General features: G+C 33.4%; 3 protein-coding genes and 4 pseudogenes across 3 annotated transcripts; 2 read left to right on the forward strand and 5 right to left on the reverse strand.

Moving 5' to 3' along the window:
• The first annotated feature begins 3,909 nt into the window (after window positions 1-3,909).
• Window positions 3,910-7,393, forward strand: LOC18052370 (annotated as a pseudogene).
• A 46-nt stretch (window positions 7,394-7,439) lies between these two features.
• Window positions 7,440-11,388, reverse strand: LOC18052371 (1-aminocyclopropane-1-carboxylate oxidase homolog 4). Its single transcript, XM_006448114.2, has 3 exons — window positions 10,818-11,388; window positions 8,083-8,470; window positions 7,440-7,940 (listed from the first exon to the last, which is right to left on the reverse strand). The coding sequence occupies exons 1-3, from the start codon at window positions 11,336-11,338 to the stop codon at window positions 7,692-7,694; spliced, it is 1,158 nt and encodes a 385-aa protein (XP_006448177.1). The 5' UTR covers window positions 11,339-11,388; the 3' UTR covers window positions 7,440-7,691.
• A 5,636-nt stretch (window positions 11,389-17,024) lies between these two features.
• LOC18052372 lies at window positions 17,025-19,082 on the reverse strand (annotated as a pseudogene).
• Window positions 19,083-25,685: 6,603 nt separating this feature from the next.
• On the reverse strand, window positions 25,686-27,556 carry LOC112101025 (protein FAR1-RELATED SEQUENCE 5-like). The gene is made up of 4 exons (XM_024190922.1): window positions 26,815-27,556; window positions 26,216-26,541; window positions 25,906-25,977; window positions 25,686-25,805 (listed from the first exon to the last, which is right to left on the reverse strand). Exons 1-4 carry the CDS (start codon window positions 27,554-27,556, stop codon window positions 25,686-25,688), a joined length of 1,260 nt encoding a protein of 419 aa, XP_024046690.1.
• A 7,098-nt stretch (window positions 27,557-34,654) lies between these two features.
• On the reverse strand, window positions 34,655-36,704 carry LOC18052373 (annotated as a pseudogene).
• A 1,138-nt stretch (window positions 36,705-37,842) lies between these two features.
• Window positions 37,843-40,030, reverse strand: LOC18052374 (annotated as a pseudogene).
• A 23,892-nt stretch (window positions 40,031-63,922) lies between these two features.
• Window positions 63,923-68,398, forward strand: LOC18052376 (ubiquitin-conjugating enzyme E2 variant 1B). Its single transcript, XM_006448119.2, has 6 exons — window positions 63,923-64,036; window positions 64,114-64,144; window positions 67,091-67,230; window positions 67,512-67,637; window positions 67,724-67,850; window positions 68,096-68,398. The coding sequence occupies exons 1-6, from the start codon at window positions 63,992-63,994 to the stop codon at window positions 68,152-68,154; spliced, it is 528 nt and encodes a 175-aa protein (XP_006448182.2). The 5' UTR covers window positions 63,923-63,991; the 3' UTR covers window positions 68,155-68,398.
• The last annotated feature ends 3,691 nt before the right edge of the window (window positions 68,399-72,089 follow it).

The raw sequence follows: 72,089 nt of genomic DNA on the forward strand, positions 1-72,089 counted from the left end.
TGAAAAATAAATTAAACAAAATAAAAGGCTAAATCAATATTTTAATAATAATTTTTTTTAAATTATTATTATATAGTAATTATACTACTACTAATTATTATTATATAATAATAATAGAAGTGTTGCACATGCAAATACACATGCAATTGGTTGTACAATACACTATTATATAACAATTTTTAATGGTCTCAACTTGAGTTAAAAGACTAAATTAACATTTTAATAAATTACTCAAACAATATTTTTATGAAATCCTCTAATATAATTTTATAATCCTATTTGTATTGTAACTTACTAAAATTAAAAATGTAATTGATTATAAGATTTTATCAAATAAAATATGATTCTATTGTTATTTTTTAATTAAATTTAAACATAATTAGATTTCATGTCTATTTTTCTTACTGCATTTAAAATTTTGGCGCTTTTTTCTAATTACAATAAATTTTAGATTTATTTCTCAGAAGATTTAAATTTATAAAATTAAATAATTTAATTTTGATAGATTGGTTTGATACTTGAGTTGAGATATCTTATGTTACTTTAATTTGTCTTGACATTCTTATAATTTATGTTGTAATATGGTTACTATTTAAGAACAAAGTTATTGTAAAATCCATTATTCATAATTTTTATCCACTACATTTTTTGTGTTTTAATATTAATTTAATAGTTAATAATTATTATAATTTGATATAGTTAAATTTATTAAAATAAAAATATTTTAATTATAAAATTCAAGCCAAACCCAACTGTTGGATTAAAAATATTTGGGTTTGTTTGGGTTGAACCCAAATTTTTATGGTTTGGTTTGAATTGACTTAAAACCCAATCCAAACCAATCCATGACCACCCCTATATATAGGATAATAACTATTACGTTGCTTTTAGTTAATGTAACCAAGAACTTGTTATTCCATAATTTCGGTTCTATTAGAATATATGTTGAAAAGTGAGGTTTAATTGAAGAGTTAGCTAAGGATTCTTAAGCAAGTAGCCTAACATCTACTCTTTAACCCTGGCTTCTTTGCTAAGCATATATGACAATTCTTTTGTGCAATACTTTTTGAGTGGCCAAAGGAATCAATAATAGCAAAAGAGTAATGATATGGTCACAAACTCTTGTACAAACTTATTTTGTACAAATTGATGTGGCATGATAAAATTGGTTGAATTAAATATCTCTTGGTCCACATGATTTATTTATATTATTTTGTATTTTCATTCAACCAATTAATTAATACCACATCAGTTTGTATGAGAGTTTGTGACTGTATAATTACTCATAGCAAAATATTCATTACAATAACCGTGAGGAAAGGTAAAAAGATGTTCTTACGAAGCATCTATAAGAAATCACGTGCAATAAAGGGATATGGAAGTGGGAAGTAGTAAGCCATATCTATCAATTTTTAGAACTAGGCTAATATGTGAAAAAATGCAATCTACTAGGTTTCATGTCAAGTAGGGTTGGTAATTGGCACGGATTGGGATTTGTCCATCCTGATTCAATTCGAAATAATACATTGGGAGGAAATATTATCTCGAATCTCATTCCAAACAATAAATTGGGACAAAAAAGTGTCGTGATCTCGTTTTGAATTTCATTTGCAATTCTTAAATGTCCTGGATGATGTGGGTTTACTGTCATATACCACAGATTTTGTCATAAATAATATGTCGTATGCATGATTGACATATCAAATTTATATGTTTCATCAAACCAACTTGTCATTTGCTTCTGAAAGCCCTTAGTATGTTTACTTTTTGAATTAAGGAATAAGAATAATTTATATTCCTCATTGATTGTGTTTACTTGTTAAAAAAATATAAAACAATGAGAATGAATTTTGCAAATGAGAATGGGAATAAGAAATTGAGAATCTCATTCTTATGAGAGATGGGAATGAAAATTGGGACAAGGATGAAAAATTAATTGATATTTTTACCCTTAAACAAAATTAAAAAAAATCATTTTTATCCCATTTGACTATAAATAATAATAATAATTACTATACTTATAAAAATATTTATAATTAAAATAATGGTGATGATGATCATAATAATAAAATCAATAACCACAACAATAGCAATAATAATTAGTTATAAGTAATAATAATATTATATTATTATTATTATAATTATTATAATAAGTATAATAATATATTAGTAATAGTAATAATTATTATAATAAATAAAATGATATTTACCCCTTATTTTGTTAGTGAATAAATGCATAATTGTAATTAATGGTATTTTAGTAACTTAAAACAATTCATTGTGATTACAAAATAAAATCATAAAATGAACACATCAATAAGAATATAACTCATTTCGATTATCATTCTTACAACTCAAATAAATAACTTATTTCTGATTTTTCATTTTTCATTCCTCCAATTCTAAAGAAGTATACGCACTACCAAATTTTAGGACATTCCAATCTCGATCGGAATCTTCAAACATCTCGAATCCTATCCCAATTTAGTCCCGAATCCCAATGAAAATTCAAAGAATTATGCCAACTCTAATGCCAAGAAACATGCTGCATGGGTTTAAGGCATTTTAACTCGTATAAGAGAACAATTAATTTATGAATGCAGAAAAGCATTTTTAACTCGAATGAAAGAACAACAAATTTATGAATGCATTACATGTATCGTGTCATTGCTATTTCGAAAATTAAAATCTTCCTTTTATTATTATATTTGAATTGATTATTAATTTAGGGTCACCCTATGTTACATTGAGTGTAACATACACACACTCACAGCAACAATAACAAATCCTATTATTAGCACTGTTGCTGTGAGTGTGTGTATATTACACTCAATGTAACATAGCAGTGGCCATTAATTTATTGTCAAAGGCGTCGTAGGTAGATTAACTCTAGGAGAGAAATTTGTATGGGCCAACTGTCACCGCCTTACGCACAAGCTTGCCGCATCACAAAGAAAAGTCGTGTGACACCAACTATCGTAGGACTAGCCACTCAGGTAATGTCATTTGACAAATTAAATGAATCTCACGGTAGAATCCACTATCTTTTATATTAATTTTGTAGGTCCTACCATATTACATAGACTAAGATATTATTTATTTTTTAATCTAAAATCTAAAATTATTATTTTTAGATATTTATTTATTTTAGATTATTTATTTTTTAATTTATCACTTATTATTAAATAATTTTATTTGAATAAAAAAGTACAAAAAAATCACTTTTATTTGAAGTTTGAAATCTGAATGGAAAATTTTAATTTCAAATCTAAAAAATAACCTTAAGAATTCATGTATTTTTAATATTATGTATAAACCTAATAATTTTATATTATGCTTGAAGTTATTTTTTTTAATTACTTTAAATTTTTATTCACATGGTAACATTAACTAAACTGAAATATTGAACAAATTAAATTATGTCCATTGTGATGAATCAAAACTAAAACAATAGTGTTGACATTATAATAAAAAGTTAATGTTATAATTACATGTTTTATTACAAAATTAAATTAAAATCAATAGTGATAATATTTTTTTAATGCTATCAAATTAATCAAGTTGTGAAAATTATAAATTGTAAAGAATAAATATATGCACCACTTAAAAGGATATTTATATCAAATTACTAGCTTTTAAACTTTTCTGTTCAAATGTTAAAAAAAGAAAAAACAAACATGTCATTCAAATATTTTTATTTAGATTTATTTAGACTTCAGTTAAATTCAGACATATTCAAATTTTAGATAAAAAATCAAATGCAACCTAAATGACGAATCTACAAAAATAATTCAAATTAAATAAATTTGATCAAAATAATTGATAATTCAAATATTCTTTGAAATAAATTGTGAAATATAATCGATTAGTTGACAATTTACGAAATTCCACACTAAAATTTCCGCGCTGATAAAAGAGAGATTCAAATGACGGTTAAAACTCACAAATTTTCCCGCCAAAAAAAAAACAGAGAAAAAATGTACAAGATCTTCAAAACCAGCCATGGATATCTCTATCCTGCTCTCAAACGAAACCCTAAATGTTTAACACCCATTTCTTATCTTCACAACTCCACAAAAACCCTAGACCCAGATTCAAGGCCAGGTTTCGTTTTCAATGAACTGGAAGAGCTTGAATCCTCAAAATCAACAAACCAAGATGCCCAAAGATCTTCAGAAACCAAAGAAACGTCGAATCTTATTGGACCCAGTAAAGGATTTGAATCAAAGGTTCAGATTTCGCATCTGTGGCCTGAATGGGTGGAATTGATGGAGTGCTTGATCAAACGAGGGTATTTTAATGCAGATGGAAACCCTTTTAATAAACCAAATGAGGAATTGGGTTCGAAGGAAGCAAATTGTATCCGTACGGCGTGCCTTAATTTTGGACGGGATCGCTATAGTCTTATAAGGTAATCAAGGCTTTGATTTTAAGTTATCAAGTTAATATATAATTCTTCTTTTTGAAGGGCGCGTGCCACCTGTTTGATTTTAGGTTTGCGAGAGAGAAACATACAATGTTTTTCTTGAAATTTGCTTGCTCTTTTCTGTAGGGATATGTAAGAATTATGTAAGCTAATTGTGTTTTAGCTCTTTAGAATATCTCAAATGGTAAGTTCTACTTTTTCAAAGAGGTAAACTTTACATGTGAGTCGCGTACTCTGGCTTGTAGTTGGGCATATGGTCATTCATCAATAGATTCGTTTACTTGCTATATTATTAATATGTGTAAATATCCTGATTAGAGGTGGTCTATATACTATCCTTTCTCTTTGGCGGCTCTGTTTTTTCACCAAATGTTCCTGGGGAAGACTTATTTATGTTGTTGGAAATTTGATTATTGACGCTTTTCTAGATTTATTTTTTCGCTCTAGTCTTTGGAATTTTTAACAGGTTTGATTGTTGGAGCTTTTATGTTCTCAGCTGTTAAGTCCTGAAAGGATTAAAATTTTTTCCTTGCTTGCCCTTGGTTGTCTCGTCTGTTACAGCAATAATGTGCTAAATGTAGGTTAGTACTCATAAATTAGAGCTGAAAATAATCACACAAAAAGCAAAAAAAAAACTTCAAGATTTAGGGTACATTAGAGATTGAGGCTTCATAGTTTTAATCGACAGCTGGCTTGTAATAGAATCACTGGTTGTCAAGTAAAAGTAGGTGTTCTCCAAACACTTTACCTGTCGTGCTTTCAAAAATTAATCAGAAGCACAACACCTAGAAAACAAACCCTTACCATGGTTTGGCTTTAAGACTACCTCCACAAGCAAAATAGTTAAAAGTAGAAAGTAATTGTGAAAAAAAAAAAACTGATGAAGTTCTGATGTCTCTTCCTTTCTTACCCAAATGACAGTACACACAGTGCTACTGCACTTTAGATCTATGTACCTCTCTTTTTTTCTCCATAGGGAAACGTTGTGAAAAAAATTATCTTACACATATATACCAGGTTAGTAGAGACCCAAGATTTTATGTTCTGTGCTGGATCCGATCAGGTCCATTTCATAACGATTAACTTTTTGGAGTTCAAGACATTTGCAAAAAGTAATGTTTGATAAGGGAAGGCTAAGAGATGGATTTTAGCAAAATAGATGTGGTTTCTCCATTGCAAATTTGAATGCAACTGATGTCTGTTTTGGGCATAGTTTATGACCGCTGCTTTTGACAATTTCCTGATGCTTCATTGGCTAAAGAGAGCTTGAGACCTGGCAACTAGTTATCTTGAGTTCCTGTTTGAGTTAGAGTGGTATATGTTTGAATAGAATGTCATCCTTGGCTATATTGTTTTCCTTTGATTCTAAACCTTGAAAATTTAGAACTTGCGCTCATCATGCTGCCAGGTATTTCTCAAGGAAAGACATCCAGATGGTTGTCGGATGTGGATGTCCGAGTATAGACAGGAAAGTTGTAAACTCTGGAAAGCGGCTGAGGGCTCATTTGGACATTGACGAAGGAAATGTTTGTGCACCCAACAATTACTTACATTGACTTACCCAATTAAAGGAACCTTTTCATGCTCTATTTTTTCTTTTTCATTTTCTTTGGTAGAGTGGATGCTTCAGTTAAATAGAACTCACTTAGCACATTTCATAATTATGGATAACTGTCTTAGTAGGTTTGCAGCTCCTGCAGCTTGAGAGGAAACTGTGAAAGGGCATTTGTGAAGCCATGTGAAGATGAAGGTGGGCGAACAGTGGATGTCATGCGTATTTTATTAACATATGGACTTGATCCTATTACTGCTGCGGTGGAGAACAAGCCATGTTTAAACAAAGTGGTTAAAGAAGCAGTGAGAAGACTGCTAAAACAAATAGTTGAGTATAGCACCAAGGAACCTGACTCTGATCCCCTGAACTCTGAACCCATGAATAGCAGAACAGCTGTTCGAGATCATGTAAATCCGAAAAAAAAAAGCTGCACAAATGTTCCTATGAAACAAGGCGATTGGCACTGCCCCAAGTAATTACAGCTAACTTCTGAGCCAGTAAAGATTACGAACTTTCATCTTTGTTTGTCTTAATATTTTTTTTTTGTTTGTGTGTAGATGTAACTTCCTAAATTTTGCAAGAAACATTAGGTGCTTGCGCTGTGATAGTTTATTTCTTGATAGATTAAAGCAACTAGAGGAAGATCAAGATCATCTTCCACTGAAGAAGGGGGACTGGATATGCGACAAGTAATAGTTATTGAGATATGCGACAAGTAATAGTTGTTGAGATATTTTGAGTTTCTAATCATTGTTGCAGTTTTTCTCCTTTTAACTTCTTGCAGATGCAATTTCTTGAATTTTGCAAAGAATATAATATGTCGGCAATGCAAAGAGAACCCACCAAAGCGACAACTCAATCCGGGGGAATGGGAATGTGAATCGTGAGTATTTTTTTTCACATCTTTATAACTTTCTGAAAATCAATACGTAGAGAGTTTCTCGGTCAAAAATGTGTTACAACGAAAAGTTTATTATTTTTTGCAGGTGCAACTTCATCAATTTCAGAAGAAACATGGTATGTTTGAAATGTAATCATAAACGACCAAAGGCATTGAACCCTTCTTACACATCTGCTCAGCCAGAACACAGACATAGAGGCAATTTTAATCACAGTAGATTGAAGCGTATGGCCAAAAAAGGAGCAAACTATTGTGAACCTGTGGGGCTGGATAGACAGAGTAAAAACAGAGACGCAGATATGTGGGAGATTTGTGAAGGAAGGGAATGAGGACGATAATGATCAACTAACTTCATGGGATGAAGTTTCTGAATCCAATGATTTTCCCAGTTCAAGAGATGAGGGTGATACGTCTGAGAGTTAAGAAAAGGGACAATGGTTAAACTCACGATATAAAAAAGGAACTAAAAATACGGTGACGATAAGATGTTGACTTGTTTAAATCTACCGATGATGAAGAAACGAACCACGCAGATATAAAATCGAAAACCGATAAAAGAACAAGAATCCCACGTGCCCAAGATTTTTTTATTATTTCTAAAGCTGTAGGTGGTTCCAATTTCCAAATAAGCATGGCAACGCTCTCCTTATCCATTACTAAAGAGAACAGTGAAGCCCAGCATTGCTATAATTAGTGAATAGCAACAATATACATACTGTAGTTTCAATGAGACGAACAATTGAATTGTTATTCTTACGTAAGAATAGTTTATACAGGCACAAACAACCAGATTTACCAAGTTTTGTTTCTTACAGCCTATAGTAATTCACCAATGTTTTTCCATCTAACTGTTTTGTGAAGAACCTTGTTACATAGTCTGTGTATGTGAGCTGCCGAAAACGAGCTGGCTTCTCTGGGGATATCAGCTCCGGGAATGGTCCATAAAGGCTGTCCCTCTCGCTTGGATTGAAGAAAACAGCAATTGAGATTCGTGGTTCCAGGGACGAATTAGCCAATACTCTATGCTCTACACTTATGTATTCATCATTGGACATAATCTGAAAAAGCAAACATAATGTCAAGAGTTAGCTGTGAAAGATGCATGAGAAGTTATTGTACAATTTGACATTATGAGAATCCTATATCTATGATAATCAAATTCAGGATAGAAGACCAAACAACACTTTAAACTTAATATACCTGAAGTATATCCCCAATGTTAATAACCAGAGCTCCTGGAACTGGTTTAACATCCACCCATTCCTCACCATGCTTAATTTGCAGCCCACCTTTATCATCTTGCAACAAGATTGTCAATGGCCCTGGATCAGTATGAGATGTGATCCCCACTGTCAGATCAGGCTGCGGACAGTAGGGATAATAATGGCCCACCATCATCCTCCCTTCCAGGAAGGTCTTTTCCTTCAACCTATCGGTTTTCAACCCCAAACCTTCACACAGCAGCCCAAACAAAAGCTCTCCGAGCTGTTTTACATGGTGGTTCCACTCGACTGCCTCTTTCCTACATATTTCAGGAACTTCTTCAAGCTCTGGTTCCGTCAGACCTAGCCTTATCTGCAGTGTGTCCCTGTAAAATTAAGCAATCAGCAAATTTCTGTTTACTTATGATACTGGTAAAATTCATTTACTTCTCCTAGATTTGGCTTTTTGTCACAGTTAGTGAATATTATCTTCAAACATTTCCTCGTGACCTTCTAGAATTTTTACAAACAAAATTCTATTGTATTTAGTGGTATTTAGAATTCAATCCGATCTGCTCAATCCGTCTGATTCACGAAAATCTGCTCCGTAAAAATTCGATCGGTGGATTGAAAATTTAAAAATCCACAATCAGTGGATTTGATACGGATTTACTTTTACAAATCCGCAAAAATCCATGAATACGCAAAAAAATAAAATTATTTAATTAAAAAATTAAACTTATAAATGTGGCATTACTACTTACTAATAACAAAATAAGTTAAAATGTAATTACATGAGCACCATATTATATCTTATCCATAATCTAAAATAAAAAATAATTAAATAAATAAATATAACTTTGTAAACAAATAATTTTCATAATCTTAGATAATTTTTATGTATTGATCTAAACAAATAAGATTTTTTTTCTTTTGAGTGTGCTATATTTTAAAACTTTAAATGTATTATTCTATCTTTACACCCACTAGCTTTTGTTTTAGCATTAAGTCTATTGTTACTATTACTACTACTACTTTTACAATTACATAAAGAGTGTGCAGATAAAATTTTAGGGTAATTTTTGGATACCTCCCATGAGATTTGGCCTCGCGACACATAGAGAGAAACTTTGGATATATTGACATATAGCACCCCTAACGTGTATAATCATTAAGGTGTCGTTTGGTAATTAAGGGCAGTAAAGTAATTAATCAATTAAAAAAGAAAAAATTCAGTAAAAACCCAATCGTTTCCTCTTTCCTTTTTCATCAATAGCCGCAACCATCATCACCCACTCCAAACCACCGTTGCTACCTTCCACCCCTAACCACCACAATCATTACTAATCGTAACCCCTAGAGACCACCATACAAGCACAAAACCCAGCCACCGCCATCTTAGTTAACTTTTGAAACCCTTGACATTGTCACTAGCCAACACTCATGAATCGTAGCACCACCGCTGCCTGCCAGCAAACCCCAAGCCATAGTTGTTCCTTTCCTCCCAACTTGCCGACACTCTGCTTACACCAAGGCATAAAAACAGCCGCATCTACCACACCAATTGCCACCATGATAGAAGTTGAATAAATGGCCAACCAACTTCCTTCTTGTTGTTTAATTTTTCTATAGTTTTCTTTTTTTTTAATTTTTTTTTTTATTTTGTTGTTGTTACTGATGCTGGTGTTGGAGTTAGTGTTGCTAATGTTGGCGTTAGTTTCTTGGCCAATTATCAAAATTATAACTCTCAAAACTTTACCTTGATTCATGCCATGGAGCTTTATAAGGTGCTAATTCAGATTCAAACTGATTTTGTGAAATTAAAGAGCGCGTATTATGGGGAATTGCATTCACAAGGGTTTAATTTGGAGTCCAATTAATTGGATTTGAAGAGAAGCATGTCGACTTTGGATTCAAATGGGTTGGATTTGAAGGGAAGTATATTTGGATTCGAATGATTGAATTGGGAATTAGATGAGGACACTGGCAAACAAAACTGAATTTTTGTGGTAATTTTAATTAGTTGAGGATATTGAGGAAAGAAATTTTTTAAAGCAATTTTTTGTTGTATTTGAATAATAAAAAAATAATTTACTTTAGTTTAATTTCTAAGAAAATTAAGAAAAGCAAAAGAAAGTAATAAAAGGAATGTTTCATGATAATTGTTAATTTGGATTTTGTTATTAAAAAATTTCTGATTTTGGGTGGTTTTAACTATGTTTTTTTTTAGTTTGTCAGATCTTATCTAGTTCGTGGGTATTCTGGTACTTTCAAAGTCAATGAACGGTCAAACTTAACAGTCATACACGTCAGGGGTGCTATATGTCAATATATTCATAGTTTCTCTCTAAGTGTAGCGAGGCCAAACCTCAGGGGAGGTATCCAAAAATTACCCTAAAATTTTATTATACACAATTATAAATATCTGTCTTCGATGTATCAATTTTTGGGTTTCAAGTTTCAACAAACATTTGTTTGTTTTGGTGCAAAACAATGAGTTAATACAACAAATTATAGAATATTTCTATTAAACTATACTTACTTAATGCATTTATAAGACGTGTGTATAAATTAAATATAACTATTAATTATGTGATATTTTTTAAAATAATTAAATAAATATCGTACATGCATTAAGTGAATATAGAACTATAGATAACCGCGAGTGATCATTTAACCATGAATGCATAAATAATCAAAGTTTATTTTGTTTTTTGTTTAAATAATGAATACCTCCAGCTGGCAGCTTTAGAGTGAAACAAATCGATGTTGGAAATGTAAGACACGCCTTTGGTGTTCTCCCTCCGATACACCGGCGCCTTGATCTCTGGCGGCTGTTCATGAAACCCTTTAATGGCCCGAACCATACGCTCCAAGACCTCAACTCCGATGCCGTGATTCACAACCTGAAAGAACCCCAGCTCCCGCGAGGCACGTGCTATCTTTTCCACAATCGTCGGCCGCAGATCGTCCGAGTCAACGCCCGATAAATCGATGGTGGGGACTACATCAGAGACGGGCCGGGTCTTTGACTTGGGTCTGAGATCGGCAAGAGTGGCGGGTGGGTGGATGAAAAAGCGGGGGATGGCGGTGACGCCCAAGTCAACTAAACCTTTGACCCCGACTTTGGACTCGTCGAATCGTTTCACTTCTTTGGCCCTGTCGTATGATTCTAGGCTCATGATTGTAGCTCTTCTTGTTAATTGATATTTGATATCTTGAGTTGAAACAAATGAATGGAGTGGTTTTAGCATTTTTCTGTTTTGTTTCACTAGTTTGGTAATACAATTACTTAACAATTACGGACAAAGCTACCTTGCGACGGTTCTACATCACCACGATTTTGACTCTATTACACTACGGTCCTTGTTGTTTCCTGAAAATTAAAAAAAATTATAGGTTTTGAAATTTAACATATAAACCCTAATTTAAACATTTTTCTCCCTTGTTGTCCATCCCTCTCCTCTACGTTTTTTTTTCCTTTTTCTTCTTTAATCTTATTTCTTCTTAGTCTTTTTTGATAGAATTTCATAGATAATTTGATATTTTTCAATTTTCAAAGACAATAAGAGGGGGTATAGGAAAAAAAAAAAGAGACAATAAGAGGGGTTTATAACAATTCAATCAATTAGATTTCCTCTATTGCTAGTTTTATTTAATCCCTTATTTTTAAGTTGATTTTGTTACAGTGATTGGACGATGTCTCTAAAAAATAGTAAGTTTATTTAGTTAATGAAGATTCAACTTTTATCTCTGTCTCTATACTCTCTAATCTTTTCACAAATCTCGACTGAATCTGAGTTATCCTAAGATTTTAGAGATCTTTTGTCACTTATCCTTTAGTGTTAATATATAGTTGGAGGTAAAAGAAAAGAACCCAAGACGCACATCCACCATATAAGTATATAGTTCGTTGTGATCTACCAGCCAGCATCAGCGGTATAACAATAAGTAAGGAGGGAGTGAGTTCTACTTTCCTTTCCCTTTTTCAAGAGAACTACCGCTAATTAAGAGAATTAAGTAAAGAGTTTTCGTTCTATTACCTCAAAAGCAACATTGAGCGTTCCTTGAGATTGGATTTCGAACAAGGAGTTAGTCCTACCTAAGTTCCTAGCTATTTGAGTAGGTTTGTTATCAATTTCTGAATTGAATTGCATTCATCCTCCTCTTCCCCTATCGATCTTTTTGCTAGTCAATAGCTCACATGAGGCAGCGAATGCGAAAGAAGAAAGAAAGGGTTTCAATCAAGTTATTGTTTTGAGGGAGGGAAAGTGTGGTTAACAATCTACTTCGCGGAGGTGTCTAGACGAGAATGGCATCGAAGTGAGCTGGAGCACAATGGACAGATGCACAAGCAAAGTTAGTTAGAGTAAAGGCATCACTAGCACCAGCACTCCTACTACTTTCAGACTTAGGCACATAGTTCACAGAGGCTAAGGCATAGGTAGCATCTCATATAGATAGATACATCTCACTAATCCTTTCCAAATCCCGATTGAATCTAAGTTATCCTAAGATTTTAAAGATCTTGTCTCACTTATCATTTAATGTTAATATATAATAGGATCTAACTACATTAACCACTTATTACTTGGGCGAATTTTGCTCTCGAAGATTAGACTATGAGAGATTCCTAATCCGTCCCAACTATCTTAAATCACAAATTTTCAATCATTAACATTAGAAAGAAAATCCTTAAGCAATTGTTAAAAATTCGTTAGGATTTTATTACTTTTATTTGAATTTGATTGAACAAGTGCAAAAACTAAAACAGCTTATTCACCTCAAATTGGAACCATAAATTTTTGGCCTAATATGAAATAAGTTTAACCAAGTATTGAGTAACTCTCTTAGATTTTAACCAATTAAAAGAACATTGCTTTATTTGTTTTATTTGTTATGCAAAAAAAAAAAAAACTCTTGTAATTTCCATTTTAGTTCATAAAAATCAAATCAACAAAGTTATTAGAAATTTTTATATGAATTATATCATTGTAAAACTCATTATAAGTTTCTGTAGATTTTTCCAAATATATATGAAATGATAAGGTACTATAAGTTTGCGAGAAATAAAACAAGAGAAATCAACAACTCCTCTTCAGTTCGGTTTTAATATTATATACTTTATGAACTAAATGTTATGGGAGTAGATTTGAGAATTGATAATAATAATTGGGGAATTATGAAATATTAATGTATTTATGGAATAAATCGAGAGATGTTTTTTGAAGTTATGGAGTAATTACAGACTTTATTTTGAATTTAAGGGGTTGCGGCTCTCATGAACGATCACTGAATCATGCATTGTAATTGGCCAATATCAATAATTAAAATCCTCTCAAAATTTCCTGATTATTCCTTATTCATATCATTTAACAACTTAGCCAATACGTAAAAATATTTATTTTGGAAAAGATAAAATAAACAATTAAGAGAGAAAAAAATAAAAATGTAAAAATTACTCCGTGAAGAGGAGAGAGAAAAATAATTATTTTGGGGTTGAAAGAGTGAAATAATAATAATCATTATATTCTTTTCTGGCTTTTCCAAGGAAAGAAGACGGATTACAATGTTAATAATCTAAATAAATACATCCCTAACGTTGTATTTACGTGGGTAATTCTTGCGTTGGATCCAAAATGATAAAGTTATGGGTACCTTGCAACAACGCAAAATGATAAATTTATGGGTACCTTGCAACCGTGGCAAAGTAGTTTGACCCGTACTTAATTAGCCTCTTACACGAAACTCCAACTCGTATGGAAAACAGAAAAACGGAAAAATATAAAATAATCTCACTCATAGAATATTTTTCTTACACGTAACCCCAGCTTAATTGTTTGAGGAAGGAAAAATAGAAAGGATTTTACTAAATTATATTTGTTATAACTTACAACCCCATATTTAAATGTAAAAGTGAATAATAAAATGATGAGATTAGGTAGATTAATCAGTGAATGCTACTTTCTGCAAGTTACTCTAAAGGATAAATTTTTGGGACCTCCCCTGAGGTTTGAAGTATTAACACTTTAATAGAATGTATTGATATAATTACACATACCTCCCTTGTCGTTAGTATAAAAATACGTATGGTGTTAGTATAAAAGGATAAATATGTAAAAACTTATTTAAAATTCAAAATAATTCAAAATTAAAGCTTTAAGTTCTTGATGTCTGTGAAACCTTGCTTGGTTTACTCTATTATCTAGTGGTGTGTAATGACCAGTGGACAAAAGTAAAAAAAATCTTCACAAAATAAAGCCTGCACTTAGCTTTCTCTTTCATCTAAGCAACACCCAGCCATTTTCGCCTTCCTAAGGCTGTGAAGAAGCAGCTGCATTTGCCCAAAACCTTTTCAAGATTAAAAAACATTTTAGCTTCAATTACGAACAAGATGAGTTCTGATGGTGGCCCAAGTCTTCCAAGAAGCGAGTACCAATGGCAAACGACTTCATCTGCGACAGGAGTGAGAAAGAGATAATATGTAGATGATTTTGTTGAACCTGGGTTAATTAAACCTGAAAATGGGTTCTTTGTATTTTGAAATTTTTTTTGTGCATGTTGATTTCAACAACTGTGGGTTTTGATTTTCTTCATTTTGAGCTAATTAAAGTGTAATGATAGAAAGCTTTAGCCTTTATGTAAATTTTGATTTAAAAATTAGTGGGTTTATCATTGTTATGAAGTTGTTCTGCACTGAGCAAGGGAATGAAAAGAGAGAAAAAAAAATCTTTTCTCAATATTTTTTCTTGACTTATCCTTGTTTTGAATTCTTTTGCGTCATCATCGTCCGTAATTGATTAATTTGCAGTTGGAAACTAGAGAGACTCGAACAAAATCGTAGCTTATATGGCATCTCCTAGTTATAGAGATGTAGTGGTTTTATTTTAAATTACTATGGCATGTTTTCGGCACCTATTAGAATTTTCGACAATTTCATGCTGGTTCCACAATTTTTTTTCTTTTTTTCTTTGCCACTCCTACTGCATTCTCTTTTTTGGTTTATTTTAAGCTGTGGTAGCTGGTGAAAAGATTGATTATATTTTATGGCAATTCATCAGCTGCTTGTACCCATCGGTTCTCATCCATTTTATTTAATAATTTATTATTTTTATGGGAAGGGTGTTTTAGTAATTTTAACAGTCAACTATCGGTCAATTTAACTGGTAATTAACAGCGAGGGAAGTATGTGTAATTGCATCAATACATTCTATCAAAGTGTTAATACTTCAAACCTCAGGGGAGGTCCCTAAAAATTACCCTTACTCTAAATGTAATTTAAGAAGACTCAAATAAAAAAAAAATCACTTATTGTCGATGGCAGCATCTAAGAGTTCAATAAGTGATTTAAATAGTAATATAATTTAAAAAATATTGAAAAAAAAAGTGGTTGTTTCCTGTTTAGGCATGTTTCTGTTACAGTTTGTCGGTTTGTTAGTGATGAAATTATATAATTAGTTTCTTGCACGTAACTTTAGCTCGTTTGAAAAAAAAAAACAAAAACAAAATAATCTCACCCACAGAAATTAGAATATTTTTCTTAGACGTAACGCAACTTGTTTGAAAAACACGAAAAAACAAAACATATCATTTACACATCACCGATCTCATGATGAACCGTCAAATGCCCCTATACCCCCACCATTGGTATCACGAGAGTGGTGAAGAATTTGAGAAAGAGAGATAAGAGACAGGAGTCTTTGCAGCATGAACCTTTAGATAGAGATAAGGATCCATATGATGTTGATGATGCCAATAGTGAAGATTCAGCTACTGATTTGTGGGGACAATGGCAGTGATGAATTGGGTAGAATTCTTAATAATAAAAAGGGAGGCCCTAAGTTACGTTGAACGTAACTTACGATCCTCTCACAGCAACAGTATTATTGGCCGTAAGTTACGTTCAACGTAACTTAGCGCCAGCCTAATAAAAAATGAACAAAAAAATTAATTTTTTTCTGTTAATATTTAATGGGCAAAGATGAAACATGTAACTACCAGTTTAATAGGGGATCTAAGTATGGTTTAAAATTATATCTAGGAGAGATGAAATACTGATTTTCCCCCTTCATTGAAATTACCTTAACTAGTAGTATTGATTAATATGTAATTTTACATGAGAAAGAAGTCTTCATGCACGGATAAATGTAGACAAGTGGTTTTTTAAAGTACTCGCTGAGAAGAAAAATTCATACATGGAATAGACAAATGGCTTTATACTTCCAAGAAGAAACCATGCATGAAGCCACGTTTTGGTGGTATGTATGTAACTGAATAACTGCCGTGAATGGAGGCGATTTGATAAAAGCTAATAGTGATGTGGATTTGTGGACACTGCTGGCGATTAAATAATGTTTTTTTTTTAAGTGAAAAAATAGCATAAACAGAAATGCATTAATAGTGTGTACACACACATGTATCTTTATTGATCTTCTTAATTAAAGCCTATAGTAATTAACTAAGGTTTTTTAATCCAACTGTTTGGTATAGAACCGATTGATATAATCTGCACGTGTGAACTGCCGAAAACGAGCTGGCTTCTCTGGCGAAATTAGCTCAGGGAATGGTCCCAGCAAACGATTAGGCATGGCAAATTGTCGGGTCGGGCACGGGCTTGGGTACAACATAAATAAAGGACCTGAACTCGATAAAAAGTCTGAATTTTCATCTAATCCCGAGCCCTACCAAATATATTTTTTAATTTTTTTAATATTTAAATAATTTAAATTTACCTCCTCTAATATATTAAAATTAAATATAAAAATTGCTCTAATCAATATCTCAACCATAAAATCATATAAATAACTAAATATAAACAAAAAAAGTCTAATTAAAATAAAGACACACAATTCAAATAAAAACACACATTTTTTTTAATTATTAAGTAAATGGGTTGGGTCGGCTAAGACCCGAACCCTGATCCGAATTTGATCAGGCTTTTATTTTTAAACCAGAATTTTGACCCTTAAATTTGGGTCAAAATCTGAAAAATTCGGGTCGGGTTTTTTTGCCATCCTACAAACGATCCCTATCGCTTGGTGCGAAGAAAACCACAGCCGAGACCCGTGCTTCTCGGGACGAATTTGCCAACGCTCTATGATCCATGCTTTTATATTCATCATTTGATAAAATCTATAACAAATAAGATTAGTTAGGACTTGTTTGGTATTGATGTGGGACAATTATAACTTCAAAATTATTGTTAGAAAGTGTTTGATAAACACTTATAATTGTGACTTTTAGGCCAAAATAATTGGTTTGATAAAAAATAACATTCATTAATTGTATTTCCCGAATACAAACAATTTTATGTTATATATATATAGCAATAATTATGACTTATAAGATGTCAATACCAAACAAACCTTTAATCAAAAGACTAGAAAACTACTTTTGAAACGTTTGACATTTGAAAAGTTATAACCAAGTTATTTACCTCAAAAACGTCCCCGATATCAACAACAAGGGCTCCAGGAACAGGTTTAACATCCACCCAATCGTCACCACACTAACATTGCAGGCCGCCATGATGATCCTGAAGCAGAATCGCCAATGCTCCCGGATCCGTGTGAAATGGAATCCCCACCGTTAGATCAGGTTGTGGACAATACGGATAATAGTTGCCAATCATCATCCTTCCATCAATGAAGGTCATCTCCTTCATCCTCCCCGTCGCTAATCCTAACCCCTCACACAACAGCCCCATCAAAAGCTCTCCGATCTGTTTCACATGCTGGCTCCACTCCAATGCCTCTCTTCTACGTATTTCAGGAAATTCATCTAGCTCTGGAAGGGTCGGACCCCGTCTCATCACCAGAGTGTCCCTATAAAGTCATTACAAGAAAATTGGCCCCGACATTGTTATTATAATTATTATTGTAATAACGCTTCAGTGATAAAAACAATAGTAGCCTAGCTTCATGTAAAAATCTCTAAGTGGCGTTTAAATTTTAATTTTTGAGGGATTTGTGTATCTGTAATCATATGGTCATTTGCCAAAGTTAAATTACAACGTCCTTCTTGTTATTTTTATTTGTATCCTGTTACTTTTTTTTTTAGACTTACATAGTAGCCTATGTTTATTTGTATTCTGTTATTAATTCATTTTAAGTTTACAATAATTTAAAAAAAATAAAATAAAATAAAAGATCAAGTCCCACACAAGCCCTTAATTTGTCAACTCTAATGATTGCAAACATAACTGTTGATTGTTACTCATAGGAGTATAGGACTGGCTAAAAATTAGTTTCTTTGTGTTTTTTTTTCCTGAAGAAAAGTTTACAAAATAAAAAACTACAGAAACGAAAAATAAAATCTAAAAATTATGTTCAGAAAAATCTGAGAAATAAGCAGAAAATTTTAATCTTATGTTTTTACCTCCAGCTAGCAGCTGTAGAGTGAAAAATATCAACGTTAGAAAAGGATACCCCACGGCTCCGATCTCTTAGATAGTCATAGAACTGTGCCTTGACAGCCGGCGGTAGTTCTTGAAACCCTTTGACAGCTCCAATCACGCGCTCCAGAACATCTGCTCCAATGCCGTGATTACCAACCTGAAAAAACCCAATTTCACGCGGCGCACGTGCAATCTTTTCAACAATCGTCGGTCGCAACTGCTCAGAATCTGCTCCGGAAAAATCAATGATGGGGATGATATCAGGGTCGGGTTTGGTGTTTAATTTGGATCGTCGGATGGCGGAGAGTGCGTCGGGTGGGTGGATAAAGAAGCGGGGAATGGTGGTGATGCCTGAATCGACTACCGTTTACTCCGATTTTTGATTCCTCAAACTGTTGAACTTCTTTGGCTCTGTCGTAGGATTCTGCTTCTGTGACTGTCATCATGGTTTTTGCCTCAATAGACTGCTCTCGTTAGAAAGGCGACGCAGCACTTCCTCTTCTTCTTTTAGGTTTAATTTAGATATGATTTAAGCAAAATTGCATGTGGTTAACAAAGATTATTAACTTTTTTCTTTTGATTGGCAACTTCAATGCTGGCCCTTGGCGTCTCATGAGATTTTGTTAATAATAATTAATTAATTTTTTCTTATGATCATACTAAAAAGTTGGTATTCCATTATTGATAAGATCGCCAATGGGTCAGATTGCGGAGTGACAGTAATGACCCACCATCAACCTCCTTTCAAATAATGCCATCTCCTTTAACCTTCTTGTCATCACTCCCAATCTTTCGGATAGAAAGGCCCATCATGCTCTCTCCGAATTATTACCTCATTTCTACATATTTCAGCAATTAAATCAATGACGATCTCAGGCATCACGTGCTTCAAAGAAATCCGCTCAGATAAAAATGTCGGCATCACATACTTCAAAGAAGAAAGCAAGGGTAGAGATTGCTGCAGTATCCTAAATTATTAGGTACTACAAGAATTCTGATTTTTTACAAGCTCAAGCCGGATCTATTCGTACATATATGGAGGTCTATATTGTGGGGAAGATAGGTTCTACAAAAAGGAATCACGTGGAGGATGATAGGGAAAAATCAGGTTTTTAAAATTTTATAAAACCTTTTAAGAACCGCTCTCATATAATATATAGGAATACGTAATCCAGAAATCGTACCTTGAAAATTCAAGTTGGCTTTTTCCGCTGAAGTGATTTAGGCTCCTAGATCACGATCCGCCACCACCACTCCTGTTAGATCACGATCCGTCACCATCACGCTTGTTAGATCACGAACTGTCACCAATGATCTTCCAGGTTATGACTCAGGTTCGATCTGCACTTGACGTGTGGGCGCCTTTATCACTACCAAAGCAACTAGCACGAGAAAATTTTTCTTTCAACAATAGAGAGAAAAATCTTATTCTCCGATTTGTATAAAGTGGCTTCTCTCTTTTCTTTAGAGAAAATAAGCCTTATATATCTCCCTTTAGTGAAAACCCTGGGCTCCAAATAATGCCCAAAATAAAACTCATGTTACTTTTCATTTAATAGGGGACCCACCATGTAAAATAACATAAGGCTCCTTACACATAAGCTTATTAAATGGAGCCTCCCACTAAATGATATATTTAGGCTTTTGACCCAAATAGCTAGTTATCTTGCTTATTAGTCCAGTAGTGGTGCAGTCAATTAAATGAGCTAACCCGGGGATCATTTGGGAACATACAATAGTGGCTACAATAATTAGGCCTGTAATTAAACTAGCCCAATTATTTAATTCCAAATCTACTCCACTAAAAGATTGGAACTGACTTCCATAATTGTATGCTCGAATAATAATTCGTCCCAAGCCACATTGATTTCTTTACTGCACAATCCTTTGTACCACATCGTTAATTAAATTGATATCTCAACTGTCCAATTAATTTCATAACATCTTATTCCTTGATCCTTACTGGTTTTCTCTAATGATCATTTTCAACATACTAAATATGTTGACACACTCTGGCCAGAGAATTCTATGATTAAGTGCCGAAAACTCATCAAGAGATGTGTTGTACAAATTCTATATTGTTAATCCATAACTCCAATACTCATAATTACTCCCACCAAGATACCGGATAATCTTGACCACAAGGATGTGTCGTGCCCATTGGTAACTCAAATGGAATAACAATTACAATCATGAAATCATAATTAACTCAAGATTAAGATTACAGTAAAATCAACGCCTATGAGATTTAATAAGTCTGACATTTATTACAAAGTTAATTAAATCTCATATGTGATCCTGTTCAATGTAGTCGTACTACATCAATAAATTCATACATGATTAAGACAAATCATTTAATGAATTTATTACAGTCTATACCTAAATAAAGTGCCCAACTTTATTTATCAACTGCAAACTAAATTTATTTAATCATAAGATAACTTGTATTTATGTCTTCTGTGAATCCACATGGTGATCACATAAATACATATAATATGATTAAATGGACTTTAATACAAATATTAATGCAATTAAGATATTTGAATAAAATACCTCATTTATTTTATTAATCAGAAAATTTGTTTATTACAATTAAATAAACACATATGTTTTTAAAGAGCATATTTTCCCAACAGAGGATTAGTAATAGAGAAAAGATACAAATCTGCAAACACAATTGGATTCCAAGGCAAGAAACCTTTAAGCCACTCTCAATCCAAAATCTGTCTGCAGAAGCTACTGTTTCAGAGCTCATTAATCTTAAAAATCAGTGGGATCAAAGGAAGGCGAAGCAGTGGTTTACAGAAGATGATGCAAATGGGATTTTGAGAATTCCACTAACTAGAAGATTAATAATGGATGAAGTAATTTGGCAATATGATAAAAAAGGATTATATTTCGTGAAAAGTGAATATCAGTTAGCTTTAAGATCAAGTATCCTGATTAGTCAAGCTGCTCATCCAAAGGGTTTCATCACTAGAACTTGTTATGGACTCTTCAATTGTTGGAAAAGATCAAAATTTTTATGTGGAGAGCAACTCAAAATTTGCTGCCGCCTAATTGTCAAATTTGCAAACAAGGAGTGGAAAGCACATCTCATGCTTTGATACACTGTAAAGCTGCGAAAAAGATATGGATTCATTATTGTGCACATTTTTAATATACTCGAAAGCACACAAATTTAGAAATAGAATAGTTGTAATGATTCGAACCATCGGGATTGCTTAATTGAAAAGTCTAATTTAAATCTAAAATTACTATTAATCATAATCTAGTTGAACAATTTGAGTTTTAAGAGAAATTAAACTAATTAAACTAATAAAACAATTAAAGTAAAGGAAAATTTAATAAGACAAAGGTTACCAAGGTTTCAGAATCTACCAATATTCAACTAATAATTATCTAATTATCAAATAATCCATGATTTTAGAGTGACAACTCGAAATCAATTTATGTCATCTCATGGATATAAAAATTAAGCCCAATTAAAATTAATCTTGTGTAAGTTCTTCTTCTACTTAATAGTATAATATCTAAGTATCTCATGTAAATTTATTGAATAACAAAAAGTCAAAGTTTTCCTAAGTACTCTGTGTAAACAATTTACTGAAAGACACATAATCAAAAGTAATCATATATAAACCTTATAGATCCAAGCATAAATTTAGTCAAATATTAATCCTAACAATCAATAATGCATGACAGAATTGGTGAAAAATGTTTAATTATATTCAACTAAATATGTGAAATAAGAACCACAAACATTAAAGAGCATATGTAGGGAATTAATTAAATAAAAAGATAATTATTTTATTGAGTAAGGTTTCATCCTTAACTTTAGTATAAGAAATTTAGCTAGACATACTTGAATTGAGAGCAATAAAAGAAATAAAATTAGCCATGGAAAATTGATGTGCTGCCGCTGCTCCTCTATCTGTTGAATGCTGCTGCTTCTTATTTCATCCTTATATGTTGCCATAAGCCGAATTCTTAATGGATTATAGTTACAATAATTGTACGTCAAGTCACCAACTCATAAGGTAAAAGAATCAAATAGCTTCCTTTTTAAATTAGTTGCCACGCTACCATTAATTTTGTTCCCACTTTTAATTGCTCAGGGTTCCTTTAACTATGCACATGCAATTGCCATAATTGAATCTTTATTTTCTAAATGCATATACACCGTTCATTATTTGAAGAAATTGATTTCTAATTTAATCTTTATTACTTCCTAAATTAAACTTCTTCATTCCTTTTTTATCTATAATCTTCAATTAATTCCCTATTCAATAAAATAATTGAATTAATTAAAAATAAAAAAATAAGAATAACAAATAATTATATATATATATATATGCTCTTCATTCATGCTCCTTTTGAAGCATGTTTCCCAGATGTTGCTAATAACCAAGACATGTTGGATATTACGCATGAAATGGCTAAGAAGTCGAGCAAGTCAGATATTGAAATCCTTGTGGCTTTTTGTTGGGCTATCTGGTATGGTAGGAATAATCAACTTTTTGGGGGAAAAACGTTTGATCTTTTTCTGACTATCACAAGATTAGAGGTTGTGGTGAAGGCTTACAAAAGAGTGAAACAGCAAGGGCAAGGACCAGGGGGAAGCATAACTCAAAGAAAGGGCAGAATTAGAGCTCTCCACCTATTACTGTTGATGCTGCTATTTACTTTGAAAAACAAATAGCAGGCTTGGGTGTCGTAATATGAGATTTAAATAGCAAAGTTATAGTGGCTGCTGTCAAATCCATGCAATTTACAGGAGATGTGAAGACTGAAAAAGCTAAGGAAAATGATGTTCTCACAAAGTTGCGCACAAAGGTTTGCACAAAACGGTGCGTTTTGTGTAAGCTTTAAAAGGAAAATCACACGTTTGTTTTTTGAACATCACACCAATTCACAGCATCATTTTCCCACTCACGTTACCCTTCTTTGACAGCAACGGAAACGACACAAAACGGGAACCACACAGCAGCATATTCGTATTCCGATCTGTCCATACAACAAATCCCAGCAGCTTATCCAGTCAGTCACAGCTCCGTTCTACCTCATTCTCTCGACGCCATTTTTCCTGACTCTCCCGGCTCTGTGCTCCCTCATTCTCGCTGGATCTATTTTGCCACACTCTCTCGGCTCCGTTCGTGCTCATTCTCGGTGGCTTCGTTCTCCCCCACTCTCTCAGCTCCGATCTCCCTCACTCTCTCGATCTCAGTTGCATCACTCTCTCTCCCCCAACACAATCGGCTTAACGCGGCTTGTTAAGGTCAGTGTTCAATTTATTGCTTTAATTTGTAATTAAAGATGCAGCCACTTGGATTAATTGAAGATTAATTAGTATGCTTTTTAGGCCACTTGGATTTTGAATGGTTATTGTTATTGTTGAGGGTATAGTGATTTTAGGTTGTACTGATATTAGCTTTGGATGTTGAATGAATTGATTTATTTTGCCCTATTTCGGCTGTTGGTTATTGTAATTTGGGAATTAATTCTAATCATTCAGATTTTGCTAAAGAAATTTGTGGCCACCATTCGAATTCGTGAAGTGGCTGTGTGCTTTGGGTAGTTGGCTCTTTTCATTTTCATCCGGGTAGTGGCTGTGTGCTTTGTTTGAATGGTGGTAATGGCTTGTGAATTCATTTAGTTGACTTAATGTGCTTGGAATAACTGCTTGTAGCCAATTTGATTTGGTTGCAAATGTGAAAGCATATTTCGAGGGCTTAAGTGATTGGAAATGTAAATTTATCGGTTGGAGGTTTGGATTGAATATGGCTAGATGATTAGGGAAAGCTTTAGGAAAATACAGAAATGATTAGGGGAAGGTTTAGTAAAATTATAGAAAATAAAGTTTACATATCAAAAACTAACTGTTGTGGCTGTTAGTTCTCGGGCAAGTATTATTACTAACTATTCTGTCCAATTGTTTTTTCCACTTCAATTGCTTAATGCCTACTAAATGTTGTGGCTGTTTTTTCTTATGGAATTGATTAGTAGCTGGTGTGTCCTATATTGTTTCCCCTGTCCAGTTGCTTAATGCTCACTAACTAATACAGCTTTTTTTTTCTCCTTGTCAGTTGCTTAAATTGGTTGGATATTTCTATCACAATGTCCTCCAGCATGAGTGAAGCTCCAAATCCACACATAAAAACTTGTGACAAGTGCTGCAATGATAAGATCTTACGAACTTTGCGCACAAGAGAGAATCTGAATCGTAAGTTTTGGAAGTGCAAAGGATGTGGGGCATTTGAATGGGACGACGATCGGAAGAACAGTGAATATACTGTGTGTCGAGTGGTGGAAGATCGAAATATGAGCGAGATTAAAATTGATCTCTTACTAGGAGAAGTGCGCAAGCTGGGACATCAAATGGAATACCTGTCTCTTAAATTTGAATTGCTTGAAAGAGAACTTCAACGAAGTTCGCAACCAAGTATTATTGTAAAATATGTCCCACAAATAATTATATGTATTTTAATATGTATTGTATTTAAATTGTACATTCAACTAATGTATTAACTTATCTTATTTGCAATGAAAATTACGTTTATGGTTGAAATATTATTTTCTGTTATTTGCAACTTTGCATTAAATTGTGTATAGCTTTCGGTTCACAAGGAAAATTTTGAATTAATTTCAATGGACAGGGAACCTCAACCAAACCATTTTCAGCTGCAAATAAATATATGCACGCCAAAATCACTGCTGCAAAGCTGAACATTTCCCCCTTCCCAATCAAACCATTTGCTGCTGGAAATAAACATATGCACGCCAAAATCACAGCTGCAAAGCTGAACATTTCCCCCTTCCCAACCAAACCATTTGCTGCTGGAAATAAACATATGCACGCCAAAATCACGGCTGCAAAGCTGAACATTTCCCCCTTCCCAACCAAACCATTTGCTGCTGGAAATAAACATATGCATGCCAAAATCACAGCTGCAAAGCTGAACATTTCCCCCTTCCCAACCAAACCACATGAACATTGGACAAAAATAAATCACTTTTGTAATATCGACAACAGCAACTTCAATGAACCGTGCATAAATCAAACAAAATATTACACATTTATGCTCAATCAAACATATAATTCTCCATAATTAAAACACAAGTATAATAGCAAACATATGATTCTCCAAAATTAAAACACAAGTATAATAGAAAACATATGATTCTCCAAAAACACAAGTATAATGTTATTTTCCAAAATCATGTTGAAACTCCGAATTAACTTCATATTCATTAGCTTGCTGAAAGAGTAACTGTTGAAAATGTCCATGCTGTACGAGTTGTGGGTGCTGCTGGAGTTGTGGGTGCTGTTATAAAAATTCAAACATTATGTTATAATAAGAAATACAATAGATAAAATAAATGAAAAAAGTATATATATATATATATATATGGTGAACAACTTACATTATAATAGTTTGTAGTTCCATATGGGTATATATTCGTATGAATATCACTTCCTCCAACATTTAGAAGTGTCTGCATAAGATCCACAATATAACTCAAAATATGTACGAATTAAGTTATGTACGAATTAAGAAAAATGATAAGAATATGGCCTCACTTACCGTTGCAATATTGCTTCCTTATGGAGTTACAACAGACACTTGAGAAGATAATATATTGTCTGCATGTCCATCCTGCAAAGTCATCAAAAAAATCATTTAAGCACCATTTATGTAATAAATTATTTTAATTAATTAATGGTAAAACTAACCTCTGCATCCGAACGTGTTGAATTCTTTTTAGGTTTGGTAGACCTTGTTGACTTTTTCCTTTGACAAGGTGGACGACCTTTCCGACGCCTCACTTCTGGATCACGTACTCCCTCAGTTGCATTTGTTGAAATTCCCATGCTGTTACTACAACTTCCTTGACCTGAAAATCCCGCGTTGTTACCTTCGCATTGAATTGGCTCTGGTAGATCTCTCCGTACATCCTCAATCCAATTCAAAACAAGATTAGAACTCTCAACATTTCTTGCAGCCACGTTTGCAACTTCCGCAAACCTAACACACATTTTCTCATACCGCTTTTGCTCATCTGTGCAACCGTGCAACTCATGACTCGTTTTTACCCTACTATGGCATCTCCACACATCTTTTCTCCATCTTCATAGAATGTACTTTTCCGGAAGTACTTCCGAGTCATTGCGTATCATGATGTAAATGGCATGTCTACACAGAATTCCTCTAAATTGGAACATCGAACAACTGCAACTGATCTCACCCTTATCTTTTTCAAAATGTACTTAAAAAAAAATTCTTTTCTTAAACTCTCCAATTTTAACATCTTCTCTGACTATATGTTCACAACCCATTGAATTGACGTATTCACAGTACATCTTCGCAGTCAACTCTTTCTGAAACTCCTGAAACTTTAAAATGATGTACACATCTCGAACTTGCTTCTCCATCTCGTAAGATGTTACGCATGGCATTTGTTGTGAAAGACACCTGGCATCTTCTTCGACTTCTTTTTGAACTTTACTCTTTAATGCATTATTGTACTGCTCTACAAACTGCTTCAATGCGGTTTTTGAGTTAACATAACCATCAAAAAACGCATTCATGCTCTCACTTTGTTGAGTAGTTGACATTCCAGCCCAAAAACTATCCTTCAGGTAACATGGTACCCAACGATCTCTCTCATTATACAAGCCATGTAGCCAATCATTACCACACAAATCATATTCTACAATCATGCGGCGCCAAATTTCCTCGAACTTTGCAGGGCTCTGTGAATCATAAACAGCACAATGCAACATATCGCTAATGTCACGATATTGTTTATAGCCCCCTAGCTTATCCGGAATCTTCTTAAGTATATGCCACAAACACCACCGATGTCGAGTATTCGGAAAGACAGCAGCAATTGCAATTTTCATGGCCTTGTCTTGGTCTGTAATAATTCCAATGGGAGCGGAATTGGACATGCATGCTAGCCACGTTCGAAATAACCAAGTGAACGTCTCAACATCCTCATGTGAAATCAATCCACATCCAAACAAAATAGAATGACCATGATGATTTACTCCCACAAATGGAGCAAATGGCATGTCATACTTATTTGTAAGGTATGTTGTGTCAAAAGTAACAACATCTCCAAACTCTTTGTATGCTTCCTTATTCCTTGGCTCAGCCCAAAATACATTTTTCAATCAACCCTCATCATCCACTTGCATACTAAAAAAAAACCTATTGTCTTCTGACTGCACTCTCATAAAATAGTTTTGAAGAGCAGCAGCATCTCCATCCCCAAGGCGTAGCTGTCTTTCTTTCTGTATATGATTTCTACAATCTCTTTATGTGAATGTCACATTTTCATGCCCACCAGCCTCAATAACAAGTGATTGATAATTTTGTGACAATCTAATTCCTGCTCTATCATTTACATCAAGCTTCTTTTTTGCATATGAACTAAGGCTGCGATTGCATCGGAAAAATTTAGACTTGGTTGGAGTCAACAATGTATGGTTGTGTTCAATATTTAAAACTCGAATCCTCCACTTTCCGTCTTCCTCTAATCCTCCTCCCAATTTAGCATTGCAACCTATTTTTGCATTAGGTTGGGGCCTTAGCGGATTACTAGATTTGCTTCTTGTTGCACCACTCCGCCCACAAACATAACTCACATGTCGTATCATCCCATCAATGCCCTTACTACTACTTCTTCACATAACTAGAAACCCTTTTCTTTTACCATATTCTCTGTAATAATTATACATTTCAATCTCACTATCGAATGACATCCCAATCATTGGCTCATCATCCAGTAAGTTGTCCTCCTCAATTTCCTCAAACTCTTCAATGCTTTTTTCCATATTCTTTATTTGTTCAAAAGGAATATATTTTATATTAATCAACTGAATATATTTCACATTACTCATGATAAGAACAAAATTCAGATAATCGTAATCAACAGAATCAACATTAATCGGCAATTGCAATATATGCTCTATAAAATTCAAATAGAAAAAATCAATAACTAAACAGAACGTACTTACTCAAAGGCTCACAAAATTGGCAAATATGACAAAAATTAAGGTTCCACGTTAGGCTAGGTAAAGTACCCGAAATGGGGCAAAATAATTAATCTTCAATTAATTATAAATTAAAGCAATAAATTGAACAACACAATCAACATTAATCGGCAATTGCAATATATGCTCTGTAAAATTTAAATAGAACAAATCATGAACTAAATAGAACCTAATTACTCAAAGGCTCACAAAATTCGGCAAATATGACAAAAATTAAGGTTTCACATTAGGTTAGGTGAAGTACCCGAAATGGGGCAAAATACTGCTGCTGAGATCGAGAGATTGAGGGAGAGATTGAGGGAGATCGATGCCGAGAGAGTGAGGGAGAATGAAGCCACCAAGAATGAGAGAAAACCGAGCTGAAAGAGTGAGGACAACCGAGAACGAAACTGTTGCTGTGTGGAGAACAAAGCTGCTGTGTTTTTGTTGCAATAAAAGGAGCCTTTTAGAATGAAAGCCGAGCTGAGAGAGTGAGGACAACCGAGAACGAAGTTGTTGTTGTGTGGAGAACGAAGCTGTTGCTGTGTGGAGAACAAAGCTGCTGCGTTTTTGTTGCAATGAAAGGAGCATTTTAGAATGAAAACCGAGCTATTACAGTGAAGGGAGAATGAAATGTAACGTGCGCGTCTTGTGAAATTATGGGAAGTCTTTTAAAGGTTGCACAAAACGCACCGTTTTGTGCAAACCTTTGTGCTCGCTTTTGTGAGCATATCGCTACTGAAAAGCTAAAGCTGTTGAATGGGCCTGAGTTGTGGCAAAGAGTGCATCCCTTTACTATCTAATGGTTATTAAGGATGAATTCTCACCAAACATATCTCAATAATTATGGTCAAATATATAGTCCCCATGATGGAATAAATCTTTATAGTCTCCATGATTATCACTAATATATCCCAATGATTAAGGTCTCCATAATTATTGGCTTTGACTTATTAATTTCCAGCTTGTATATTGATCATTATTACGTAAATAGCTCCTGGAATATAGCTTGTCTATAGTCAAACTTTCCTTTTTTAATTTACTTCACTCGTGTATATATAATGATGAGAAACCACATCTTCGGGATATACAACACCAAATTGATTTGGTACCAGGTTCTACATTACCAAATCGACCTCATTATCGTATGAGTCCTACAGAACATGAAGAATTAAGGCGCCAAGTGGAAGAGTTACTAGAAAATGGATTTATCCGTGAAAGTCTTAGTCCCTGTGCAGTTCCTGCTTTATTGACTCCAAAGAAAGATGGTTCTTGGAGGATGTGCGTGGACAGTCGAGCTATCAATAAAATTACAGTTCGATATCGTTTTCCAATCCCTCGATTAGATGACTTGTTAGATCAACTCAGTGGAGCAACAATTTTTACCAAACTTGATTTGAAGAGTGGCTACCATCAAATTCGAATACGGCCTGGAGATGAATGGAAAACAGCTTTTAAAATTCGCGAAGGGTTATGCGAGTGGTTGGTAATGTCGTTTGGCTTATCCAATGCTCCGAGTACTTTTATGCGAGTCATGAATAAAGTTCTTCGCCCTTTCATTGGAAAGTTTGTGGTGTTTTACTTCGATGATATACTTATATATAGCACCAGTCACGAGTTACATCTACAACATTTGAGAGAAGTACTTTCAGCCTTAAGAGCAGCAAGTTTATACACAGCAGTAAAAAAATGTATTTTCTTGACAGAGAAAGTATTATTTTTGGGATATGTGGTATCAAAGGATGGTATATCTGTTGACCAATCAAAAGTGGATGCTATTCGAGATTGGCCTCAGCCAACTACTTTATCCGCCACCAGAAGTTTCCATGGATTGGCCTCTTTTTACAGGCGATTCATTCCTCATTTCAGTACTATTATGGCACCAATCACGGATTGCATGAAAGGAGGACAATTCTCTTGGACAGAGGCAGCTACTAAGGCATTCAAGATTATCAAAGAAAAGTTGATTACTGCCTCAGTACTTGCCTTACCAGATTTTTCGCTCACTTTTGAGGTTCATTGTGATGCTTCTAAAGTCGGCATTGGAGCTGTTCTTAGCCAACAGGGTAAACCTATAGCTTATTTTAGTGAGAAGTTGAATGGAGCAAAGACACACTACAACACTTACGACGTGGAATTTTACGCAGTAATCCAAGCGTTAAAACATTGGCGACATTATCTAGTTCATAAAGACTTTGTTTTATACACTGACCATGCCGCGTTAAAATACCTCAATAGTCAAGACAAGCTCTCTCACAGACATGTCACGTGGACAGCATTCCTTCAACAATTTACTTTTGTGGTGAAGCATACCTCTGGTGAATCTAACCGGGTAGCAGATGCACTTAGTCGACGAACATCTTTATTAACACAGATGCATAATCAAGTTCTCGGATTTGACACATTTCGAGAGTTATATGCTTCTGATCCTTACTTTGCTCCTATATTAGAAGACGTTGCAGGGTTTCGCTCAGATTATCATTTACATGATGAATTCCTTTTCAAGAGTAATCAGTTGTGTGTTCCTGACTCCAGTTTGAGATTGAAAATCATTTCAGAGTTACATAACGAAGGGCACATGGGTCGTGACAAAACTCTGGCTCTAATCGCCAACACTTATTTTTGGCCTACTATGAGGCGTGAAGTCTATCACTATGTCGAGACTTGTCGCATTTGTCAAGTTTCCAAGGGCGCAGCAACTAATGCTGGGTTATATATGCCGCTGCCGATTCCAACACAACCTTGGGTTGACATTAGCATGGATTTTGTTTTGGGATTACCCCGCACTCAGAGGGGTATGGATTCAATATTTGTTGTTGTTGATCGATTCTAAAAAATGGCTCACTTCATTGCTTGCAAGAAGACTACAGACGCTTTGACTGTTGCTCGCCTATTCTTCAAGGAAGTCTATCGATTGCACGGTTTACCAAGTTCTATAGTATCTGACCGGGATACACGATTTCTTAGCCATTTTTGGAAGACATTATGGAAATTGACTAATACTCGCCTGAATTTTAGTAGTGCTTACCACCCACAAACAGATGGTCAAACTGAAGTTGTCAACTGCTCTTTAGGAAACCATCTACGTAGTCTAGTTGGCGATAACTTGAAGATGTGGGATCAGAAGTTATATCAAGTCGAGTTTACTTATAACCGTGCAGTTAAGCGTAGTACTGGTTTAAGCCCTTTTCAGGTGAATTACGGATATAATCCACGAGCTCCTATCGACTTGGCTCCAGTTCCAGATTTAGTTCGCAAAAGCGGTAAAGCAGAAGACTTTATTGAGCAGCTTCAGAAGATTCATGAAACTACGCAAGAGTCTTTGAAGCAGACGACCGAAGGTTATAAAATTATGGCGAACAAAAAGCGTCGACCTTTAGAATTGCAAGTAGGAGATCTTGTTTGGGCTATCCTAACTAAAGATAGATTCTCAGTTGGTGAGTACAACAAGCTTTCTGCCAGGAAAATTGGCCCTTTGGAGATTATCGAGAAGATAAATCCTAATGCATACAGATTAAAGCTTCCTAGTCATATCCGCACCGCATATGTCTTTAATGTCAAGCATCTTTTTCCTTACAGAGGTGATCATGATGAAGATGTTGTTGCTGACAATCCGAATTCGAGGGCGAATTCTCTTCACCCTGGGGGAAATGATGAAGAGTAGGAATTCATATTATACTAGGATTAGTTTCCTTATTAACTAAAGTTTAAGACTTTTAAATTCCTTTCTAATTTAGAATTTTGTTTCCCTTTCAATTTAGGATTTTGTTTTACTTCATGAATTAGGATAATTACTACTACTATAAATAGCTCCCTCTTGTAGCCTTTGAAGGCAGAGAATTTTGAGTTCAATAATATTTCAATTTTCAAATCTCTTTGTGAGTATTTGAACAGTTAATTCTCGGTATTCTGTGGGATCAACGAGTCTTAACCCCTAAGTTCGCGGTATTCTTTTGAATCAACGTGAATTTAGTTGTTCTTCTATTCCGGTATTCTCTAGAATCAACGGAATATTTTGAATATTAAACTTCCGCTGCATCAGTCTATCACAAGGATGGCATTATAATGTATTTCCTTGTATTTGTTGATGATTTAATTATTATTGGAGTTTCTCTACTTTAGTTGCACATTTCATTTAGATTCTCTCCTCCCGATTTTCGGTCAAAGATATGGGCTCTTCGTTATTTTTTGGGTGTGGAAGTTCTCTCAACCAAGAATGATCTTTTCCTAGCTAACAAAAATATATTCGAGATATCATTGAGCGTACAAAAATGGATGGGGCTAAAATCAATATTACAGATGCTATTGAATATCGCTGTGTGATTGGATCACTTCAATATTTATCTTTGACTCGACCAGATATCTCTTATGCTGTGAACAAACTTTCACAGTTCATGCACTCTCCCTCACAGACTCACTGGGCTGCCATAAAAATTTTATTGCGGTATCTCAAACATACACTCCATCATGGTCTCTTTTTACATCGACAATCTCCATTAATTCTTCATGGTTTTTTCTGATTTTGATTGGGCTATAAATCGTGATGATCACACCTCTACCACAGCCTTTGTTTTATATCTTGGTAAAAATCCAATCTCTTGGTGCTCGAAGAAGCAACGTACTGTACCTCACTCCTTCACTGAAGTCGAATATCGGGTTGTAGCTTCTACTACTGCTGAAGTTAATTGGGTTCAATCTCTTTTAAAAGAATTGCACGTCACACTACCCTCCCCTCCAGCCAGATATTGTGATAATGTTGGTGCCACTTATGTTTGTGCAAATTGGGTATTTTATTCTCGAATGAAACACATTGCTATTGATTATCACTTTGTTCGTGATCAAATGTCTAAAGGCCTTCTACGTGTGTTTAATAGTTCCACAAAAGATCAACTAGCTGATGCTCTCACTAAACCGCTTTCTTCCCAACGCTTTGATTTTTTGCGGTCTAAGATTGGCGTTCTTGATGGAAGCTCAATCTTGCAGGGGCGTATTAAGGATGAATTCTTACCCAACATATCTCAATAATTAAGGTCAAACATATGGTCCCCGTGATGGAATCAAATCTTTATAGTCTCCATGATTATCACCAACATATCCCAATGATTATGGTCTCCATAATTATTGGCTTTGACTTATTAATTTTCAGCTTGTATATTGATCATTATTACGTAAATAGCTCCTGGAATATAGCTTGTCTATAGTCAAACTTTTCTTTTTTAATTTACTTCACTCGTGTATATATAATGATGAAAAACCATTGAATAAAATTGAATGCTTTTCATTATTCCTTTATCTTTGTCAACATATCCCAATGATTATGGTCTCTATAATTATTGGCTTTGACTTATTAATTTTCAGCTTTTATATTGATCATTATTACGTAAATAGCTCCTGGAATATAACTTGTCTATAGTCAAACTTTCTTTTTTTATTTACTTCACAAGTGTATATATAATGAGGGAAACTTATGGTGCAATTGTGGTACTGTGCCACAGTTACATCCAACTGTTAGATGTCAGTGGATTCCACCAATCCAAGTGCATCTAACGGCTGGATGCAACTGTGGCACGGTACCACAGTTGCACCGTAGCCTGATCCTATATAATGATGAAAAACTATTGAATAAAATTGAAACTTTTCATTATTCTTTTATTTTTTACAATGGTGGAGTCAGATTGTCAAGATAGGGTCAAGTTGGTAAACAACAAAAACGGTAGTAGAGCAAAGATCATGTGGGTGATTTCAAAAATCCAAAACCAAAGTAAGGACTTCCAGAATATTAGTTTCCATTACACCCCCAGATTATGTAATGATTATGCCATGCCCATTCCTTAGCTACGTTAGTCTTTACGGAGTAATGAAACTGTTGTACGGCTAGAACCTCCGCCAGCTGAAGTCGAATCTGTATTCTCAACTTTGATTAATGAAATCGTCACTTTCCTTCAAAACAAAAAAAAAGAAGAAGAAAGAAGAATAGGTTTCCGAAGAATGTAACAATATTATACTAAAACTCAATCTTTATTCCTTTATTATTACTATGACCAAAGTTTTTTCTTTTCTAAAAATAAATTTAAAAAAGAAAAGCGAAAGATACGAACCATTATCCATGGAATTTGTCCAGTTCTGGTGGTAAAATTAGGCCAAGCACTTAAAAGTGTTTGGGTTTTCCGGGTACCTCCCTAGATAATCTTGACTGATAAGACCTTCGATCCGCTTCTTGAATGCTTTAACGGCAGGCTTGAACATGCGACCCAACAGTTCAACACACTCTGACACCAACTGCTGATGACCCAAAACTTTCCGACTCTTCATTACACGCACGGATGCGGCATCAATAGCATATCATCTGTCTTTGTCTACATCTTCAACAAATTTCTTCCTTTTATCAACTGGTGGGAGAGGGATCTTGATCCCCTCATTCTGTCTGTGAACTTAGAGTTCAACTCAAAGTAGTCAGACCGCGAGATGCTCTTCGTATCTGGCTCCTTGATAAGAATCTTATAGTCTAAGATTGATAGTGAATGGAGCAATCTAACCAAGTCATCATGAGTCAAGTTCAACTGAGTAATGACCTGTGAATAGCTCAATCTATTAGAAGCATTAAAAAGATCCAGAATTGCAGCCTGATAGGTTGATATAATCAGTTCAATGTTTTTTAGCTCAAACTTGGCATTGATGTGGCATTGACCCAGCGAGTAAATCCATGAAAGCTTCCTGTGCTTTGTTTTTGTTTCGTAAAATCGCTTGAAAACTTCTACACACTTGATCATCTGTGAAGGGAGGTTGAAAATCGCTTGCAAACTTCTATACACTTGATCATCTGTGAAGGACGGTTGAGATCAGAGGATTTGTAACTTGGCCAGAATCCTGTGGCGAGAACAGTAACAGATAGATCAATCCCAGCGTGTGCATTCTTGTTATATCTGAGATATTTTTCAAAGCCGGTTTGACTTTTTCTTGCCAAAGTTCCTCCATCTTCGATGTATTCAGTTTTGTGAGAATACTCCTTTCATGTCATCATTACGACTCCTATCAAAAAGTAGCCGCCGGGCAAGCTTTTTCCTGTAGAATTCGGCAAAAAGATCTTTATCACTGATGTACACAAGCACCTTAACAACCTTCTCCAATGTTTCTTCAAGATGTTTTATTGCAAAATATCTTGAAAGCTTCTTTGAGTGCCTTGTGGAACAAGCTATGGTCCATGAAACAATTAGTCACATATTCCATATAATTGTCGTGGGGACCTGCTCCTGCTTGTTCTTTGCAGCATCTTCAGCCTGTTGTACCAATACGGTACCTGCAGCAGTAACATGCTGTCTGAATGCATCAGCCACTGTTCCAAGCCTTTACGTATTGTACGGTAAAACCTGTACATCCTAGAAAGATCATCCACCTTATTGCCTCTAAACAACGCTCCGCATCCAGATTGCTCTTTTTCAAGTAGCTGAGTTGCATAAACAACCAACAACTCATGCTGCACTTTCTCCACCAATTTCTCCTCGCCATTTGATTGCAGGTAACGAGACACTCTGTCTCGTTCTTTCTTCAAGCATTCCTCAGCCTTTCGCATGTAATCTGGACACGGATCTTTAAGAACCCAGTTCGTTGATATACGAGAATAGTAAGAACTGGTATCCTGAAGCATGCGTTCCACAAAATCTATAACTATCCATCGACCTCTCCCCCTTTCCCATCACAACAAAGATATCCAATACATTCGCCAACAATGCTCTGTCAACCTGTTCCCTCTCGCGTTCATCAATTACTGCATCTTTGGCTTTATGCTTTAAAGCATCATAAACCAGATCCCGAAAGCAAGCAAGTCCAAATTCATTAAAGCCTGATGTTCTTCGTTCTCGAGCATGTGGTAGCGTAATGGAGAGCATATTCTCGATCTTTCCAGATCCCTCAGCATATACTCATCATGCTTCACCCTCAGAGATGGCAATGCCTTGGAAGATACTTATTCTTCAAGTACTTGCTTGTAATTATCATGCAGCTACCCAGAATTGTTATTAGGAATGTTCTGGGAGCACATATTGTAGATTGTAATGTGAAGAGCCATGTATTCCTCAGAACTAAAGGGTGGCTCCCTTAATCCTTCCAAAATTCTCTTTAATTTTCTGATCCCCTTCTGGATATACTCCCATCCTTCATTAAATTCGATTATCCGGCGCTGCACCATGTGGATGAATGAGGGAGAGCGCTAATTCTAAACCTTAAAGAGAAAGCCTTAACTTACGACTTTCGTCTAACTTAATTCAAACTCTCTTGTCGCCTTGAGAGCTCACTTAGTGAAACTTATGAGAAGATAAATTGATCAATCATCGACGTTAACGTTAGTGTCTCTCTATAGGATTCCTACCTTGCGGAGAAAAGAAAACGAGTTGAATAAGTAATTCTAAATAAACTAAAACACGAATTTATTATCCTAATTAAGGAAAAAGAAAGGAGACTAACAAGCAACATAAATATAAGTTAACAACTAATCAATTCTTATGTAGATTCTTTGATAACTTTGCAAAAAATTTAGTTAGGTACTTAGAAAATCAAGTAACATATGAGATTCATTTTTTAAATACAATAATGATGATTTATATATGTTCGTAAATAGGTACTATTGATGGACAATCTTGTGATCTACTCAATGGTGGAATCTTTGTGGGCATAGGAAGCTTGGTGGGGGAGCACGCGCCAACCAATTGTGCTGTGGAAACGGCTGTCTCACGGTGCAAGACCACCTATACGCATCCTGTTCCGTTCAAGGGCTACTTTTGTCTATAGTTTTTGAGTATATAAGAGTTAGAATATAATAAACTTTGTCCATGGTTATTAGTATATAAGAGTTAGGTTTTACCGCTATAAGTAAAAAATTACCTAATTCTTTTTAATACTGTCTTGTCACATGCGGACAGCGTATGCTCACTAGTGCTTGAGGTAGTATGTTGATATGTTGAGGTAGTATGTTAATATATTCATTATTAATTAATATATTACAACACTTATTATAAAGTGACACGCATCAATTGGAATACAAATGATATATCTCAGGCTCTCAGCTATATAAGCATAGTACTCCCCATGAATAAAAAAATATTTCTCACTAAAGATTTTGTAAACACACCCATATAAATAGTATGTCATAGTAAACAATCAAGCTTGCTTATAAAAGCATAACAACAAAAATCTGCCTGTGTAACCATGAAAATAAATTCTAAGGCATTTCATGTCGTTATTTTCAAACTAATTACAAAAAATTACAATAATAAAAAATTGGATAGCCTGTTTAACATAAATACAAAACGGTAAACTTTCATGTCATTACAGACTACAGAGATACAAAGCATACTAACAGGAGTGAGAGACAATACCAACAAATCTTCAAACAATAACCCGACAAACAGAACATGAAAATCCATGAGATAAAGAGGGCAATTCTGTGGTGCCTACAGAGTATGAAGAATAAAAAGGAAGCTCAGTTTCCAAATTTGTACTGCTTCTGGTCATTCTTTGGAAATTATCCTTGAATAGATAGACAAGGGTTTGCAATGAGAAAAATTACCTCTGAATATTGTATATCTTAAATATCTCACAATCAGATTTATAATTTATTAATGTCCATCTACTTACTGTGCATCTGGTAGCCTATAGTAATTTACCAATGATTTTCCATCTAATTCTTTTGTGAAAAACCTTCTCAAATAGTCAGTAAGTGTGAACTGCTTAAAACGAGTTGGCTTCTCTGGTGATATTAGCTCTGGAAATGGTCCATACAACCTATCCCTGTTGGTTGGGTTGAAGAAAACAGCAGCTGAGATTCGTGGTTCCTGGAATGAATTAGCCAACACTCGATGCTCCACGCTTATATATTCATCGTTAGACATAATCTGAAAAACAATGATAAAGTAAAATTTCTGGTATAAAAATTGCACAAGCAGTTGTTTAAATGATCTCCATTGTCACGAATCCATTAAAGTTGATTACAAGAATCCAGTAGCCTCATTAGCCATTCAGTATCAGCAGATAAAACCAGGATAAAGCAGAGCTTATGCAGTTAGCAAATAGTTCATCTCTTTTGGGGGGAATTTAAAGTATCAAAAAGTTAGAAGTTCATAAAAGACAGAATAGACGCCCATGCCAAGGCTTCGGTTCAGATATGTGGAATTCGAGTTGAAACTGCAGACCAATAACTCTATATAATCCTAGAAGACCAATAAGAAAGGTTCTCTGCTAAAGATAAGTTCTTGTTTCATTCACAGATATTTCAAAATTTTGAACCTAACCAAACAACAAAACAGATACAAACACTACTAATAGCCCTCATGATTTCACCCCCTTTACTTCACCCATTTGGTGGTGACAAGCCACTATTCCATCCTTTCTAGGTCTATCTCAAAGAAAATCATCAAACAGGTCAGAGGAATCCATCATATAGAACTGAAAAAGGAAAAAAAAAACTAATAATTTACCTGAAGTATAGCCCCAATATTAATAACAAGTGCTCCAGGGACAGGTTTAATGTCCACCCATTCGGCACCGCACTTAACCTGCAGCCCACCGCGATGATCCTGCAGCAAGATTGTCAACGCTCCGGGGTCTGTATGAGACGTGATTCCACCGTCAGATCAGACTGTGGACAATACGGGTAGTAATGAGCCACCATCACCTTGGAATCCAAAAACGTCAACTCTTTCAACCTCTCTTTCTCTACTCCCAAACCTTCACACAACAGCCCCATCAACAGCTCACCCAGTTTTGTCACATGTTGGTTCCACTCCACCACCTCATGTCTACAGATTTCTGGAATTTCATCGAGCTCTGGTAAGGTTGGACCGAGCCTTACCTGCAGAGTGTCCCTGTTAAAATAACCAGTTAACAAATGCATTGCTTTAATCTTCATAATAAAATAGTGAATTTCAACAAATGGAAGGAATAGTTGGTTGTTTAAGGATTTTATTGCCCTATGGGTACCTCCAGCTAGCAGCTTTAGACTGAAACAAATCAACGTTAGAGAAGAAGGATACTCCGGTCTTCATATCTCTCCGATAAAACCTCGCCTTGACCTCCGTGGGCTGTTCATGAAACCCTTTGATCGCCCCAATCACACGCTCCAAAACCTCAACTCCAATCCCATGATTAACAATCTGAAAAAACCCCAATTCCCGCGAAGTACGTGCAATCTTTTCCACAATCGTCGGTCGCAGCAGGTCAGAGTCAACGCCCGACAAATCGACAATGGGAACGACATCTGGGTCGGGTTGGGTGGTGGAATTGGGGCGTCTAATGTCGGATAGTGTGTCGGGTGAGTGGATGAAGAAGCGGGGGATGGTGGTGACGCCGGAGTCGACTAGACCTTCGACTCCGACTTTGGAGTCGTCGAATTGTTTGACTTCTGTGGCTCTGTCGCATGATTCTGTTTTCGCGGCCATTGCTTCTACCCGCGGCCGTTAAGTTGTCGTTTGTTGCCGTTAGTGACTTTTCTGACACTTTGGACACAATTGATCGTTTTAGTTTTCTAACTTTTTTTTTAAAAACGATTATTTACATTAAAGTCCTCGTTTGTTTAGTAAAAGACTCAAATTAAATGAAATTATGGATGTACAAGGCTATGCGTGAGCAAACATTGTGTTTCATTCTTTTTTCTTTTTTTTCAAATAAACCAACATTTCATTCACCATAATTGAAATTCTGCACATCATCACATCTAGTACAGACATAAAATTATACAAACAATATCAATAGATATCTATAACAAGTACACAATTGGTTAAATTGATATATTTCTATACTGAAGAACAAGAGGAAAAAAATGGTGTACTAAAGATACTTGAATGACGTTTCTCTTCCAACGAAAAAGAAACACCCAATAGTGCACCATTCACCAGATAAAGCTCTTTCATAATTCCCTTCATCTTTAGATTTGATTCTCTAATTTGTACGGGAACAAATTTGCTACCTTCACCCATTTGTTATAGCATGAAATCCTCTAACTCTGAAGATATGAATATACAAAACTAGAAAATAAACATACCGTAATATACAAGAACATTAGAGATCAAAATTTGAGTGTGAAGTATATACACACACCAGATCAAATTTTGGGTGTGAAAGATAAACACACACCAAATCAAGATCTGGGTGTGCAAAAAGAAGGCTGGAGAAGAGGAGAGACATAGGGATGGGTTCAAAGGAGTTCTTAAACATAGTGTTTGGATGGTTAAAACATTACCGGCCATATACACCTGAACAGGATTATGGCCTCCTTATTACCAAAGCAATTCTCGAAGGGAGTTGCAATCATCACAACCTACTCGAATACACGAGAACTGCTAAGGGGCTCGCGAGGAGAAGCCAAGATCAGGTCTTTACAAAGACTTGGTCAAAGGTCAACCAGAGGGTAACCCTAAAAATATTGGGCATGATGCCCACACCTAGACAGTTACAACATCGACCCCCAACCGTCTTGTAATTGACGCATTTTCCCACGGTCCACTCTACATGTTCAGTCTACCCATGAACATCCATGAATGAAGAAGGACACGGTACATTCGGCTGTTTATAAAAGCCGGCAAATTCAAATCGAGGGAGGACACTCTTTAGAAACTAAGGGGAAACTCTATCTCTTTGATTCCGGAGCTTTTGATCTTAAATTATTTCTTTCTTGTGGGCATAATCATTTCTCTTAAACTATAATCTTTACTTAAAATAGCTATTCTTAAGCCATAGAGATTTGTGGCACAAGTTTTTTCAGAAGCCCGAAAATTGACTTAAGCGTCGAAGGGTTTTCGCTGGAAAAACATCCGGCACCTGCTGATTGTTTGTTATGATTGTCGGCGTAAGCTGTGTGGGGAGTACATGGTTGTCAAAATCTGCTCCACTGAAACAACAGCAAACAATTCTGCGCCCCATCAAAACAAATTCAAGTGTTGATACGACAACTTGATCGCCACAACGAACTCGACCGAATTTGTGCATCAACACATAGTGTTATTTTGTAAGAGATTTATGGCAAATAGGTCCTCTAAAATTGGTGGGATAACACCACCACTAGTACATCGAATTTTATCAGAACTCTTGTAAGATCAGTACGAAAATAAGTGATTTCTTAAAAAATCTTCATGTGCACCTGTCTTTTAAAAAAAGAACATTTAAAATTGATTTTCTTTTAATTGGCAGGTTTAGTAGCCCAATAGGAGTATATGCATCCTGAAAGCTAAGTAGATTGGAGAATTAAACAAAAAAAAAGGTGAGTTTTATTTTTTTTAAAATTAAAGAATAAACCATGGTTACCAGAAAAAGGAAAATTTACAATAAAAAACCTACAATATCATCCTTTTCATGAAACAAGTACTCTAAACAAATGTTGAAGAAATCTACCTTTAATTAGAGGGAAATACTTTGTGTCTTTTACTCAAAGTTGAGAAATTAAGGTGAGAAGCACCTAATTCAAAAAAGCATCACTTAAATCTTGTTTGTGATATAAAAGATAACAAATTTCAATTAATCATTTCAACAAGCACGGGAGAGATGGTTTAATTTTCCCCGTTAGCGTGGGCAAAAATTTCTTGAATTCGAGTGTAGATACAACCAATTAAAAGTCTAGGTCGTGAATTAGGCTTTTTACTACACACACACACTTTTAGGCAAATACTAAGTTACGTTTAGCTGTAACTTATACCACTCACACTTTTTTTTGTTACAAAAGGGCTCTCAGCAGAGAGCTAAGAAGAAACTAAACGGGGACAAGCTACCCCTTGCAGGGGCTTAACACCTTCGAGAGGAATCATAAACATGTGGAGACCCAACAAAAAAGAGGTAGCAAGATTAGCCATGCGATCTGCAGCATAGTTGGCCTCATGGTAAATATGGTTAATGCGAACATGCCAATACGCTTCAAAAGCTCCTTTTTGGACCAAATAAACGAAGAAATTCATTTTTCAAATGATAAGAGGTAGCCACCATCTGATATACACAAACAATATCCACCTCCACTTGAAGCCAGCGTATGCTAGACTGCCAAGCCATGTTCAACCCCTGATATAGTCCTCATAGCTCAGCCATTGTAACAGAACAGGAACCAATATTCATACAAAACCCCTTGACCAACCTTTCATTGTAATCCCTAATTAAACCACCAACTGAGGACACCCCTAATTGTTTGCAAGCCTCATCAGTGTTTAGCTTACACCAAGGCCACACCGGTGCAGACCACCCAAACCATTTTTCAATCTTTTGGCGACCAGGCATTAAGGATGAATTAAACAAGTGTTGAATCTCTTCAGCTCTGCCCATGACATCATTGAACAAATCAGTTCTACCCAATGTAAAGTGCTTGATAATAAATTGATTCCTCCAAAACCAAAGTCCCCAAATTGCTACCCCGAAAAAATAACTCCATTTCAAACCATTCTGCAAGGCCCATTGACTTTCAAGATTCCTACAGATCCAAAGAACAAGGTTCCAGAAGCCTTTAGTAGCCATGCAATCTCTAAGAACATGTAGTATGTCTTCCATAGGAGCACCACATCGATCACACACACAACTACTAGACAAATGCCTCCTCGATAATTCTTTTTTTTTTAAGCCAACCATGTAACACCAGCCAAATAAAGATCCTTACGCTATGGGGACCCTGCCAACGCCACGCTAGGTCCTAGATTCAGTCTGCGACTAGGTATCGGTGAGAGCTAATGGCATGTTATGCAGATTTCACCGAAAAATCACCATTCTTTGAACTAGCCCAATAAACACAATCATGTCCACGCTGAGCTAAAGGGGGAACACTGGATGCAATACGGAGAATGATGTTACGAGGAAGATAGTGTTAAAAAAGATCCCACCGCCAGCTACCATTATTGTCAATGAAATCAGCCACCACACCTGAAATAATGTTGTCGAGAATCGGAAGTATCGCCTCAGAGATTATCGGTTTTTCCTTTAACATCCAAAGATCCAACCAAAACCGGACTTTAGTACCATCCCCTATATTCCAAGCCACCGTGAGAGAATGTCTGTCCATACCTTTTTAAGTAATGGCCACAAGTGGGAGCCATGTCTACCCGGTAATTCAGTAGGTAGGGTTGACAAATTTACCCATATTTAGTCGTCAGCACCTGAGCCCAAAGACTATACGGAGAGGAAATACTGCCCCACCCCACCTTTATAAGCAGAGACTTGTTCATCCTGTCCAAATTTTTAAAACCTAAACTACCATTAATTTTAGGCTGGCAAATAGTATTCCAACTGATCATGCTTAACTTTTGGGAACTTACAGCACCACTCCATATGAATCTCTTACATGCTCGATCAATCTTAGACTTCACCCCATTAGGAAGGTTGGTTGTTTGCATGGCATAAATAGGCAGCTTGCAGGACTGATTGAGCTAGAGTAATTCGGCCAGCAAGAGAAAGATGGGAAGTATTCCAACCAGAAAGCCTTCTATCCACTTTATCAATGATTTCTTGGTAGGTATGCTTTTGTTACTCGATAGTGGAGTAATGGCATACCGAGATATTTTCCAAGATCCTGGGTAATTATAAAGCCAATCATACTCCCAATACGGATCCTCTCCCTTTCCATAATGGTCTTGGAAAAAAATACTTTGGTTTTGGTCCTATTAACCATCGCCTCGGAGCTATTATAAAAACTTTCTAGGACTTCATTAATCACCCTAGCTTGATTAGGATCCACTTCTGCAAGTAACAAAAGATCATTAGCAAAAAATAAGTGAATATACCACTCACACTTTTAACCAAATGCTAAGTTACATTTAACTGTAACTTACATCACTTACATAAATTACGCAAGCCCCACTATTGTGTTACTGTTCTTATGTTATGAGTAAGTTACAGCGAATATAACTTAACGGGCTCCATACTTTTATAGGTTTCAAAAGGCCATGGCCAATTGGCCATTCCTGGAATAGTCTCTACTTCGAGAGTCCATCATCCGGTCCATTGACACACACACCCCTTTAGCCATCGCGAGTAAGAAAAAATATTGAATAACTTATTATTATTATTGTTTTTTGGGAGAACAGTTGGATAACTATTCAAAAATGTTGTTTCGAATTATCATAGTATTTCCTAACAAACTAAGATGTACTTTCCAAGGTTTTATACTGTATATATACTTGGTCAGAAATAATAACTGATGAATATTTTTTCACTAGAATTGAAACCGATTACACGTACATTCCTCGCAAGATTAAAACAATTGAATTAAATGCATCTTTGCAGGCTTCTTCTACTCGTCGGTGACCGTCATCATCACCGACAGATGAAGTCGCCAGTTCTTCAAAAATTAAATGGCAAATATGGACAGGATCACCTTAATTCTGCTAGCAAATAGTAAAATATTAACTTCAGATATCCAGCCTACTGATTACTAAATGCCATCTCATTATGTAAGTTGGTACGTGCTTTAATGAAGAAGAAGAAGAAGAAGATATTGAAATATTTAATACCATTTGCTGATGCATGTATACGTTAATTAACCAACTACTACCTTATATGGTGTTGTCATAAATTGCTTTAATTACCTCGCGGGGTAAGATTACCTTCCATCAAAATTTTTCTTCTTCATTCATTGTGCTGGAAACCCACATATTTCTTCAATGAATTATGGAGTTTACATCTGACTTGCAGTTTGAAATTAGTTTTAATTGAACAAATTAAAAACAAAGATTTTTCTTTCTTTCTTTCTTTCTTTTTTTTTCTTTCCCCCCTAAAATCGTGCAGTGCCTAATTAGAGTTAGCTAGATGGGCTGTAATTCATTAACTGCAAATTCACATTAACATCCACACCTAAAACTTCTCATATAAACAGTTTCATTTTAAATTTAATATTTTGTACATAAGTACCCAAAAACCATCCCAGGTATGATTATAATTTTGTCAGTGTAATTACATCGTATCGAATATCTTGCCTTTCTAACTCATGCACATGCATTGTTCTAGATCACGCTCTATGTTTTTTTTTTCCCCTTTTTTTCCCCTCTTCTTCTTCATTTTTTCCACAAATCCTGGAGGAGGTTTTATAGGGTGGAGATTGCCAAATTGCCCTCTATTATAATCAATATATATAATTTACCTTTTACTGTTTTTATAATAATCAATAACCCCCTGACAACATAAGTTTATAATATTACTCTTATTTTCAAATACCCTTTTATTCATATTTATTATAAATTAAATAAATCACACGAATAAAATTAAAATAAAAAATTAAGTATTAAAAATAAGAAATATATGTTTTAATGTAAAAAAATTAATAATAAAAATATTTTTCTTGTACTTTTTATTTTATAAACATTTTCTTATAATAAATGTATAAGAAAATTATTATAAAATGTTAAAAAAATTATTATACGAAAACTTGAATGATAAATAAAAAATTATTATAAAATAACTAATAAAATATTTTTCTTGTACTTTTTACACTTAATTTTAAAATTTATAAAATATTTATTAAAGGAAAATATTTACAAAATAAAAAGTACATGAAAAAATTTATTATTAATTTTTTTGTTCACATCAAAACATATATTTCTTATTTTTAATACTTAAATTTTTTATTTAGTTTCTATTCATATGATTTATTTAATTTATAATAAATATAAATAAAAGTGTATTTGAAAATAAGGATAATATTATAAATTTATGCTGTCAGGAAATTATTGGCTATTATAAAAATAGCAAAAGAATAAATGGTATATATTGATTAAAATAGGGGGAAATTGGCAATCTCCCTTTTATAGAGAATTGAGAATTAATTAAAATTGAAGAGTAATAATTAAATTAACTCAAACATGTGATTAGGGATGGCAAAAATTCCCATGGGGACGGGTACCCTCGGGGATTTTCCCCATTCGGGGAGGGTATGGGGATAATTTCATACCCAATTTCTTATTCGGGGAAGGGACGGGGAAATTGTTTTACCCAATTTTTTATTCGGGGAGGGGACGAGGATGAGGTGGAATCCCCATCCCCTACCCATTTCCCCATTTTAATTTTTAATTTTATTTTAATTTTTTAAAATTACTAGTAAATAAATAATGAAATTTAAATTATAAAATTATAAATATTGATAAAAATAAAAAATATCAAAATATTTATATTATTAAACTTTTAGGCCTAATTAACTAATTAAAGTTCTAAATTTTTATTTAGGACATTAAAAAGACCAAGTAGATTCTATTAGCCCAAAATTTTTTAATTTTAATATTCTTTAAATATTTTAAACTTAAATCTATTTTTTATTTATTTTTAGATGTTATAATTGCCCACAACGAATCACAATTTTAATATCTAATTTAATCTAATCTAATATTTGCTCTTGATTTGCTCCGATTTAACTATTGTGTTGTAAAGGGAATAGTCCACATTTATAAAATGCCCACGCCACATTGAAAAAGTTAATTTTGAATTTAAATTCGATTTTATTTGTAACAATTTTGTATTAGACTATTAATTTGTTCATGATAGTTTGTAAAAGAAGTTTGTATCCCTTGCATGCTACGTTACTTACTAATTTAATGTATGTGACTTTTGTAATGAATATTAATGTAAGATATATTTCGAACTTTACTTTTATTTGAATTTTTTATTTTAATATGATTAACTCAAAATCAAAAAAAAAATGTATTAGTTATTCGGGGATCGGGAATCCCCTGTTATTATTCGAGGGGATGAGTATTCTCTCAAGTAATTCTGACGGGGACGGGAACATACGCAAAATATCAAGAATGGGTACCGGGAGATTGGTCCCCTCTCCTCCCCTCCCCTCCCCATTGCCATCCCTACACGTGAATATAAGGCTTCAGAAGCCTACCTTTGTTGTGAATAATTAATTAGACCGTTAATTAATAATTTTAGAGAACATGTTCTGAAATCTGGAAACAACATTTTCCGACACATGCAGTGGATGTTAATGCTTGTGTCTCAAGAGTTATCACAATAATTAAGCTTTCGTATTCAAAAACTATGCTTGAGTCTTAAACTGATCTTTAATAATTTTATCATTTAACGAAAGTGATTGACATTATCCTACACAAAATGTTTTATCTTTTTCAAATCTGTTAGTTTTAGATAATGTTGGTAGTCATAAATAGAGTTAAATTTTATCTATTACTAGTTTTAACTTTGAACCTTAATTAAGGATCTTATCTTTTCTTTTCGGAAGGAAATATATAATTTTTTTAATGGATACATATCAGTTAGTTTATTTAGTAAAATCTCTTGTATTAAAATAAGAGATAAGTAAAAAGGGAATTAGGTTGTCCTTATATATATTACTTTCATGTTGTGATGAAAGTAATTTTACACTCTTACTTTCCACTTCTCTTGTACATGAATAATACTGTGTTTATTAAGTTTGGATATTTAATTGGAATATTCATTGATGTGTCACTAATTATTTAATGTCAAGTATATATATTGTATTAATTAATTTTATTATTAACTTATTAACTTATTATTTAACGTATAAGATACTACATCATTAAATATTTCGATTAGGTATCCAAAGTAGTGAATAAACATAACATTACTCGTTGCAATATCTAACAGAAGCTTACAAAGAGCTGCATGCATGTACTCTTATACTATTGTTTTTGGAAAGAAATATTGCATGTTGCCTTCGTATATTTATTTATTTCCCTTAAAAATGATTTTATAAGATCAAATATCACATATTTTACCATCATATTTCAATAGGACGACCTTGCGGATTTGGAGTGATATTAATTTGTGGAGTAGTTATAAGTGGTAGGTGAGGTAGGTGTAGAAATAACAAGCAGCAAATTATGCAACTCAACTGCAGCAGAAAAGGGAGATGAGGAAAATTTAGTGTAAAGACTAAAGAGTGCTGAAAAATACTCTCAGTACCTGATAGTGATGATATGTTATAATATCATTTTGGTGTAGGGAGTAAATGGCAGCAGATTTTTGTCATTAATGTCACGTATCAATAATATTATAATTAATGTAACCAAAACAATTATGTGAAATTAGTGTAGTGGATATTATTAATTGTTTCCTATATATTCTAGGCCCCGCCTACAAAATTATTCCTTCAAAAATCAATTTAGCTAACTAAGAAATTGCTTGTGTTGAGCATTTCAGGGAACAAACAAATTAACTTGAAATTGGGTATATAATTAGGTGAAGAGATTGGGAATACCAGGTGGAAGTAATCTTATGTTAATTGAATGAAATGAATGTTACCTTATGAATATTAAATACTCATACGCTTATAATATTGGATACAAAATTTTCATCAAATTGATGTGGCACTAATATAAATTCACCACTTTGATGAGAAATGATAAGACTCAATAATTAACTAATCACATGTTTCAATAAGATAATGCTAGATCATAGATCTACCATATCAATTAATTTTGGGATTAAAACTTTGTACTTCAACTTTTTATAAGACTAATTCACCCTGTTTTAGGTCCAGGCATCCGAGCTGCTTCATAACATAATTGCGCAGTGGAATAAGTTAATATTCAAATTTTTTATTTATATTTATAATAAGGAAACATGATCAAAGAAAGCACTTCAGCTAGCTAGCTGTATATGTCCTCTTATATTCTTTTAATGATAGAGACGTCAGATACTGAGATTCTGTCTTGAAGGGGAAAAAAAAAACATGAAAAAGACCGTAGGCATCAAACGACTCCATGCATCAAAAAGTGTACACATATATATTCTTCATCTATCTCTAGTTTCATGAGATTTTTCATAAAAGTACTTCTCAGGTTTCTTGCGCATAATAACTAACGGTGAGATGATGATTTCGCAGGAGAAGTATGCAGTGGTGCCGCCATGGGTGATTGCAATGTACAAGACCATGTTCTTTCGCAATTGCATGGTTCATCCAAATACAAAGAAGAACGAGCAAGATCGCTTCTGCATCGACTGTCTTTGTTCTTTTTGCTCTCATTGTATTCCTGCTCACATACGCCACAAGCACGTTAAGGTAATTAAGGTCTCTCTTTTCTTTAAGGTCTTTTTGGCTTTACAGAGAAATCTTTGTAATGCTAATTTTGAATGTTAATATATTTGCTGATTTGTCGTGATTTTTTCGGTACCATAGATTCGTAGGTATGTCTACAGTGATGTGATCAATCGGCATGATTTGTGCAAGCTCTTCGACTGTTCTGGCATACAGGTTCGGTTATCGTTTTTACTGATAATTTCACTATCTTTTACAACTTAATTTATTGTCTGTTCATTCTCATTCTATTTTAATTAGTGGTATACAACAATTGACTAACATGAGTTCTTGAACTTTCATTAGTTTCTTTGAAAGTGAGACACTGGCAATATTTGTTTTGTTCATTCTACTTTGATTTTGAAGATATTAGAACCAATTAATGAACCAATTGAAATACTCAAAGTTGATCTATACACAAGGAATTTTTGTTATAGTCCATATATGTGCTCGTCTAAATCATTTCAAATTCTCAATCCCAATATAATTTACTTCTGTTAAAATTAACATCTTTCGGAGGGAAAACTGATCTTCATCCTAATTCAGAACATGTATTATTGATGTTTTCATGTGCTTGAAACTGTGATGGCAATGGAAATTGCAACTCTTTTTTTTTTTTTCCTGTCTTTGGTTGTTTCCCAAGAACCCAACCGAAGCATATACAGCTTTACCCCACGCTCCTTTTATGAAGATACTCCACCCAAATTAATACACACCAGTCAAATTATTTATGTCGTACCTACCATCAATGTATATCTAGGGTACAATCTTATGAAAATTTAAAAGTTTGATTAATTACATTAATCTTTGAAGTACGTATACAGTTTATCAAACTGCGTATGCCTCATACTAAACAGTTACGGAAATCTTCTTCTTGGAATTCTTTTTCCATGGCCATAAATGATAGGAATTGTTAGGCCAGCGATTTTATTATGCATGTGAACAGTTATAATACACCTAGGTAAAATATTACTCTTGCTGTATTGCTACTCGGAGATAAATTAATGCTTGATCTATGGGTTTGTTCCGAGCTAACATTATTCCAGTTCTTGTCAATAAATGTATCAAAGTTATTATTTTTTTTTCAGACTTATCATACAAATAAAACCAAAGTATTATTCTTGAAGCAAAGGAATCACCATCGACAGCAGCAGCAACCAATTAATTCTAAGGATTATAGTTGCATCATTTGTGACAGAAACCTGCAAGATAATTCACTATATTGCAGTATTGCATGCAAGGTCAGTATCTTTGCTACGTAACTTTATGTATTCTAGCTATTAACTTAATTATTTGAAGCAGAATAGCTTTTTTATTGTTCTAATGGATAATAAATTTTATAATTAGAAATTGATAAGGTGCAGTTGGTTTCGATCAGTTTTTTTAGCACAAATTAATAAGCATATATAATGTAATTTCTCATTTTTCTCGTTTAATTTGAGTTTCAAAGTATGAGATTAATTCCAATAACATCTTTTTATCATTGTTGTTATGACAGGTTGTAGCAATTTTTGGAGATAGACACACAGAGCAAATGAGCGATAATCATAACAAATATAATAAAGTTATAAACGGTGCTATCAAACGTGAAGACTTGATGGAGCAAAATCGAAAACGTCGACGTAGGAAAGGTCTCCCACTAAGGGCCCCAATATCCTGATATTTTTCACCCTTAATTCTGTGAGGTCAATCTGTATTTTCATTATGTATTTGTAATTATATGTGGATCTGGTATACTGCTTTGTGTTCTTGCATAGATTATGGTTTGTTATTTAGTGGGAACTAGTTTAATTTTGGGTCTTCATTGTACTAGTGTGATAAATAATATTATGTAATTAAATTTCATTTGATTCTTCAAAATCAATAGTTAAAAAATAGAGGGGAAAAAAGATAATAACGCTCAGTAGTGAAAAAAAAAATATTATAACACCCAGTAGTGAAAAAAGGATAATAACACTATGTAATTTGACAAAATAATTAAAGGGACTCTTATTTTAAGAAATGGGTACACAGGATTTTTGGATAATTATATCCGAATATAATTGGATCACTATAATCTGAAAGTGAACGCTATACATTTCGGATTATGATTGACATTTTAACATGGAATTTAAATGTCAAGAAGAAACGATATTTTACTCATTCTTCGAAGCTTTAGAATTCTAATTGCAAGTAACACTTATCTCAATTGAATAACGATAACAAAATTTTGATTTTGAATAAATAAATAGTATTTGTCATTTTATCTCATCTCGAATTGAAATTTTGATTTTGAATAAATAAAAAAATAATACTTTGCTCATAAGTAGAGATGGCTAATGGGCTGGGCCGGCACTAAAGTAAGGCTCATGCGTGCTCGTGCTCATGTCGTGCCTAATTTTTTTTTTTTTTGCTTAGGCCTGGCTCGGCACATGTGTCATGCACACACATGCCGTGTAGTGGGTCATGCCTAAGAAAAAAAGCCTACTAAGCTTTTTTTTTTTTTAAGAGTGCATACTAATCTGAGCATACTTTTTTCAAGTTTATATATTTTTCTTAGGTTTATACCTTTATTCAAATTTAATAGAATCGAAAATTTAAAACTCAAGTCCATATTTAATAATAATAAACTAATAATAGTAAGAAAATATAATATTAATTATTAAGTTTGACCTTATAGTATTAGAATTTTTTAATATTTAATAATAATAAATTTTCTTAAGGGTTAACTTAATTGTTAATTTGGACTTACATAGAGTTATAGATTATAATTCACAATAATATTAATGCATATTTATAAAATCATGATATTTATAATTTTATTCATTAAAATCATGATATCAATTATTTATTTAATAAATTATAAATATAAATCAATTGTAGTATTTTTTTAAACTAAGAATTAAATGAATTAAAAAAATTCAACTTCAAGTTATTTGTAAAATTATAAAGTTTTAAGTTTACTTTCATTAAAAAAATAAAACTTGCTTATTGCAGGCTTTTTCATCGTGCTGTGATTAGTCCATCTCTAATTGTGCCGTATTTTTAAAACTCGTGTGCCTAAAATTCTAAACCCGGACCAGTCCACGTGCGCGTCGTGCCGCGTGCCCCACCGAAATGTGCTTGTGTCGTGCTGTGCTGTACGGGCACGACACGTGCGTCCAACCCATTGGTCATCTCTACTCATAAGTTTTAAGTCAAAAGTGCACACTAGATTCACCGAAAAAAAAAAAAGATCAGATTTTTTATTTGACAGCAGGATAATGGAAATTAAAGAATAAATAAAATAAAAAGAAAGAGTGAAATAAATAGGGGTATAAATGAGATTATAGGAAGAAGAAAAAGTGTATATAAGAGAGAAAATTTTTAATATACATTTGTTATTATTATTATTATTATTATTATTATTATTTTGTTTTTAGGATGAGGTTATTTGAGCCTATCAAATTTTTTTAACACCATCTTTTTAATTAAGAATTTTTTTGTTAAAATAATTTTTAATAAAATGCATGAATGGAGGTTATGATTTACTAAGAGAGGTAAAAAAAAAAAAAGAATCCACAAAAGAGTGAAATTGAGAGTTTAATTTGCAGAATGTGAGAGCACGGAGAGACTATACAATCACGAGTAGTTAGAGAAAGAGATTAGTGATAAGTAATTTTGAGATTTTTAAATTTTAAATTTTAAATAATAAATTTATTTTTTAAATGGATATAAAAATGAATGCACTAGGTTCATATAGCTTTATCCTTTGCTATATTCCTAAATTTTATTCATTTTTATTTTGTCCGACTAAAGTACATTTACTTTCGGAGAGATTGTTTTAACTGTGAAACAAAATTCACTTTGGTGGTATTTGTGAAAAGTTATGAGGAAGTCAGATGGGAAGGAAAAAACAGGGGTAACAGGTAATTTTCCTATAAACTTATTAAAAGTTTTTTTTTTAATACTTCAAACATTGAACCAAAGTACTTTAACGTTTATTTTTTGTAAAAAAAAATTCAAATAGCTTAATGAAACATCAATCATCCAAATTAGAAAAATTATAATATTTCTAAAAATATTTTTAGAATTGCAGTAGATAATTAATTAGAAACGTTTTTGAAACATTTATTACATTTATATAACATAAAACCAACAATAATAAGAAAATTTATCAAAACATCATTACACTAAATGATAATACAATTCAATTCAAATTTTATTAGGTCTTAAAATTAATCTATAGTTGAAAATAACATAATGTTAATTAATAATACAATTAACATACAACAAAATATTACGAGATTTAATGTTATTTAATTCAAATTTATTTATTTAAATAATATGTAGTAATATAATTAAAATAAAATTTAGTTATAAAACGTAAATCGTGCTTTTTGCAATCCTTTTCACGTATCATACTATAGTCCATCTTAAATCGCATTGTGCTATAAAGCCTGCATACCTAAAAATCTAGGCCTTACCCGACCAACATATGTGTCGTGTCATACGTCATGCCTTGATGAAGCGTGCTTGTCTTATTTCATACTATACGGATATGTGCCATGGTTGTGCCAAGCCTCATACTGGCAGGCCCGTTGGCCATCTCTAATATTGATGGTGATTGCTAGTTAGTTTCTCTAATGTGATCAAATTTTGTATCCAATTACTAGAGTTATGCCTCACGTATATCAACTATTAAAAACAAAGATTAAGAAACAAAAATACAAACAAACTATCATTTTCAAATGAGAGATATTTCTATATCATAATTTGTGTAAATCCACCTGTCTCAAAAAAGTACTTACAAAAAATTCAAATTATTTTTAAAAGCTAAATTAACAAAAGGTTTAAATAATTAATCAATTAAATCTTCTTATTTACATAAGTCTCTTGACTATCGTTGATTATTAATTTTTTTTGGGTGAGATTATTTGAACCGATGAAAGTACTCTTCACACCCATTATTTTAATAAAATTATAATACTACAAAACCCTTGGAAAAAATTATTGTTGAGGACAAAATAAAACAATCAATAATAAAATAACAATTCTCTCTTTTTTTAATTCAATAAAATAATACTTCTCTTTGCAAATTGGACCACTAAATTTTACACTCACTTTACATAAGCTCTAATTCATTTTTTTCTCCATAGGGATCTTGACAAAACTCAATTTTTTCATGAAAAATGAATTTTCAATAATCAGAATCTAAAGAAAGAAAAAAATACAAAAGTTAATATACATAAAAAAAAATCCAAACAAGTGTAAATTTAAGAAATTAGAAACACTTTAGATAATATATTTTCGTTCTCATCTATGAACCTAAATTAAACGGATGAGAGTTTGCCACCAAAACAATTCCAGGTAGCACTATAACAGTAGAGCGAAATTGAAAATGAATATTTAATGGTTAGAATAATTTTTAATTTTAATCTTAAATCTTAGACCTTATTTGATATTGAGGTGTTGTATTTTTTAAGATATACCTACTGTGGAAAAAAAATTGTAACTATAAAATAAAAGTTAATAGTATATGATAAAAATAATTTTAACAAAATTAGTAAAAATAGATTTTTTATTATATAAGTGTAAAATCAAATTAATTTAGTTTTTAAGCTACATCAATTAGTGTCTACCAAATACTTTAGTGCTTCATCTTAAAAGTTACAGCTATCTAACCTTAATCTCAAACATGACCTTAGTCTACAAGAATTCCTAGAGATTGGTAAAGGAAGAACTTAAATTGTTAAACAGGTCGTTGAGATGAATAAAAAGTAAAGAAAAATGATAATGATTGCGGGTGGAGAAAAAATAAATTATAGTGAGCGGAAAAATAAGATGTGAGGAAAAGAGGATATACAATTAAATTGAGGTTATTTTTGGGATTATAGAGGGTGTACATAGTAAAAGTTAAAATCTTAAATTTTAATGATGGGTTTGTTAAGAATGTGGATTTTGAGAGAAAAATTATGGATTCAAATAACTTCATCCTATTATTTTAAAATAATTTAATTTAACTATTTTACCCCATAAATAAAATGACAAAATTGTCTAAACCATGTGTTCTTGCACGATAATTTTAAATAATTAATGAGGATTCAATTGGTTAATCATTTAAATTTCTTTTTATTTGAAATTATTAAAAATAACTTGAATTATATATATATTAAAGTAGGGTGGATTTATACAATTTGAGAGATGAAAGTATTGTCACCCACATTTTCCTTTTCAAATTACTAAAAATTGACAAAACAAAGATAAAAAATTGTTTTCCTTACTATATCTCTAGCAACTTTTTACTTACACACACACACATCTACATACATACAAACACACACACAAAACATAGTCTTTTTCTAATGTGAGCGCATTTATTTTTTTTTCCATGCAAACACCTTCTAAGCCATGCAATTTAATATAGTCATATTTTAATGAATAGTCATATTTTAATGTTCCATTAAAAAATAACTCTATTTAATAACTATCCGCATTAAAACAAAAATGGAGAGTGCCTGCACCTGAGAACAATTTTACATATGTGCCAAAGAATTTCTTGTCACTACCATATAGTATTCATCTATACTTGGTGACAAATAAAGCATAGGTACCTTCTTTGATTTTTCAAAGATTTCATAAAACGGGCTTTCTAGAGACCCCAAATAACCAATTCTTGCATAAATTGCTAATAATCCAATAAGTCCAACATTAATTCCTTCAAACATGTCAATTGGGCAAATGCAGCCATAGTGACTAGGATGAATATCTCGTATCTAAAAACTAGTAATTCACCTTATCAATCCTCTGGGGCCTAAATAACTCAATTTTCTCCCACGAACTATTGGTGTCAATGAATTTTAGTTTGATCCAAAACTTGAAATAACGGAGGTACTCTGAGAAAAGAATCATAAGTGGTTGTTAAAGGAGTTAAAGTTTTACACAAATAATATTTAAAAATTGTTTCAATTTATGTTTTACTACCTAAATTCATTTAATCTCAAATCTATTATCATTCAATCTCTATCAAAAATTTAAATTTAACAGCACAATAATCACCAAATAAATCTAAATAATTGTAACATCTAACATATCATAGTTCATAATCATGATATATACTAATTACCAATAGAACATATAAAAATCCCAAAATGTTTAACAACTGATAAAATAATTCTTAAAAGAGTTGAAAATTATTTCATCATTTTTTTTGAAAAGTTGGAAAAAGTCAATACCTCATGGTTGTGATGGCGGAGCGATGGTGGCTGAGAAGGTGACAATGGAGCCTGCAGTTGTGATGGCGGCAGAATCGGCTACTGTAAGCTTGGCTATAGGTTGAGAAGATGAGTTGTGACAGTGACGAATTGATGATAGAGAATAAAGAGATGTCGTACGCAAGGCCAACAACTGAAAAGTGAGAAAAGATCATGTCGATATGCAAGGGGAGGTTCGTGGAGGCGCGACGTGGTGGCTGTTGGCTTAGAGTGTTGGAGGTGTGGTAGCAGCCGCACAGGTGTTGCATGCTTCTTTCAGTGTGTATTAGGGATTTAGGGTTTATTTTGAACTTTTTGTGTCATACACAAACTCATGCAGACATTTTTAGGTTTTCATTTTCAATACCCAAGACCAGATTTATTAGTGCAAATAGCTTGGGTTTTACCTAGACCGCATTATTCGGATCCGGATCGAACAAATAGTATTGCCACCTCTACATTAGAAAAGGATTGTGTGTGTATGCATGTGAGTGTGTGTGTGTGTGTGTGCATCTTTTATTTAAGGAAAATGATAGCTGCCCCGTGTCAAACCCCGAAACTTAAACAAAATGATGCTGTTTTTTTTTTCTTTTTGCTTCTCTATAAAACGTTGCTGTTTGACCCAAGCAAAAGCATGATAGAATGTCTTCCTCTTCGTTTCACCAAGGAATGACAGAACCCAAATGTTATTCCTTTTTGTTACTCTTTAACACCCGAACAATAGATCAAGCAGTGTTTTGTTCGTTTTGTTTGCCGAAAATAGTATATTCCCTTTCCTTCCTCGACCGAGGTCCAACCATTCGCGAATATATTCCCTTTCCTTCTTCGACCGAGGTCCAGCCATTTGCGATCCACCACAATCTGCCGCTGAAATTTCCTAAGTCAAATGGCGACTTACAGCCACGGTCACCATCAACGCTGGCAACCAATCACGCGCATCCCACATTGAACTTACGAAGCGGCACAATTATCACAGCCTGAGGTAATGCTTCGATCTTTAGCTTTTCTAGGTTATGGTAAAATAAAGACAATTTAACTGATCTAGGTTAGCACAGTTATCGTGTAGAAATATAATTGCTCTGCAAATGCTGAATTTTGATAGCTATTGTCATTCCCGTTTTATTTAATTTTCGGATGAAATAAAATGTTAAGAAAATAAGTGTGTTAAATTGTAATTGATCTTCCTTTTTCCCTTCCGCACGTGATTTGGGTGCTTAATAATGTAAATTTATCGCATATATGCCCAATAGTTACAAGATTTTGAAGCTCCTTGGTAGAGAAATTGCTAATGTTGAGGATGAATGACGATGAAAATGAGATTTTGCTTCGGAAGAAACTGTGTACAGATTTGTCTTAGAGGAATAATGTATGATGAATGATTATGTGGAAAAAATGCATGATGAATGATTCTATGGAAACATTTTTTTATGCTTTTTCCATGGGAGCTTGAAAATATGTACATTGCAATTTGTGCTGAATTGCTTTGCATTTTATGGTGAAATGCTCTTCAAGTGACTTTTGTATTTTGTGCTGAATTGCTCTGCATTTTATGGTGAAATGCTCTGCAAGTGACTTATGCATTTTGTGCTGAATTGCTCTGCATTTTGTGGTGAATTGCTCTGCAAGTGACTTCTGTATTTTGTTCTAAATTGCTTTGCATTTTGTGTTGAATTGCTTGAAATATGTTTCCCGTTTTATTGCCTATCAAGTAATTAGTATTATCATAATGAATTTGTTGCACATATCCAATTTAAATGAATGGAACCCTGTTCTGGTTTTCTTTTTATGATCTTCATATGATTTGATTCGAGGCTGATTAAACATTTTTTCAAGGGTATTGCAATTAAAATTTGAATTGGGTAATTTCTTTAGCATTATTAACTGTAATTGTTTCTCTTTTTGGGTAGTTTCTTCTCTTTGGCATTGTTAACTGTAATTGTTTCCTTTTTTGGGCAGTTTCTTCCCAACGGTCTATTAATCACAAATAATGGCATTCAATACAAGTGAAAATCAGTCAACAATGTCATTGCAAATGTGTAACGGATGCGGTGATCAGATGGAGTTGTTAACGTCACGCACAACAAAAATTCAAATTACAAATTTTGAATTTGTAGAGGATATAAGAACTTTCAATGGGCAGAAGATCGTAAACCTAGCGAAGAGAATAGACTTGTTAGCGGATGAGGTTAGGAAGTTGGCCTTGGAGATTAAGTGTTTGTCTGTTAAATTTCAATTATTGCATAAAGAACTTGAGCATATACAAGAACGTGAAGTGTAGAGGCGATTGTTGGATGACAAACTTCGAAAGAGAGAGGCACCATGATATGATTTTATTAAAATAATCATGATTGTTGTTTTATGTTTTCTATTCAAATATTGTTTTTAAGTTGTTTCAATTTGTGCTATGTGACTGGAAAAGACTTGTTGAATTTGACCACGATATATAATAGCATTTTCATGTTAAATATAAGTTTTAGAGTTGTTTAAATTAATTCACAGTATTCTGAAATTAGAATTTGACCTCAAGAATACTTCGATCATTCATTAAGCCAATTTCAATGAATTTCGATCATATGCTTGGTTCATTAGTTGAAAACTCCCCTCGATTGGCATCCTTGAAATTTTCTTGCGGAAAATGTTGTAAGTTTACGTGATGGGCTCCGCCGTAATTCATCTAAGACTGATGGTAATGAGGGAAAAATGCATGTTCTAGGGGTGTTTGCTGTGCTAGCTGTTGTACAAAAAAAAAATTAAATACAAATTATCAAACATATGTCAATGAATGGAAATAACAAATAAAAAAATATTACCATAGCCATATTGCTCTCTTATGTTGGGATTATAGCAGCCACTTGAGAAGATAAATCATGTATCTCTGAGTCCTAGAAATGCAATCAACGCACATTTAAAGTATATATATTAAATTAATTTAAAATGAATGTATTAAATAGAAATGCAATCAACATACATTTAAAGTATATATTAAATTAATTTTTGTATTAAAGTAATTACCTCTACAGTTGTGCTTATCAAAACATTATTCGACTTCTGTTTTGGCCTTTTAAATTACTTTTGCTTTTTTTGACAAGGTGGACGACCTTTATACCGAGTTACTACTAGATCCTATATGATTTCGGTACAACTTCTTGATCCACCATCAATTGTTGTATCGTCACTATCACATTGAACATTCAGAAATACATCCTTCATTACTTTCTCGATCCAACCCATAATATTTTTATGACTTTCTTCATTTTTTGAAACTACCTCAACAACATCATAAAAAGCAGTGCACTCCTCTTTATATCGCTGATATTCAATGCTCGAACTTCATGCATCATAACTAACTTTGACTTTACTATAAAATCTCCGCACATCTTTCCTCAATTTTCGTAAGATATACTTTTCATGTAGTAATTGTATACGGTTACGTGACAACACTGTGATAGTGTGTCTGCAAAGAATGCTTTTATATTCAAATATTGAACACACACAACGAATTTCACCCTCGTCTTTTGCAAAAATGACTTTAAAAATATTTTCTTTACTCTTTTCATCGTTTTCAATAACTTTATATTCTGATCTCCCACAACTGAAAACCTCACAATATATCTTATTTATCAGCTCTTACTAAAATTCTTAAAACTTGGAAATAGTATACACTTCTTCAACTTGCTTCTCCATTGCAAAGCTGGTACGACATGGCATCCGTTGGCTAAAACATCTAGCATCGCTTGCCATTCTTTCTCAATTTTACTTTCCATTGCTTTCTCATATTTCTCCACAAATTGCTTCAAAGTTGTTTTCGAGTTAACATACCCATCAAAGAAAGTATTCATACTCTCACTACACTGAGTGGTTGACATTTCAGCCTAAAAAGTAGTTTTCACAAAACATGGAACCCAACAATTTCTTTCCTCATATAAACTATTTAACCACTGATTATTACCAAGATCATATTTATCTAACATGTCATGCCAAGCTTTCTCGAATTCAATAAGAGTATGTGAATCATAAACAACATAGTGCAATGAAACTCTAATGGCATGATATTCTGTACACCTTCCCAACTTCTCAGGCACCTTCTTCAGTATATGCCACAAACACCATCAATGTCTAGTGTTTGGAAAAACAATCTCAATTGCATTTTTCATCGCTTTGTCTTGATCTGTAATGATTCCAAGGGGAAAAGAGCCAAACATACATGATAGCCATGTGTCCAATAACTACGTAAATGTCTTTGTATCCTCATGCAAAATCAACTCACATCCTAACAAAATTGATTGACCATGATGATTAACTCCTACAAAAGGAGCAAATGGCATGTCATACTTATTTGTAAGGTATGTAGTATCAAATGTGACAATATCTCCAAAGTTTTTATAAATTGTCCTACTCTTTGGATTTGCCCAAAATACATTTTTTAATCGACCCCCTCATCTAGGTCAAGAATGAAGAAAAACTCATCATTTTCTATTTGCATTTTCTTAAAATATCTCTGAATTGCAAAAGCACCCCCTTCTTTGAACCTTAATTGCCTCACCTTGTCAATATGATTTTTAGCATATCTTTCTAAGAATGAGACATTTTCAAAGCCGCCAGCCTCGACAATAATCGACTTAAAACTTTGAGCCATTTTAATTCTAACTTCATTATTTATTTCAAGCTGCTTTTTAATAAAAGAACTAATGATACAGTTGCATCGATAATACCTACTCTTGCTTGGACTCACGGCATGGTTGTGTTCAAGGATCAAATTTCCAATTACCTATTTTCCACTAACAAAATCCAAACGTCCTCCAATTTTAGCATTGGATCCAATTTTTTGGTTTGGTTAAAGCCGCAAAACATTAGTGGATTTGGCTTTTGACTTGCTGTTTTGCCCACAAGTAAATGTCACATATCTCAAACTCTCATCATCCCCTTTTCTACAAGATCTCCGTATCACTAGAAACCCCTCTTGGAGGCCATAAGCTTTATATTATTCAAACATTTCATCAGGACTATTAAAAGACATCTCAATCGTTGGCTCAACAATTTTTTCCACCACCAATTCCTCGTTATTTTCTTCCAAATCAGCCCCCTGTAAATCCTGCAATTCTTCAACTTCATTAACCTCCTCCACTTGTTCCAAATTATCCATTAACTGCTGCAAATTAAAACAATTCAATATATTATTAATTATTTATCACAAATTCATTAAATTTAAAAACAAAATGAAACAACTCAAGATTCAAATTGAAACAGTTCAAGCTTGTTGTAAAAGCATCGCAATTGGAAATTGAAATTGTCAAATAGCGGTAATATCGCTTCATGAAATAAAACAAAAAATTCTTTTCAAATTCCGCTACCAAGGGAAGTACAATGCAGTCTCATTACAACTACGGAGAGTGTGAGACCCTTGGAAATAAGCAAACAAGCAAACAAACAAATTACAAACAGGTTTCTCATGAAATTGACAAATACAAATAATTAATGAAGAATTTGAATGATACAAGCCATCTACAGATCTAATACAGGGCATCTATCCGTTCTCATTTTCGTGATACTCCAACAAATTTCATGTGAGCATATAATTCACCAATAAACCCAAAACAAAGTTTCATACAAACATGAGAACATAAATGAGACAGATCAAGTTCCCCAATAAAAATTCAGGCTTCAAAAAATTCAATAAAATTTCAAGTTTCGAAAACAAAATGCTGCCAAAAAAGACAGTACCTTGGCTTGTACAAAGCCACGTATAATTGAAACTGAAATTCGTAAATGCTTAAATTTAATCTTATGTTAAAAAAATTTCACAATTGTTGTTAATGCCGAAATTCAGCTTTCAGGGACAATGTCGAGACTCATCCTTGTTCAAGCTTTTGCTTTTGCCTTGTCTGAGCCAAATCCTATCACCTTCGAGGAACATAACAGCTTAAGGATTCTGCATTTAGGTTTTGTCGTTCGAGTGGGTAGTGAAACGAAGAGGAAGAGAAAAGCAGCTGCCTTCTATCTTGCTTTTACCTAAGTCAAACGGCAACGTTTAATGAAGAAGCAAAAAGAAAAAAAAAATCAAACGACATCGTTTTGTTTAAGTTTCGAAATTTGACCTAGAGTTTGACCTGAGGCAAACATCAGCACTGTTTATTTAAACGAGTTGATAAGAGAAAGCGATGTGAAGTTTGATAACAAGTTCTATGATTATTTTCGCCCTAGGAATTGATTTGATTGTTGTGGACCTTAATTGCAATCATTTTTCTTGAATTATGATGCCTTGTCTTTAGCATTTTACAAGGTCTGTTTCTTTAAAAACATGGTCAATTATGATTAATTATGAAATTTCTTATGTGCGTAATTATGGCTAAAGACTTAAAGTAATAACTTTGAAACTAAACACAAACAATTGATATGCCGATTAACATTTTTTTATTTTACTTAAAAGTATAAATGTATCGAGTACTCTTCTAGTAAGATTTTTTTACTTTAATATAGTAACAAACAAGTTAAAAAATAAAAATAAAAATTTTAATAACTATAAAATAAAATACATTATATTAAAGTGTGTATTTTTCTTATCTCTTAACTTTTCCCTTACTTCATTGAAAAACTACTCCACATGTAACAATTAATATCATACAAGTTTTTGACCCCAGATTATTTAATAGAGTTTATTAAAGGCCTTGTATTGATGTCTTAGACTCTTAGTGTAAAAACACCTCCTTTTTTTTATTCCCATAGAGATTGATAATCTTCTAAATATTTGTAAGTATATCCAATCCATTTTGGGTTCAGATAAATATTTAGACAAATTTATTGTACCCTGAATTTCAATAAATTGTCTTGTAATTGGAAAAAAAAATGTAGTCTTTGTTGTTTACCAAAAAAATTAAATAAGCCTATAATTCTCAAAAGTCATAATTTATCCTCCCACATTTCCTATTTTTACTTAGTAACATATAAATACAAAGTAATTTGATAATAAGATAACTCTTTATTTTATTAAAATAAAAGATAAATAAAAAATAAAAAAAATTACATTTTAATATAATGTATTTTATATCATAAAGTATTGAATTCTATATTTTTTTTATTATATAATTACTCTACAAATAAATATCTGATTGTAATATAGTAAATAAAAATGTAGCATAAAGCCACAGAGGAATATCATCCCAAGAAAAAATAGCATAAATAAATAAACAACCGACCCATGCAAAACAGTCAAAACTCAAAACAGACCATCACAAAGCGAAAGGCTGTGATTTGCAAGTTCACATGAACCACCACAGACCGCCTAACACGAAATCATTTCCCTCTCTCGTCAGTACTTTTTTATCTTCATCGCCAGTTGCGTTAGTTGTTAACAGAACCCTTACTCACTCTAATTTTTTTCTCAGAAAATGGGCTCTGAAGGATCATCAGTCGTCGGTAAGTCTTCATCTTCGATTATATTCGTATTTCGATTCCAATTGGTTGGAATTTCAATGTTGCCGGAGCTCTGTTTGAGGATTTCCTAATTTTTTTTTTAGGTTTTTTTAGCTACGATCTTGTTAATTTATTCTTTTATTTTTGTATATATTGAAAATTTTGTTGGATCCTTAGCTTATGGAAGTCTGTTCTGTTTATTGTGTTTTTGTTTGTGAATTTCTTTGGATTAATTATGGCATATTACCTAACAAAATTCGTAATATATACTCTAATTGTAGAATGATTTTGTCATATATTCAAAAAGGTAATGTGCGTTTAATGTGGATAGTGTACATACCTTATACGTTCATGATGAAACTGACCTTGTGGTGATTTCATTTGATGTTACAAACAGGTGCCATAATGTTCTTGGATTTTAAAAAGTTATATATATTATATATAGCTGACTTGACTTGCTGTGACATCTTGCACCTGCATTTATTTGCATGTTATATGTTATATATTTCTATCTAATACTTATAATCCCTCTTAGATTCACATTGTTGAGTCATGGCTATTCCTACATATATTATATATAACATTTTTATAGGAAGCTGATCAAGTGGGCGAGATCACTTTTGAAGAGCGATAGTCCACGTGGAGGACAATGGGAGCCAAAATGCCAAGAGCCTTGTTGCTGTCATTGTCATCCACGAGGGGATTTCACTCTCTATTGGGAAGAAAAAAAAAATCTAAATCACCTGCTTGGTGTGGTTGGGTATGGTCTTATAGATTTAGGCCTTGTTTGGTATTAAGGTGCTATATCTTTTTAAGATACAAGCCTGCAACTGTCAGCTGCTGTGAAAAATAAAAGCCGTAACTATAAAATAAAAGTTGATAGTATGTAGTAAATATTTATTTTAAATAATAATTTTGACAAAAATAGTAAAGATATTATAAGTTTTTCATCATACAAGTAGTGGATCAAGTCAACTTAGCTTTCAAGCCACAGCAGTTAGTGTTTACCAAACACTTTAGTCAAAATCATAACTGCCCAATCTTAACACCAGACAGGGCTGAAGTCTAAATCATCTTAGTGTAGGGAGGTGGAGTTGTGAAAGAATATTCTTCCTATTTCTTACTTGGCTAGTTACTGCTTCTGATGTGGTAGAACACCCTAGGCTAGTTGCCGCTTTCAGTGACAGAAAATCGATGATGTAATATCAATTAGACGTTCAATTTGATTCTTGAACGGCTGGCTCCAGAGATGACATAGTTTAGGCCCATGCTAAATTTAGTCATGATTGTATAATATAACAATAGGAGGCATCACAAAAAGCTTTAGCACTACAATTTGACTACCTAATGTAGTGCACCTACAAGCTGTTAGTATTATTTGGGCTTTAATCGCGGCCTTCAAACTACCAGCGAAAAGAGTGAATTCATGCTTCGCGTTCCTAGGCATCCATTGCTAGCAGCGCATGGTACATAGGATTCTTAAGAGGTTCAAACATCAAAGCACTATTTCTCTCCTACAAATGGCATCCCTCCCTTACATAGGCACAATACAATGTCTCACTCTCAGAGGTGGTCCTTGAGTTCATTTCCTTTTGGTTTAATATGGTATCAATAGCAATAGCAGTTTTTCCAGTTTCAGTCCCTGATTATAAGTTCACGTTAACCATGGCCTATAGGAAAGAGACCATCTACCACTTTTAAGCCTGTTTGGGCTTCCTTGATGTAGTAACACTTTTTCAGATTCTTGGTTGATCATGATACTACTGAGACCAGTACAGCGGGCAGCAGCTGTAGTGTAGCTGAGAAAATGCCTTCCAATTTGGAAATGAATGCCAGCAAATAAGATTCATGGGATCTTAGGGCTAGTGCCCACTGACCTATATCAGCATCATTTTTTTACAGCGCAGCTAACTAGAGCCAGCTGCTTTTAAACACATATAGCCATTAGGATAGCACACCTGCTGTTTCTTATCATTTGAAGTTCATGATAACATATTGGAATGCTTAGATAATTGCTAGTTCAGTTAGTATTTAAGCTTTAGACATTTTTCCGTCTCAGGTTCTTAACGTTTTTCATAATTAAGTAATCAAATAAAGTGGCTTAGAAGTAACTTAGTAGATATAATCATGAAGGAAAATTCTCTGTAGTTATATATATGTTATGTTTTGTTGACTGAATTGAAACCTGAGTGTGTTATCAGAGTTGGTAACAACTCCTTGAACCTGCTCTTCCTCTCATACACCTGAATATCTTCTCTGTCTTCAAGAGTAAGTTCTCTTTCTCTTTAGAATATTAATATTGTCTTCACTGAAATTCTCTACTACTACTAATCCATTTTGTCACCGAAATCCACGTTTTCCCTCTGTTCTTCAACAACACCTCTATTTTTTTTGTTCTCTCAGTTCCCACTGCTTCCCTAGGAATATAGCCTCTTAGTCTCCCCTTACTCTAAAGGGAGGGTTACCAAATTGTTGTTGGACCGGTGGATTTGAAACTTTGAACTCTGCCTTTAAATTTTCTCTTTACTTTATTGTAGCCTCCTTGCCACCTTGAACTTTGGCCAAGTCCTGTCTACTCTCACTCTGAAATTTTGGTCTCTGATACAAGTTTCATTGCATGCAATGTTTATTATTAAACAGATGACATTTCTTTTTTAAGAATTGTTATCGAAGATGTGCCAGTGTCCCTAAGCTGCAGAAACAATTGTAGGTTTTTTCTGAATTGTTTTAACACATTGTTTGTCATTGTATCACTGCTTCAACTGAACCACTCTGTGATTTTTATGTAAACTGTGTAGTGTAGTTGACATTTCAGTTCTTTACAATCTTTATTTGCAAATATATGGTGATTTTTATTTTGGAAGACTTCTCCTTACTAGCAATTGTTGATTTTAAATTCCATGTATTATTAGTTGCAATAGGCGTGACTGAAATTATGGATATCTGCAGTGCCTAGGAATTTCAGATTATTGGAAGAGCTTGAGAGGGGGGAAAAGGGAATTGGTGATGGAACTGTCAGCTATGGAATGGATGATGCTGATGACATATTAATGCAATCATGGACTGGGACAATTATAGGTCCCCCTAATGTATGTTCAATCTTGCTTTGTAGCTACACATCCTAAAGTTGTTTCTTCTGCACTTGGATGTTTTCAGAAACCTTTTTCTTCCCTTATGCATGGCCTGATTTTTTGTTGAGCTTTTGATACTTTGAGCTGTCTTGATCTATAATTGTATAACGCACCCTATTGACACCTTGTTGACTTTGTGTTTTTTTATAATTTAACATTCTTTTTCTGTTATTAGTATCCCATCTTGATCTTATTTTTGGAGAGGAAAATTTATTCTGTCTATTGATTCTGCATATCAGACTGTTCATGAAGGACGTATCTACCAGTTGAAACTTTTCTGTGGCACGGATTATCCGGACAATCCACCAAGTGTAAGGTTTCAGACCCGGATAAACATGACCTGTGTCAATCAGGAGACAGGAATGGTAAGTGATGTTACTCTTCAAGACATTGATGTTATATGCTTGCAATATGGTTGAAACTGATAAACTAATGGGTAAATAAATAAAAGGTTGAACCAAGTCTTTTCCCTATGCTTGCCAATTGGCAAAGGGAGTATACAATGGAGGACATATTGACTCAACTGAAGAAAGAAATGATGTCTCCACAAAACTGGAAGCTTGCTCAACCTCCTGAAGGTGTGCCAACTTTGAATTATTGCCTTCTATTTGTTGAACATCTTTATATATCAGCTTTATGCAGTATTTAATTTGTTAATGTGAACTAATTCTCTCAACCCCACCACCCCCATTAAAAAAAGGTAAGTAAGGGAAAACAGGACAGCCTGATGGGGGCTGAAGAAACAAAGATAATTGATATATACATATCTACATGCACAAAAGAATTAATTTATATCTTCAAGCTTACAAAATTGCATTTGCAGGTAATGAAGATGCAAGGATGGATCACAAGGGGTTGGTGCTGAAGTGTTGTATCCTCTAAGCCAACTGCGATATGTATGAACATGGTAATGTATGTATATAATTATATGAATTAGATTATTCCAACTGCTGCTGGTTTAGTTCCCATGAAATATATATTCATGTCTGAGAAAGTTGTCTTTACTTCCATCAAATGGTGGCTAAATAAAAATGTACCCTCTGTGAATCAACGATGTGCCCAAAATCTTGTGATTTGTTGTGCCTGAATCAATACTTGTGCGTGGAGTAACACGACTTTTGACTTTTGACTTTTGACTTTTGTCTCCAAAACATTTGAGAATGTAACCAAGCTTGCGTGTCCTGATGGATTTTTATTCTCTTCCTCTTGTTTCTTTGATCTTGCGATTTAAGATGTAATATAGAAAGTTTAAATGATATGATGACAGTCGTGTGCTGTTGGTACTAGTTTGTAACTTGTAAGCAACCAATTAATCTCCCTTCTATTCAATTTTTTGGAATCACAAGCAAGTATGGTTGCCTGGCAATTCAGGGGCTTTAACCTCCCAATTCGGGCAGTCTTCTTTTTTTATAAGTGTGGGATTCAAGCTAAAGATAGAACAATAATGGATGAAGGATAATGGCAGTGAACAATTAATTTGATTTTCAAGTTGTGGATGATTAGTTGAAGGTATCATACTATTACAATATGGGAGTCCCTATGTTACAATTAATGTAACATACACAAGCCACAAGAACCACACAAATTATGAGACCCACATGTTTGTGTGGTTCTTGTGGCTTGTGTATGTTACATTAATTGTAACATAGCAAAATCCTTACAATATTAGCTTTTAGGGCAAAACTATGGTGCAACTGTGGTACCATATCACAGTTGCACCAAGCCATTGGATCCAGTCTATAGTTGTCACCATAGCTGGATCCAATGGCTGGGTGTAGCTCTGGTATGGTACTACAGTTGCACCATAACTAGACCCTAGCTTTTATTTCAAACAAAGTGGTGGAAGTAGCCGAATATCATATGAAATCAATAAAATCGATTTCTTGGGCAAGGGCTAAATTAAATGGGATTGTATTTTGAGAATGATGAATATTTATTTTGACGGATTGGCGCCGTTTAAACATTTCATGTATATTTAATTAAGAAAAAAAATATCGAAGGTAATTGGTGCATGTGGGAACGGAGATATCACTATTCGAACCACTACTACGTCTCGTTTATATTTTATTTTTAGGTTTTGTTTGGTATTAAAATATTATATTTTAAAAATTATATTTGTGTGGTTTAATGGTCCTTTTAGACTTATTTTTGCAAGACTTAAAAGTAGTTTTTTAAAAAATTAAAAATTAAATTTAGTGTTTGGTAAATCTTTTTAAAAATCACATTTTACAAAGTCACCCTATTCTATAGTAAGTTTTGAAAAGTATAAAAGTAATTTTTTAAAATTTTGATTTTAAAATTTAGTTTTATACTTAATATGATTTCATATACATTTCCATATATATTATAAAATTTTAAAATCATCCTTATTAATTAGGAAATAAAATCATTAATTTTAAATTGATTATTATTATTACTAATTATATTGAGATGACAAAATAAAAAAAAATAAAACTAATAATATAAATATTATTTTCATTATTTATAATATATACACAATAAAAAAATTTTATATACAAGTTTATAAATGTGTAAATAAATTTTGTTCAATATTATGTCTAATTTAGTTATTTATATTTTATTTAATATATTATTGCTTTTAAAACTCATAACAGTTTTAAAAATAAATTTTATTAAATGACTAATTGATTCTCTTCACAGCTGATTATTTTTATATCACATCTAATAATAATTATTTTAAAGTAAAAACTATGACTACAAAATAAAAGTTGTTAGTTTATTGTAAGCATAACTTTGAAAATTATAAACATAACTTTTAAATATAATTTTTTACAAAAGTAGTAATAATATTGTAGGCTTTCATCACACAATTGCTAGATTAAATTAATTTAAAATTTAAATTATAACGGCAGTTTGTTTTTATTAAATACTTTAGTATTTGTAGCTTTACCCTACAACTGATCGACAATACTACCAAACACAGCCTTAATGATTCCATGCGCCACACGTTGAGCAACTCGAAGCCCCTCCAAATTCGCATGGCCTTGTTGTAAAGCAACAAAGCATCGTATTCGCCTGGCAAAACTTCAACAAAAAAATACAAAAAATGTGGTAGTTCTGGAACCGTGTATGAGTATGACATTATAAAGAGATTCGAAGGGACCTCCAATTTGGCGTGAAAGTCTTTCTTTCAATCAAACATCCAATCTTTTACAAATTTCAATTTTTTTTTCAAGTATATTCACTGATAGATTATTAAAATCCAAATGACTTATTTTTAAAAAATAAATAAATTAGTTTGTTGAAAATAATTGGTAGAAAAAATGTTCATTACAAATCGTCCTCCCATTTCGCTATCCAAACCAAGCTGCCAAGCCCATGCCATTCATCATCAATGATGCACACATATGCCCAATTTCGTTTTGTTTAATTGATAACTATTGACTTCTACAATCAACTGGGCCATGGCCCAGTGGCCAGGACCTTGCACTCACAATTGTGAGCGCAGTGGTTCGAGCTCCCGCGATGTATGTAGGGGTTTATTTTTTTCTTTAATTATTAAGTGAAGGCAATCTTCTTCCTTTCGAAATGTGAGTGGAGTAGATACCCTCGAATATTAGAGAGGATAAAATTTGGGCATTGCTATATAAAAATTAATATAAATTAGGTTCAGTAATTGTCTGATTGTAAATATCAGTTATAAATCTCATATAATATGAGTTATAATCTGAACATTAATCTCCTATAATTCAAAAAAAAAAAGTATTGACTTGTATAAGATAATACTTTATATTGCATGCGGTTATGTCAATTTTAAGTTTCAGACAAGGCCCCATATCGCGTTGAGCCGACTGCGACTACAAGCCTCGAGACTCGAGCTTAATGGTTCTTGACTTTTGACGTGCAAAACGGAGAATCCAAGCCCTAGCCTATGATTAATTTATTTGTTGAGACCTTGAGATAAAATGTTGACGTATTTTTTGGTAGGTAGCATTTTGTTGCGTTTATTTATTTTATTTTTCAAATTAAATCATCAAATATGAGTGTTTTCTAATTAAAGATCCTTAATTATATTAAAATCAAGAATAAATTAAAAGATAAAATATATATATACTCCAGTACAAAATATATTACGGTGTGTTTTCTTATGTTTTAGCTTTCTTTAATTTTAATATGATCAGAAATTCTTGATTAGAATATTTCTATATTAAATAATAATATACATATATATAGAAAACAACAAAAATAAAATAGATAAAAGTAGATTTCAATTAAGAAAAACATAGATTAGTGAGGATGCCACTAAAATTTAAAAAAAATTATAAATTTCAATATATTGGAGATTATGTTTTTTTTATCTGTTAATGTGTTAAAATTTATTTATTTTTTTAATCTCTGAGTGGCATCTTTATTTTACTTCATTTATATATATATATATATATATATATAGTGGATGTCCACCGCGAGCGCCTACGTCTTCTTGAAAATGCAGATTTTTATTTCTAGTAGTTGGATAAATGGAACGGTTGCGGACATTTTCGAGACGCACATATGTGGGTCTCATCTTTAATATTCTTAAATTTTTTTCCTTTTTTAGAGAGAAAAAGCAAAATCACGTGATAATTTATTTAATTTCCCTTCTCTTTCACTGGATTTATGTAACACCCTAGACAAATCTTACATCGGCAAAAGCAGGACAGAGATGTTGGGTTTATAAGGGGTGATCCACACCTTAATTGGCAAGATGCGTTTTGGGGTGTATGGGCGCCCCAGAAACAAACTCATGATATGAACTCGTTTAATTTTTGTAAATTTGCTACTATTTTGTTATGCTATATGCAGTAATGTTATTTGTA

Source organism: Citrus clementina, unplaced genomic scaffold, assembly GCF_000493195.1.
Source record: "Citrus clementina cultivar Clemenules unplaced genomic scaffold, Citrus_clementina_v1.0 scaffold_2, whole genome shotgun sequence".
Taxonomy (NCBI): Eukaryota; Viridiplantae; Streptophyta; class Magnoliopsida; order Sapindales; family Rutaceae; genus Citrus; species Citrus x clementina.

Excerpts from the sequence above, each read along its gene's own strand:
- LOC18052371 (XM_006448114.2), bottom strand. The coding sequence starts at position 11,338 with ATGCTAAAACCACTCCATTCATTTGTTTCAACTCAAGATATCAAATAT. Across the intron at positions 8,471-10,817 it reads TCTAAAGCTGCCAGCTGGAG|GGACACACTGCAGATAAGGC; the intron begins GTATTCATTATT and ends TTAATTTTACAG. Across the intron at positions 7,941-8,082 it reads ACATTGGGGATATACTTCAG|ATTATGTCCAATGATGAATA; the intron begins GTATATTAAGTT and ends TTGCTTTTTCAG.
- LOC112101025 (XM_024190922.1), bottom strand. The coding sequence starts at position 27,556 with ATGCCATTTGCTCCATTTGTGGGAGTAAATCATCATGGTCATTCTATT. Across the intron at positions 26,542-26,814 it reads TGAATACGTCAATTCAATGG|ATGAGCAAAAGCGGTATGAG; the intron begins GTTGTGAACATA and ends ACGGTTGCACAG. Across the intron at positions 25,978-26,215 it reads CAACACGTTCGGATGCAGAG|ACACTTCTAAATGTTGGAGG; the intron begins GTTAGTTTTACC and ends GATCTTATGCAG.
- LOC18052376 (XM_006448119.2), top strand. The coding sequence starts at position 63,992 with ATGAACCACCACAGACCGCCTAACACGAAATCATTTCCCTCTCTC. Across the intron at positions 64,037-64,113 it reads CGAAATCATTTCCCTCTCTC|AAAATGGGCTCTGAAGGATC; the intron begins GTCAGTACTTTT and ends TTTTTTTCTCAG. Across the intron at positions 67,851-68,095 it reads GCTTGCTCAACCTCCTGAAG|GTAATGAAGATGCAAGGATG; the intron begins GTGTGCCAACTT and ends TTGCATTTGCAG.